Genomic DNA, 68359 nt, shown 5'->3' with positions numbered 1-68359 from the left:
TGAGGAATGTGTCCCGTCATTATCATTATGAAGTCTATGGTACAGTGTACCCTTTTAAACATGAAACTTCTTTTAAATGCCGATAAAACCAACTCGTGACATTTAGAAATGTGAAATATCAGGGTACTGAACTGTCACAATTTACAGTAGGTATTTTGGATTCATAACTGATGATCCACTATATTTTAACCCTCGTATTCAGCATTCAGCATGGATTTTTATTTCAGAAACAATAGCTCTTTTTCCTTCGATTCTGAAAAAAAGCTTGTTGAATCAACTTTTATGTCTGTACTTGACTATGGCGTTGTCCTTTATTTACCGTAATTTTCGGACGAAAGGGCGCACCTGATTATAAGCTGGCACCCACCAAATTTGATGCGAAAATGGCATTTGTTAAAAGATAAGCCGCACTGGACTATAAGCCGCAGCTGTCCTCACTGTATTATGGGGTACTTACATCAAAAGATATTAACCGATTACACTTTATTTGAATGCAGCGTCATAAGACAGTCATAAGACCAAATGAACCACCATGAAGCCTTGAGCCAATTGGCTGCAAAGCTTCATTGCTTCAAGAAGCTTCATTTGGCCATCAGTGCTCCTTTGGGGGAGACACTCAACCTCTGCTGTCAACACTGTTGTCGTCCTACATACCTCCTAGCATGCATTGCAGTGCTACAGATGTAAATAACAATCAAAATTCATATTCCGCGCTAATTATATCTTCACTTACTGTTCCAGTTATTTCATTAATTGCTAGTAATGGTGTTTATTAACACTTTATTTACCAATGACGCCATAAGACTGTCATAAGACCATCCATAGACTTCATAATGATATTGACGGGTCAGATTCAAACTTCACTGCGCCACGCCTTCAGGTAGGGGGCCATTCCACAATCCGCTTCAGTTATTTGCAGTCAGTCGCAGCGACACATGCAGCGATTCAACGCCGGATTTATGTTGAAAAAGTACGAAAGCTGTACCGCATACAAAAAGTAAGGATTGTCTCAAGAGTGATTTGTTCGAGGATTCAGGTAAATTATTATATTATACTTTTTCACAAGAATTTTCAACGTAAAAAGTTCTTTGTTGTAACGCTGCCGCCACATTGTCTAAGAGACAATCATTCGTTGACATATTTACGTAAGATAAATGCTAACTGCACGTTTTTGTTTTTTTTTTTGCTTTGAACCAAGAATCAAGACTGTTTTACGTCCATATCTATAAAGAATTCAGGGATTCAAGCATTTATTCACAAGAATTTTCACTGGAAAAGCTCTGTTCACATATGGCGGCCGCCACATTGACTGACAGACTAGCATCTTACTTTGACATATTTACATAAAATAAATACTAACTGCACGTTTATTTTTAATTTTTTTGCTTTTAACCAAGAATCGAGACAGTTTTACATCCATATCTATAAAGAATTCAGGAATTTAAGCATTTATTAACAAGAATTTTCACCGGAAAAGCTCTGTTTACATATGGCGGCCGCCACATTGACTGACAGACTACCATCGTACTTCGACATATTTACGTAAAATAAATGCTAACTGCACGTTTTTTTGTTGTTGTTGCTTTTAACCAAGAATCGAGACTGTTTTATATCCATATGTATAAAGAATTCAGGGATTTAAGCATTTATCCACAAGAATTTTCACCGGAAAAGCTCTGTTTACATATGGCGCCCGCCACATTGACTGACAGACTAGCATCTTACTTCGACATATTTACGTAAAATAAATGCTAACTGCACTTCTTTTTTTTTTTGCTTTTAACCAAGAATCGAGATTGTTTTACATCCATATCTATAAAGAATTCGGGGATTTAAGCATTTATCCACAAGAATTTTCACCGGAAAAGCTCTGTGTACATATGGCGGCCGCCACATTAACTAACAGACGAGCATCATACTTTGACATATGTACATAAAATAAATGCTAACTTTATGATTTTTTTTTTTTTTTGGGGGTGTTTTTAACCAAGAATCGAGACTGTTTTGTGTCCATATCTATAAAGAATTTAGGGATTTAGGCATTTATTCACAAGAATTTTCAATTAAAAAAGCTCTTTGTCTGTGATTCCACTCGGTCAGCTTCGACAGCCACGCCAACAATGCAGGCCCCCTATCAACCTGCCCCGTGTCCTGTCAATGTCCCGTCAATACAATTATGAAGTCTATGGACCATCATAGTTAAGACATGGCATTGCCAAAAGCATTAACGAACGCTTATACCAGATGTCATTTTATGTCATCCGGCCAAGTATCTCACTTTTGACTAGATGTAAAAGATCAGAGCTGGACTTAAATTGAGTTAGTGACATAATTTGCCAGATGACACTTAATGACATCTGTCATAAGCATTAATTAATGCCCATTATAGTGTCATGCCATAATTAGGACTGTCTTATGGCAGTGTTATGATGCCACTGTCAAATAAATTGTAGCCTATTAACCAAAATAAATCAACAAATAAGTCGCACTGGATTATAAACCACAGGATTCAAAATGATGGAAAAAAGTAGCGTTCTATAATCTGGAAATTATGTTACAATCATCTGTTCATTGAATACTGTCTCTCATGGAGCACTGAGATTTATTATATGCTTGGGTTGGATGGTCTGCTCTGTCCACCCGTAGACTTTTTCATGACATGTCTTTGTTTATAAAGTCGTTATTCGCCTTCTTCCATTTTACCTGGGGAATTGTCTCACTCAAAAAAGGACCGGGAGTCAGAACCTTCAGTATCAGGACTTTTTATTGACTGTACTAAGGGTCCGCACTGCACAAGGTAGCAGGGCTTTCAGCTATGCTACCCCTTCTGCATGGCATGAGCTGCAAAAAAACCCCTAAAATTACAGGATCTGATGTCACTTGATGCTTTTGAGGCTCTTCTGAAAGACTTGGAAGCATAAGCGGATTTTCGGGGGGGGCCAGGGGCCCAGTACACCCCCCCCCCCCCGTAGCCAAAAAGTGTCATTGCATGAAATTGACTTTCCAATATATATATATAAAAATTGTAAAGCAATAAAACTGCAACAAAAATGAATTAAATGAACAAAAAAATATATTTTTTATATCAAATTTTTTTCCCGAACAGATCATGTGACTAGCCCCTTTGACGGTCATTTGCTTTGCATATAATTTTCAACAAAAAAGTTAATAAAAAATTAGGGGACGGCAATAATATATTAACAATCGATTTTTTTTTCTCTGATTGAAAATATTTTTTTTGATTGAAGCAACTTTTTTTTGGGATTGAATGATTTGGACACAAATGCCCTACCCATAAAATGGCCCAAACACACACACACACACACACACACACACACACACACACACACACCTATACGGGTTTATATGTTTTCTGGGGACCAAAAATCTAAAATTATGAAAGCATCATTTGTGGGGACCACCCTTTCTAAATGGTTTACAGAGCTGAAAAAAATCAGGTATAACCAGTTTGGCCATGTGAACTTATACACGCCTTCAAATATCAGAAATGATGAAGTGATGATTTTCACCATGCATTCTGGGGACCTAGGAAAAAACGATTATACATTCTTTTTGGGGACCTCATTTAAATAATATGCAAAATAATTTACATATTTCACACTAGGTCCCCACAAATTGAATTTGATTAATGGGGACATTTTACCAGTTGTATTGACACACAGTAGTAAGCATCTGTATTAAACCATAACCTGAGAGTCAGTGACTGAATATTGAAATAGAGGCCATTTAATATTAGTTTCATCTGCCAACACGAAGATATTTCACACTGAAATAAATTTTATGAACACATGTTACATTTAGTGGAACTACAACAACAAACAACAACAAATTGCCTTTGGTGAGGTCAAATGGCACACAAACATAACACTGTCTTTAGAATAACAGAAAAAAAAAAAATAATAAAAATATCAAACCAGTGTTGTGTGTGAAAAACTTACCTTAAGTGTTGATAACAAAAAATCTATTTACATTACAATTTCCTTTTAGATGCTGAAATGCGGTTGTAAATGTAAAATTTGAGGTTCCGCCAGTCCCGGTTCTTCAGTGCTTCTGGTTCAGCCCTTAAACACTTTTCACAGTCCAGTTTACCTGGCACAATGAAAGATGTTATGAACTTTGTCATGTGCCTTTCCACCGCCTGCACCTCCTTCTTCTGCCAGGGACATTTCTTCTTCTGCGTGGTTTTGCCTTGAAGTTTGGGGGGTGATTGGAACAATAAAGAAGTTTGTGATTGAAATCATGTCTAATGCCCCCTATAAAGACACACATTATTGTAATGCTGTGCAGTTACAGTGTATAGACCCCAATCACATGACGTCACAACTCCGCCGCCCTGACTTGATCCGCCATATTGTCCCTCAGCTCGTCGTGTTTACACATTACCGCTACGTACATTCCTCTTATTACGCCGTGTTTTTCTGCTCGTTAACATTAATAATCAAAATGGTGAAGGCGTGTGTGGCGGTTGGTTACAGTAACAGGGAAGATAGACAGAGAGACTTGAAGTTCTACCGTATGCAGAGAGACCCAAAGAGGAGAGCGAGATGGACTGCTGCAATTCGACGAGAATACTGGGCACCAAACGATCACCACAGACTATGTAGTAGTCATTTTATATCTGGTAAAATGCATTTAATATATATTTAGAAGGTTTTGGGGTCATTGCGAGGCTAATCGCCGAAAACATACAGTTTCAAATTCAAGATGTTTATTTCTTCCACCATCATTATTGTTTGAATAAGATTTAGCATGTACCAAGTGAAAGAAGCTGGCCTCGTCTACAGATCATCAGTTAAACAGGGGTGTCCAAACTTTTTGCAAAGGGGGCCAGATTTGCTGTGGTAAAAATGCGGGGGGCTACCTTGGTTAATTTACGTAGAACAATATATCTAAACAAATTTTAGCAAGCCCTTCTGTGTGTCACATTTGCTTTATTATTATTATTATCTTTTAATTCATAATTTCAACAATCTCGCCTTTGTGGCGTTCTCTTTTGACCCTCGGGCTCTTGCGAGATACTGCTGCTGTGAAATTATGCTAGCTTCAAGTTGCTTTAATTTCTCGCTGCGTATTTTCTGTGTAATCTTGTCGTAAATGTCCGCGTGTCTTGTTTGGTAATATCGCCTCACATCGAACTCTTTGAAAACAGCGACTGTCTCTTTGCAAATGAGGCAGACACAGTTGTTGTGTATTTTATTGAAGAAATAGTCCAATATCCACCTATCCTTGAAGCGTCAGCCATCGCAGTCAACTTTTTAATTTTTTTATTGATTGTCGCCATTTAAGAAAATTGGAAGTAAAGGGTCACACGGGGTAATGTTGCTTAGAGTGCTGCTCTTAAATTTTTTCAAACTTTCGTGAGAATAGGCTGAGTTTCTGTGGACAAGATAGTTGTAGATATCAGGGTAGCAGATGTCAGGCAGAGACGGCGAAGACAGCGGGTCGAAAAATATCGATTTAGGCATCAAATATGGATCTAGCGAATGGATCGACCGAAGCTTTTCCACATAACGCCTTTTATGCAACACATCCAATGAGTTTACAGCGTCTGAAGGCACCGGGACTTCCATGAATTGCACTATAAATTGCACGATAAATTGAGACCATTGAGAATACGGACACACAATGAAGGACAATATGGCGGCACAATACAGCGACACGTCATTGTGTGACGTTGGTGATTGGGGTCTATACTGTTGCTTACTCCATGGGACACCACCCATTATGCCAATAGGTAAAACTGCCACCAGACTAGGTTATTTGAAAGACTAAATAGTCTTGTGTACCATTAAGTGTAAAAGTATCATGCATTCATAGAATGAACAACAGAGCCAAAAATGTGCCAGATCTCCCAGGAAATTTCCCTTTTTGTATCAACTCAACCAGGTCTTCGCTGCTGCAGTATCACAGGTCCCTGCAATTTCTGAGTTTTCTATAAAAATGATGACCCTGCAGGCAGTTCTACTGTTCAGAGAGCAAAGCCTCTGTTGTTACATCCTACTATGACATATTCAGAAGAAATTACTTCAAAATGTGAACATTTCATTTTTTGACATTTATGAATTAATTACAAATATTCAACAACACATAGCCACTTAAAGCCACTTGAAATTCAAGGGTCAATAAATGATTAAAAAATATATTTAAGCAATTGAGTGTCTATTAACCCTGACAGCCATCGATAATTTACAGTGACAGTCAGTAAAATATGTCTCTGTTTTCTGCTGTACAATAAATGGATGAGAGTCATCTTCCCTGATGACTTTAGAGGAAGTACAATGCGGGATAAGTCTATCCTGCTCACGGCACACATATTTTTGAGATTCATGTGAACAGAAAAAAAGATTTATGGACAGCTTAGCCAGCAACGGTTGCATCTCAAAAGAGTAGTAATTAATTTTCAATGCAAAATTTTATATCGGTGTTCCCACTATTACAATACTTTGATTACAAAACAATGAATATATTTGATTAAAAACAGCTTGATTTCCAAGTGTTTACCTTCAGTGGAGGACGTCTTAGCACTGGCCCTTGCACGGACCCCATCTGATGATGGGGGTTTGTGCCTCCTATGTGTTTTGGGTCTCTTGTGTGGTATGTCATCACTCATAGTTTCATCTTGGTCTGCTCCTATGGAAAATAGAATATATTGCACATATAGTACAAATAATTATGTACATTTCCTCATGCATTGATGTGTTCCAGTCAAATACATTTTTACATTCATACATTTCATGACTATATTTAGTTTTATTAAAAGTTGAGTTTGTCTTCTCTCATTAGAAATATTTGAAATGTTCATATTTTTAGAATAGTTGCTGAATTTATTTCTAACTTCAACACAAAATGTGTATTAAAATCAACTTTTAGAAGGTTTCTTAATAATGACACCTGATGGCATCCTCAGTTGAGCAACTCTTATTTTTTTTAAAATCTCTTCTTTGGTGTGTCCTCTATTTCTTCTAAATGTTCTCCAAAAGAATTTTTTTTTAACAGAAAAATTGTGTTTACACTCAAAGCCGTTACACTCAAAGATAGCTAAAGCCGAATTATTATTTCTATTTATCTTACGATTTAGAAAGTGTTAAAAACTTTTGCAGCTACAAAAAGTTTCTGAATGTATGTCTGCGTTTGTCATAAATAAATTATTGGTCTTACATTTTAATTTTAATATTAAATATACCGTAGTTGGTTATTGGTTGCTTATTAAAAGTACTGTAAAGATGTTCTTTCCTGTCGTAATTACTCGTACTAGTAATATTTATATATTCAAAGAGTTATTGATTTTAGTTCAAATTACAAAAAAATAAAACCTTTTGAGAAAGTTTTCTCAGCACCGACTGCTGATGACATCTCATCACCCGATGAAGAAGATGAGTGCCCCTCTCGTGATAGCAATGGTGTTTCAATCCTCTCAGGAGGGGGATGTGTCTCCTCTGTTAGTAGTCCTATGGAAAGTAACCTTTTTCAGAGTTTTATAGCATTTTGACAATAAATTAGGGTAAATGTGTACTTCACCACCTACACAGATATAATAGAATAAGATAAACATGTCCACAAGCCACTTCAAGAGTAAAAATGTGATAAATAACCAAAATTTTATTCACTATGATCAATTAAAATCAGCCTAAAATATTCATGTAACATTAACCTTCTGAACGCGATATATTAAATTGGCTGCTTTACACATCCACATGACTATATAAAGGAATTTAGTGCCCAGCCTCACAAATGCTGTGCAGTAGATGGAAAAAATGACCTGAAAAGTGATGGAGATGAAAGTACCTGTTGAGTGTTGTTTGGACAAGTCACAGTCTCCATCTGATTCATACTCATGTAGGGATGAGAGGTCTGTGAATCCAAATCACAGTCCTTGCAGGCGGCAATTTGCAACACATTTAGTAAATCATCATTGTAGAATACTATATGAAAAAACAAAAGTCAATATGAAGTCAAATTAAGCAAAAACATCCGTTTCTAATGGCCAACCCACGTCCTCACACATTTCAGTAAAAATAATCGGGCTTTGTGGGGACATTTATTCACACAAACTTTAATTTTTTCATGGGGACCAGACTAGCAGCAATATAATTTTCATAGATATCACCCAAACATTTTTACACCCATTCAGATTATGGTGTGAACGTGTAATGTGGGGACATCGTAAATGTCTACAACAAAGTGATAAACAACCAAAATTATATTCACTATGATCAGTTAAATCAGTCTAAAATATTCTCGTAACATTAATCTACTGAATACAATTAATGAAGCGTGCTCCTTTACCTATCCACATGATTCTATCATGGAATTTAGTGCCCATCATCACAAAGGAAGTTATTAAGATGGAAAAAAATAACCGCAAATGTGATGGAGGTGAGAGTACCTGTTGAGTGTTGTTTGGACAAGTAGAGATCTCCGTCTGATCCATATCCATGGAAGGAGTAGAGGTCTCTGAAGCCAAGGCACTGTCATTAATGGTGGTCATCTGCAACACATTTAGTAAATCATCATTGTAGAATATGATATGACAAAACAAAAGTCAATATGAAGTCAAATTAAGCATAAACATCCGTTTCCATGGCCAACCCACGTCCTCACACATTTCAGTAAAAATAATCGGGCTTTGTGGGGACATTTATTCACACAAACTTTAATTTTTTCATGGGGACCAGACCAGCAGCAATCTAATTTTCCAAGATATCACCCAAACATTTTTACACCCATTCTAATTATGGTGTGAACGTGTAATGTGGGGACATCGTAAATGTCTACAACAAAGTGATAAATAACCAAAATTATATTCACTATGACCAATTAAATGAGTCTAAAATATTCTTGTAACATTAATCTACTGAATGCAATTAATGAAGTGTGCTCCTTTACCTATCCACATGATTCTATCATGGAATTTAGTGCCCATCATCACAAAGGAATGATTTAGAGGGAAAAAAATAACCGCAAATGTGATGGAGGTGAGAGTACCTGTTCAGTGTTGTTTGGACAAGTAGAGATCTCAGTCTGATCCATACTCATGGAAGGATGAGACATCTCTGAAGCCGACGCACTGTCATTAATGGTGGTCATCTGCAACACATTTAGTTAATCATCATTGTAGAATCTGATATGACAAAACAAAAGTCAATATGAAGTCAAATCAAGCATAAACATCCGTTTCCATGGCCAACCCACGTCCTCACACATTTCATTAAAAATAATCAGGCTTTGTGGGGACATTTATTCACACAAACAAATTTTTTCATGGGGACCAGACTAGCAGCAATCTAATTTTCCAAGATATCACCCAAACATTTTTACACCCATTCAGATTATGGAGTGAACGTGTAATGTGGGGACATCGTAAATGTCTACAACAAAGTGATAAATAACCAAAATTATATTCACTATGATCAATTAAATGAGTCTAAAATATTCTCGTAACATTAATCTACTGAATGCAATTAATGAAGTGTGCTCCTTTACCTATCCACATGATTCTATCATGGAATTTAGTGCCCATCACAAAGGAAGTGATTTAGAGGGAAAAAAATAACCGCAAATGTGATGGAGGTGAGAGTACCTGTTCAGTGTTGTTTGGACAAGTAGAGATCTCAGTCTGATCCATACTCATGGAAGGATGAGACGTCTCTGAAGCCGACGCACTGTCATTAATGGTGGTCATCTGCAACACATTTAGTAAATCATCATTGTAGAATCTGATATGACAAAACAAAAGTCAATATGAAGTCAAATCAAGCATAAACATCCGTTTCCATGGCCAACCCACGTCCTCACACATTTCAGTAAAAATAATCGGGCTTTGTGGGGACATTTATTCACACAAACTTTAATTTTTTCATGGGGACCAGACCAGCAGCAATCTAATTTTCCAAGATATCACCCAAACATTTTTACACCCATTCAGATTATGGTGTGAACGTGTAATGTGGGGACATCGTAAATGTCTACAACAAAGTGATAAATAACCAAAATTATATTCACTATGCTCAATTAAATGAGTCTAAAATATTCCCGTAACATTAATCTACTGAATGCAATTAATGAAGTGTGCTCCTTTACCTATCCAAATGATTCTATCATGGAATTTAGTGCCCATCATCACAAAGGAAGTGATTTAGAGGGAAAAAAATAACCGCAAATGTGATGGAGGTGAGAGTACCTGTTCAGTGTAGTTTGGACAAGTAGAGATCTCAGTCTGATCCATACTCATGGAAGGATGAGACGTCTCTGAAGCCGACGCACTGTCATTAATGGTGGTCATCTGCAACACATTTAGTAAATCATCATTGTAGAATCTGATATGACAAAACAAAAGTCAATATGAAGTCAAATCAAGCATAAACATCCATTTCCATGGCCAACCCACGTCCTCACACATTTCAGTAAAAATAATCGGGCTTTGTGGGGACATTTATTCACACAAACTTAAATTTTTTCATGGGGACCAGACCAGCAGCAATCTAATTTTCCAAGATATCACCCAAACATTTTTACACCCATTCAGATTATGGTGTGCACGTGTAATGTGGGGACATCGTAAATGTCTACAACAAAGTGATAAATAACCAAAATTATAGTCACTATGATCAATTAAATGAGTCTAAAATATTCTCGTAACATTAATCTACTGAATACAATTAATGAAGTGTGCTCCTTTACCTATCCACATGATTCTATCATGGAATTTAGTGCCCATCATCACAAAGTAAGTGATTTAGAGGGAAAAAAATAACCGCAAATGTGATGGAGGTGAGAGTACCTGTTGAGTGTTGTTTGGACAAGTAGAGATCTCCATCTGATCCATATCCATGGAAGGAGTAGAGGTCTCTGAAGCCAAGGCACTGTCATTAATGGTGGTCATCTGCAACACATTTAGTAAATTGTCATTGTAGAATATGATATGACAAAACAAAAGTCAATATGAAGTCAAATTAAGCATAAACATCCATTTCTAATGGCCAACCCACGTCCTCACACATTTCAGTAAAAATAATCGGGCTTTGTGGGGACATTTATTCACACAAACTTCAATTTTTTAATGGGGACCAGACCAGCAGCAATCTAAATTTCCTAGATATCACCCAAGCATTTTTACACCCATTCAGATTATGGTGTGAACATGTAATGTGGGGACATCGTAAATGTCTACAACAAAGTGATAAATAACCAAAATTATATTCACTATGATCAATTAAATCAGTCCAAAAGATTCTCGTAACATTAATCTACTGAATACAATTAATGAAGTGTGCTCCTTTACCTATCCACATGATTCTATCATGAAATTTAGTGCCCATTATCACAAAGGAAGTGATTTAGAGGGAAAAAAATAACCGCAAATGTGATGTAGGTGAGAGTACCTGTTAAGTGTTGTTTGGACAAGTAGAGATCTCAGTCTGATCCATACTCATGGAAGGATGAGAGGTCTCTGAAGCCGAGGCACTGTCATTAATGGTGGTCATCTGCAACACATTTAGTAAATCATCATTGTAGAATCTGATATGACAAAACAGAAGTCAATATGAAGTCAAATTAAGCATAAACATCCGTTTCTAATGGCCAACCCACGTCCTCACACATTTCAGTAAAAATAATCGGGCTTTGTGGGGACATTTATTCACACAAACTTTAATTTTTTCATGGGGACCAGACCATCAGCAATCTAATTTTCCAAGATATCACCCAAACATTTTTACACCCTTTCAAATTATGGTGTGAACGTGTAATGTGGGGACATCGTAAATGTCTAGAACAAAGTGATAGGTAACCAAAATAATATTCACAAGGGTCAATAAAAATTAGCTTAAAATATTTTTTTTATATTAACTGAATGCAATCCATGAAATATGCTCTTTCAGTCTTACTTTGTAATGGAATTTAGTTCCCAGCATCACATGGGCTGTGCTGTAGATGGAAAACATGACCTGAAAAGTGATGGAGATGAAAGTACCTGTTGTGTATTGTTTGGAACAGCAGCAATCTCTAACTGATCAACGGTCATGGAGGGATGAGAGGTCTCTAAAGCCAAATCACAGTCCTCAAAGGCGGCCATCTGCAACACATTTAGACAATCATAACTGTAGAATATGATAAAAGAAACCAAATGTCATTCCCAAGCAAACATCATTGTAAACAACCCTTTCTACCTGCCAACCACCGTCCTCTTACATCTTTCGTAAACCAAACGGAACTTTGTGTGGATATTTATTTACACAAACTTTCATTTCTCATGGAGACGGGACCAGTAGCGGTATGATTTCCGAAGATATCACACAAACATTTTTACTCCCTTTCACATTATGGCGTGATTGTGTAATGTGGGGCACCGTCAGCGTCCACAATACATTGAAAAATAAAATAATAATCACTATGTGATATTAAATTAGTTTAAAATATTCTCATAACATTAACCTTCCAAACGCATTACATAAATTTGGCTGCTGTACGTATCCTCAGGACTGAATCACGAGATAGACAAATAACTCAAAAAGTGATTGATATAAAAGTACCTGTTGAGAGTTGTTTTGACATGCAACATTCTCCATCTGATCCATAATCATGGAGGAATAAGAGGTCTCTATTCCCAAATCACTCTCCTTAATGCCGTTCATCTGCAACACATTTAGTAAATCATCATTGTATAATATGATTTTACAAACCAATCTTAGTTGAATTTTTCTTTTATCCCAGACAATTGATTTAGGTTGTTTTATTTGCCTGACATGTTTTGACTTTTGTCAACAACAACAATTGTCTGGGATAAAAGAAAAGTGTAGGAAAAAAATGAACTTAATACAACAAATGTCAATCTATAGTCCAATTCAGAGTCAAGATTCTTTTCTACATGCCAATCTCCTTCCTTACACATATTTCAGTCAAAACAGATGGCACGGGTATGTAGGTAGGTAGGTAAAAATTACTTTAGTTTTGTATTACAGAGCAATTCTGTGTTCCATCTCACATACTTGTGTTCTCCATGGACAGTCATCAACTCCATAATCATAATTTATTTCTTCTCCTTCTTGAATGTCTTCCACAGCAAACAAACAGAGGTGTGGCTTTCCTTCCACATCAATCCTTTTAATTTTACAGTTTGGCCGTCTGTGTTCATCATTTACCAACCTCCCAAATGATTCATCATCTCTTGAAGCATCAATGCTTGAAAAAAGATGAGGAAAAGAAAATAATCAGATGATAATACCTTTCAGGGTATTCTAATTTGTGTAATTCTGTTCAGAATATAATTTAAGCCTTACCACCATGTTTTTCCTCTCCACTTAAATGCAAACATAAATGCAGCACATGATGGGTGGTAAACTCTTCTTCTGCACTGATATTCTGAATCATTTATCAGATCACCCCTATATTCTGCAACAAATTGACCTCTGCTGATTGCAGCTTTTGCAAAAACACCACGTCCTGCAGACAGAGGGAACACTTTTTTTTTTTTTTTAACAACACATTTACAAAAAACAAAACAGACTCATCATTAATTTCCAAATGGTATCAAATCAGCAAACTCTCTCAGATATCAATAAATAAAAATAAAATTTCATATATTCCGTAACGAAAAAAGAACCCATATTATTTCTAGACATTATTTGAATTACTCAGGTTCCAATTGTTTAATTCTTCAGAGTCAGAGTAGTTTTGTTTGTCAAAGGATTATTAAGTTAATTTAAAACTAAGTTTTTGCTTTGATTTCTGAACACTGTATCCCTTAACTCCCTTCATGTAGCGGTACAACAAATGGTCGCCTACAGTTAGAATTGCTTTGCTGGTGCTTTAAGTTTTTATCTTTACAAAAAGTGCCACACATATTCCTGCCATTTTTTTTTTTTTTTTAATTATCAATGATGGTTAATATTTATTGCAGCTCTACTAGTGTCTAATGTCACCTCAGATTTTGGTTGGTTTTTGATGCCCATGTGGTAATAATTGTACGTTTTGTGTATCATGTAGTTTTTGTAATCACAACAAATCACACAGACCACATCTTACCTTTAACTGCATCAATGTACTTGATGCACAATTTGTCTGTCTTGTCAGTCTTTGAGGTAACATGACAAATGGCATCCTGAAGGGGGCTGACCCTTTTTGGCATTTCAAACTGAACACATAAAAAAGTATTTTCATTACATTCAGTAAGATTTTTCTATAATATGACATCAAACATAATAATAATATATATATATATATATATATATATATATATGTATATATATATATATATATATATATATATATATATATATATATACAAATGCAGTTAGCTATACAGCATATGTATTAGAATATCTCTGTTCCATCACACCTCATTCCAATGTTTATTCTGGCTTACTTGATTGATTTGAGGGGAAAAAACCCAAATGCAGCAACATAGAAATAAATGTAACATCTGATGGGTATTTGTGTAAAAGTACATGACTAATCTGTGAACCAAAGCAAAAATGGGAAATCTGGAAAGATTTTCTATGGGCAGAAACATATGCCTTTTTTAATTATTTTTTTTTAAATCATTGCCTTTCTCAGAACCAAAGTGGAATACAAACTTTTTTCACTTAAATATAACACTCTGGTTATGCATTCCACAAAAATAAATTCCATGTTTGACTCATTTCTAAAGTTAATCCATACTTCTACACATTTTTCACCCAATAAATTGCTAACATACTGTTACAAATATTTATGCTTAAGATTTAGCCCTATAATTTAAATAAAACTCTTCATCCGGAGCAAAAATATTCTTAAATCCCATTATGATACAAAGTAGTACTAAGCTTAAAACATTACTCAGTTAGAGCTACAGTGTGATTAACTAAAAAGAGCAAACTTAAGGAAATTTGCGCAATTGGAGCTATAATTAGCTAGCAACAGCAAACTTAATTGTTCAAGCATACAAAACAGCTTACCTTAGGTTTTATTTTTGCTTCTTTGGCTGGCATGCTTACTAGCTCTTGCTAGCGTCTTCTGATGAGTCTAATTGAAGATTGCTTTCTACCTGTTTGACTCCATCGTTGTAAAAATCACCACATATTGGGGACAAGGGAGTGGGCGGGATTATGCAAATATGTGTGTGAAACAGTGAATGCAATGAAATATATAACTAGATAATACATAATAGAAAACTTATTTGTTCATGCAAACAAATTAGCATTTTTTGTGTTACATTTACTTCATCTTCTTCTGCTGGCATGTTGACTAGCTCTTTCTAGTGTCTTCTGATGATTCTAATTAAAGATGACTTTCTGCCTGTTCTGATCCATTGATGTAAAAATCCTTACATGTGGGGACCAGGAAGTGGGTGGGATTATGTAAATGTGTGTGTAGAGCAGTGCAGTCGCAGTGAGTGCCATAGCAGTGAAAACTATGTAGGGGGGGCTACTGAGCATTGTCTACACACATACGTTGATCAAAAATCATGCTTTTTGGGCCAAGGCTAAAAATTTCACAGGCACATATAGACCACCTGCTTTATCGAATTTTACAGTTTGACTCATGGGGACCAGCTTTTTGGTCCCCATACCGCAACTGGTCCCCATGACGTGACTGTGTATACAGATTTTTGTCCCCATAAAACATGGAAACCAGTGCACCTACACACACACACACACACACACACACACACACACACACACACACACACACACACACACACACACACACACACACACACACACACACACACACACACACACAAAAACGATTGTGTCAATCAAAGAAAACTTTTTCAATGAAAAATTAAGTGTTAATGTTTCAATCACAAATATTTTTTTGCATTCAAAAAAAGTTTTTTGAAAATTTTCTTTATTTGATTGAAGTGATTTTTCTTTTTGAAATTATACATTTTTTGAATCAACTTATTTTTTCTTTGAATAATAAAGACAAAAACTTCCCAGCCAAAATGTGGCCCAAACACAAATCAACATTACTTCAATCAAAAAAGTTGCTTAAAAAAAAAAAAAAAAAAAAAAAAAAATATATATATATATATATATGTGTGTGTGTGTGTGTGTGTATATATATGTATGTATGTATGTATGTATATATATATATTTATGTATGTATATATATGTATATATATGTATGTATATTAGGGCTGTCAAACGATTAAAATTTTTAATCGAGTTAATTACAGCTTAAAAATTAATTAATCGTAATTAATCGCAATTAATCGCAATTCAAACTATCTATAAAATATGCCATATTTTTCCGTAAATTATATATATATTCTGTAAAATAAATTGTTGGAATGGAAAGATAAGACACAAGATGGATATATATATTCAACATACAGTACATAAGGACTGTAGTGGGCATTTCACTCTACTGTCATTTAAATCTGTCTATGCTGTCGTCACGCCGAAGCGTCTACTTTTTCCAAAGCTAGTGAACGACGCCTTAATAATCAGACTTCTTCCTTTTTCATCTGATTTATTAATAAAATGGCCTCAAACCATTGTCCTCTTTAGACCGTAGTAAAACTCCCAAAAAAAGTACACAAGCATTGCATTAGCAACAACGTTAGCTTAGCACGCTATACAGGTTCACTAAACATAAACAAAAAGCGTCTCATACAAAAAATATAACATTTCGCTTACTAACATAATATGTACATTCTTTACAACAACTATACTTACGGACAAATCTTGTCCAAGGATCATATAAGCACAACATTACCATGTAGGCGTCAGCCCGAGATGTTGTGCAGCCATATTGAACTGGCAAGAAAGCAATAAACCATGTCGCAAAGCGACCACAAGAGTTCGCTGTTAGACAGCACAAAAAACCTTGCTTTAAAACTTACCAAAAGGCAGAATACTGTCTGAGTTGGACATGTGCGTTAATTGCGTCAAATATTTTAACGTGATTAATTTAAAAAATTAATTACCGCGCGTTAACGCGATAATTTTGACCCGCCCTAATGTATGTATATATATATATATATATATATATATATATATATATATATATATATATTTATATTTATAAAATAGCTTTCACATGCATTATTTTTGAGTTTCAAATTTCTTTTTGCATTCAAACACTTTTTTTTTTATTGAAGCGACTTTTTGTTATTGAAAATATTTATTTTGATTGAAGCTTTTTTTTTGGATTGAATAATAAAGACACAAATCTACCTCCATATGGCTCCGCCCAGGGGATACAATTTTTGACTGGGTTAACTACATTGGCACGACACCGGCGGGCCTCCCATATTTAATTGATGATGATCTTGGTGAAAAGTATAGCTGTCCTGCCAGCAGCCTGATTTAGAATTCCCCTCAAGAATGAGGGGGAAACAAAAAAAACGCTCATTGTTAACTTATATTATAAATATTCTTGTGAATTAACTTTATTGCTGACACTGCGTTCCGGGGTCATCAACATGTTGAGCCCCCCCTGCCCCAAAATTCAAACTCCGCCTATGCTTGGAAGCAAGTGCATTTGGCTGTAAATGCTATGACTGCAAAAAAAAAAAATATATATATATATTATTTTGTGAACTGTTTTTTATGCTTTCTTTTTTTATCCAACGAGAGTTTTTCCTGGTTAAACAAAAGTTAAATTAAGAAGAAGAAAAAAAAACTAATTTGAGAAATACACTCCCTCGTTGACCACAAGGTGGTGCTATTTGCCAATACTTTATGTGATTGAATTTGCAAGGTGGATTGAAATGTGAATATAGACAGTATTTGATATCAACCTAAATGTTGCAATTTATAATTTCCATTCACTTCACAGTGTGCATAGACACAGTAGGCTAAATTAGGTGATGATTTAAAGAAATGATAAAATTTGTACCTTATACTTATTGAGCTTTTCCCCTTTAGAAGAGGGAGCAACAATAAGCACACTGCCACTAACAAATGAAATTCATTTCTGAACTATGTTACAGTATAACGTCTTATAAGAGCGCAAAGGCTTAATTAAGACCAAACAAGATACATTTGTTGCAAAAAAAAAAAAGACCTCAATTAGACCCTCCTAAGATGTGAGATCATGTGAACAGACCACCTGTGGTTCTTTCTTTGCAATTTCAGAATCATTCATGTCAAGGCCCCTGCACTCGCTGACACAGCTTGAGCCCGATGGAGAGATGTTTCAATTCAGGCCCACAGAAGAAGAGGAGTTTAAAAAAACCTCACTCAAGATCCAAGGCCACTGGCAGGTTTCAGTCCTGACGATCGCCCAAGAAGCAAGGGTTCCAAAATGTTCTTTCAATTGTAGAATGCCCATCAAAGCCTCCAAATGGGGACGTTTAGGGGAACCTTGGCACATCAGATGGACACTCCTAACACTCAGCACCTTTATTCGGCGCGGTTAGAAAAGAAAGATCAAAGTTTGTGCAGATGAAAAGGGTCTGTTCCCTGCATTTATACTGCATTCACTCGGCCCCCCTTTTACTAAATTAAGAAAGCAGGCTTCTGCAGGCATGTGAAGAGGACTTTAACAATTATGGAGATGCTCCAACTCAACCCCTGCCTCTAATTACCACTTTCAGATGGTTAAAAGGGCTTCCTTTTTAGCTGGGCACCTTGAAAAAAGCTGTTCTTAAAATGATGACCACAAAGCGTACGGCTCAACAAGACACAGAAAGCGTTTTTTTTTTCTTTTCCTTTTTTAAAATTTATCAAATGTTTTATTGTCAAAATAGAAGTCATATTTTTGCTCTCCCACAAAAAGACATCTACAATTTGTACAAATATACAATAGTTATAAAATTTTCTTTTATACACAAATTTACATAAGCTTTATATAAATACATTTTTGAAATTACAAAATGAATGACCCGTAAAAAAAAAAAAAAAAAAAAAAAACATACACTGGGCACTATTAAGGCTTAATTTAAACCATCTTTGATGTGATTGACATTTTAACATCTGGCACAAGATAGGTACAAAAAAGGTTATTTAAAAACAAAAAATGCTCTTTGTATGAAGTTTGTTAAGAACTGGCAAAAAGAAGTAATGCCCCCAAAATTGGAGATGAGCCTAATTCATATAAACAAGGGGGAATTAAACTTTTTTTGTTTCAGTCTTCTCACTACAGTTTGGGGAGAGCAGCACCTCAGCAGCAGTTCATTACAATGCAAATTGCTTAAGACAGGGTGTGATGGGTTATCTCCCAGACAATTAGCAGTCCCGTAAGCTGCTTTACTTTTTGTTTTCTTCAAACCTGTGACAATGGCATCTGCTTGGGGCAAGACACAGAGCTGGCCGTGCCGGACCTCCACGTTAGTCCCGTGCTGACGTCGCTATACATGGAGCCGCTCGTGGCCTTGCTCCCCCAACAGCACCTGGTACAAAAAGTCCTCCAAGAGTCCAAAGTCTTCCCGGACCAGATCCAAACCCCGGATGTGATGCCCACCAGAAGGCACATGAAGTACTTTAACATAAAGACGGCATAGTCCGGCCTACTGCGGTCCCTCTCGTGTAAACAGTTGGAGCAGTTATGGGTTATTTCCCAGTTCTGCCTATTGTGCTGCTCATAGAAATAACACGCCACAATGATGGTGGCTGGAACCGTGTAGAGCACTGTGAAGACTCCGATTCTAATCATGAGTCTTTCCAGTTTGTCAGTTTTGGTGCCACCTTGCTTGATGACATTACGGATCCTGAATAGAGAGACAAATCCAGCCAAGAGAAACATGGTGCCTATGAATAAATAAATCACCAGAGGGGCTAAGACAAAACCACGCAAATTGTCAAGGTTCTGGTTGCCAACATAGCAGATCCCGGCTACGGAGTCTCCATCCACGGAACTCAGAGCCAGTACCGCTATGGATTTCATGCTGGGGATGAGCCACGCTGCTAAATGGAAGTACTGTGAATAACTGGCGATGGCTTCGTTGCCCCACTTCATCCCAGCTGCGAGGAACCAAGTCAAAGACAAGATGACCCACCATATGGAACTCGCCATGCCGAAGAAGTAAATCAAGAGAAAGACCACCGTGCAAAGCGCCGGTCCCGTGGTTTCGTAGTGAATGTGCTCCACATCCAAGTCCCTGCTGCAGGCCACCTTCTCGTGCCCGGCGATGAGCCTGACGATGTAGCCCACCGACACGAACATGTAGCAGGCGGAGAGGAAGATGATGGGTCTCTCGGGATACTTGAAGCGCTCCATGTCAATGAGGAAGGTTGCAACTGTGGCAAAAGTTGACACAAAGCACAGTACGGACCAGAGGCCAATCCAGAAAGCGGTGAAAGCCCTCTCGTCGTGGGTGAAATAGGGACTGTGGCAAGGCATGGCACAGTTGGTAATCTGGCCTGTTTTCACGCGGTTGTACAGCGGGTGGCGCTCCGTGTTGACCGGCACCATGGGTTCCAAGCATTTACATCCCGACTCACAGGGGGACGCTGCCGGCTTGTACTTCCTAGGCGGACTGGGTCTACCTGGCTTAATTTTAGGTGGGTTGAAGCCCTTCGCTGGTTGGTTGGTGGGCTTGGGCAGAACGGGCGACACGGTGGTCGAGTCTGTTCTGTTATAGTCCATGCAAAGCGTGTCGGAGTTGCCTTGCACCGGGAGTAGATCACATTTCATGCGGTCCGGCCAAGGGAAGCCATACTGCCTCATGAGGGGCGCGCAGCCGGCCCGGGCTCTCTCGCACACGCTCCTGCATGGCGGGAGCGGCTTTTTGTAGTCCTCCAGACAGATCGGCGTGTACATACTGCACAGGAAGAACTTAAGATCGGGTGAGCATTGAATCTCTACTAAAGGCCAAAACTGATGGACCTCCAATCCCGCCTCGTCCTGCGTGTCGTGGTTGAATTGGTTGGGCATGTAGGTGTAATTATAGCCGATGCCTTTACACAGAGGCACGGCTATTTCCTGGCAGGTGATCTCCTTAGCGGTGGTGCAGCTGGATCTGGGCAGGAGCGCGAGAGACAGGAGCAGGTAAATCCCAAACAGGTCGGGCTCCATCTCTCCAAGCAGTGGCGCGTCTGGACTCCTTTCCCTTTTTCTGCTCGTCAATCCTCCACCCCCCGCCTTTAGTCCGGTCAGATTTCACGCAGCGAGCCCATCTCGCGTCTCCGTGGAGCTTGCATGGAGTTGCGAGCGGCGGCCACGGTTGTGTTTACTTTGAATGAAGCAGGGGGAGACAGCATTCAGTGCGGCGAGCAGCAGTCAAGATGGCTGAGAGGAAAATCCACCGTCTTCTGCTTACACACTCCTTTTGACAGTTCGTTTAAAAAAGAACACGTAGAAATCCTCCGCAATCACAAAAACGCGCGTCTTCGCCTTGTCTTGCGTTAACAGGAACACATTCAGCGTGTTTGTGGCTCCTTTATTATTGGTTCTCATGTAAATCAGCGTCAAGCCGACCAAGTGGAGGATATATACACAAGAGGCTGGCGGGTCACGCCCCCAAACGAGCTCCTCCAATCAGAACGTTGGGAAGGCGGGACCGAGGTGAAGTCATTCAACGGTGGACAGGCTGAGATTACTTTGTTTGCAGCACTGACCACCAAGAACATGATGTCTAAAATTTTAAGGGACATTTTGCTTTACAAAGATACAATGCACAGTTATTAACTGACAGCGGTGGAGAAGTAAAAAGTGTATTACTACTATGGTAGAGGAACATCTAATTTTTGGACTATTTGGACCCCAAATATGAATCTTAAAATTGCCCAACAGCTTTTCAATCACGAAAAAATTCATTCAAAAGTTATTGTGGATTAATACACAGTGATCCCTCGCTACTTCGCGCTTCAAACGTCACTTTTTTCAATTAAAAAAACAAACAAACAAAAAAAAACAGTATTTTATTTAAAAACATTAGATAAATGCTTGTATACATGTAAAAATCATTGTTTTCTCTTACATATATTTCTCATTTATATCATAATTATTACATTTTCAGTGCTTAAAAACCGTTAACTAAAATACTGTATGCATGTTTTTTTAAATTATACTTTAGGGAAAAAGGGGAAAAATCATCAGTCATCAGTCAGTCTTTTATTTATAGCTTACCTCTTTCAAATGTTGTTAAATCTGAATAAATACATTGAACACACAAACAAAAAAATAACACACAGTCAGTACCTCAAGTAAAACTACATGATTACTCACAGATGAACCATTTATCAAGTATAATCTGAAGAGTTGTCGCCGAGAGATTATGCACTGATTTTCACAGGCCAAGTCATTATTCATGAGACTACTTAAAGAAAAGGTGATTTTTCTAAAAAAGTCTATTAATGGGTCTATTGTATTCCTCGTCGAATACTCGATAAGAAAAATACAACATATATGCATCTAAAACAATCCTAAACGATTTTATTAGCAATTTTAATACTCCTGTTAGAAATGCTCCTTTGGTATGTGTTCGTTCCCATAGCAACCAGTCAGTTACTTCCTGTTATTGTCCTACGTCACACGTGCCGCGTATTCTGGGACCGAGTATAGGCGTAAAGTGTGCATTTCGAGCAGACTGCGGCGACCTGTTAATCTGTGTGCATCCATGAACGAATGTAAGTATTTCCTCTTCATGTCATAAAGTTATAATGATAAATTAGAGCCGTGATCAGCCTGACCGTTTCATGTTTTTACTGTTACGTCGGCTGGTTGCTCCCGCTCATTCTCGCTGCGTCGAGGAGAGCGTTGTTTACATTATATTCGCATTGTACATTTGTGTTAAGAGGGAATGTGTTAGTTTAGCATCTTAAGATGATGTTGTACATCCATATGAGTGTAAAGTGCTTAGTTTTCGTCACTTCTATGGCCAAGATGACCGCACTTGCACGCAGCGTGCTTCCGGGTTGTGCGCGCGCACTCGCGCCCCCCCCCCCCACCTTTGTGCTCATTACACTGTGCGAGTCATGTATGTGTGCCATTGATTGCTTTACAGTCAATTTGCATTGTTTATTGCATCAGCACTAATATGATGTAATTTTCTTTCCTTTCAGAACCACACATATACCCACACATTTCATTCTTCTTCCACACACATACAAATACATCAACATCATTTCCATGCATGCTCTCATCTGCTCATTGAGTGATTCTCATATCAAGTGCCATTGCCTGTATATAGTTGTGCCTGTTGCCAAGTTGGATTAAAAGTGCCAAAGACCAACTCCACTCTCCGCTCCTTGTGTTCTAACCGACACCCCGAAGCGAATGAACCATCAAACACATTGAACCCATACAGTCCATTAGTCCAAATTAGAATCGATAAAGAATCGAATCACTTTAGCTTAGAATCATTAATTGATGTTTAATTTTGTATTTATAAAAAAAAAAAAAAAAAAAAACTTAAAAAAAATTATTCACTCACATATTTTAAACTTTTAAACAAATTACTTCACAATGAAAAAAATGGCTTCTGTAAAAAAGTCACGGATATCTACCTTATAACTATCGCTAAATTGTATTTATTTATTTATTTTTGTTACTGTCGCATTTTCCCCGATATGTTAGATGATAAATAATCGATCCAGACAAAGAAAAATTGGGGAAAAAAACATTTAAAAGGGTAAATATATGAAAAATAAAATCTCGACCACTCCTTGATGTCTGCGATTTCTGCATCGCTACCCTTGTTATATTACCATGTTTCACCCATAAAATCCCCCAAAAATCCATTCACAGCTGTGTCTTGACACTCAGTGATACATGCGACATGGAGTTTTTGGATCGAAACGAGGTAAGTATACGATAATATCTCGTTAAAGTCATGGCGTCTGTAATTCTGCTCTCGCGTGCTCTCGCCTCCAGATAGTGTTTTGCTGTTTAAAAAAACTTTAAATTTTTTTTTAAAATATTATTTTTTTTTAAATGCCCTCCTGTCCAAAATATTTCTTCCCCCAGAAAGTTGAGATTTTAAGCTTTCCAGTGGTGTATCACACATGTATAACAGACAATTTTGAGATTTGGCCAAATTGGGTGTCTCAGAGTGGAACTTCAAGTCACCTGAGTGTTTTCCGCCATATATATATATATATATATATATATATATATATTAGGGCTGTCAAATTATCGCGTTAATGGGCGGTAATTAATTTTTTAAATTAATCACGTTAAAATGTTTGACACATTTAACGCACATGCCCCGCTCAAACAGAATAAAATGACAGCACAGTGTAATGTCCACTTGTTACTTGTGTGTTTCGGTGTTTTGTCGCCCTCTGCTGGCGCTTGGGTGCGACTGATTTTATGGGTTTCAGCACCACATGAGCATTGTGTAATTATTGACATTAACAATGGCGAGCTACTAGTTTATTTTTTGATTGAAAATTTTACAAATTTTATTAAAACAAAAACATTAAGAGGGGTTTTAATATAAAATTTCTATAACTTGTACTAACATTTATCTTTTAAGAACTACAAGTTTTTTCTAGCCATGGATCGCTTTAACAGAATGTTAATAATGTTAATGTCATCTTGTGGATTTGTAGTTATAATAAACAAATACAGTACTTATGTACCGTATGTTGAATGTATATATCCGTCTTGTGTCTTATCTTTCCATTCCAACAATAATTTACAGAAAAATATGGCATATTTTATAGATGGTTTGAATTGCGATTAATTCATCTTTAAGCTGTAATTAACTCGATTAATAATTTTAATCGTTTGACAGCGCTAATATATATATATATATATATATATTTTTTAATGTATATTTATATAAATAATCCCCCCCATCTAAATAAGGTCCGCCTCTACTTCGCGGATTTTCGATTTTCGCTGGGATCCCCATTAACCGTGACAAACGACGGATCACTGTAAATCATTTTGCATTTTCAATGTGTAAGTTACCTTTGCGTGAAATGTGTGAAAAGCAACAGATGTAATGTTTAACAACTGATACTCCTACCCCACCTTTTTCTTTTTTAATTTAGTCCCTCTAATTTCAATAAAAATATAGCCTACAATGAGGCAAATATGATTTGTTTCTCTTTCGTATGAAAGCGAGGCCAGTCTGCTAAATTGGTTAATTTGCGCATGGTAAGACTACCCAGGGAGCTGTCTGTCCTTGTGAAAAGCTGTTTTATTTTTCAAATGAGGTGCTAATGTTTCGTTTAACGCTTGCATAGAGCTCCACAGGAGGCGTAATTGCGCACGGCAGAGAGCACAGAGCAGAGCAAACTGACAGACAGACAGACAGACAGACAGACAGAGGAACTCATATGTGTTAACATGCTGAGTGCGTGACTGATGATCTCTCTCTTGTACTATTTATTTGGTGATATTTCTGTCACTCAATAATCTGGTTTCATTATCTACTGTTAACAAGTTATATCAGCTCTGCGAGAGTTGAGTCATAGATGAAACGCAAAAAATGAGAAGGTTGAGTCGATGTATCAGGTAAATCTGTAATGTGGAATAGTTATATTATAACGCATGAGACCAAATCATATTACCATAATAGTTTATGCCTGCTGAAACTTTATTTTAAGAAACGATAAACTGCATATGGAAACCAACTCAGCATAATATCTGGCGATATATTGTTAGAAAGGCATTATTCCTCTAAATTAAAATATCTTGAATTACATCAAATTTGATAGACTAATATCTTAAAGGGTTGTTTTGTACATTTGCACAATTTGTGTTATGAGAGCATTCACAATCTTTGGTTACATAACTACAGTAATAAGTGATGTCATGTGCGTCGCCAGACATATTTCACTTGGGCACGTGCCCCAGTATAAATGTATAGTATAAACTTTGGATTTTCAAGCCTACATAGCATAATTTACAGAATGCGCCAATTTAATATGGTCATATTCCTCTATTCACTCCATGGGACATATGCTGCGTCCAAATGTTTCGGGAGATCTGACTACCCAAGTTCGAAAATCGTTTTAATGTGTTGTCAGTTACTAATGTGGCATTAAAATATGTTTGCTTCAAAGAATAGTAGCCTGTTTTAATGATCCAACGATACATCACAGGTTGAAGCGACTGTTTGTCACTTTTTATCGACACCATGTAATAAACTAGGGTGACCAAACGTCCTCTTTTGCCCGGACATGTCCACCTTTAACGTCGTGTCCTCGTCATCCGGCCGGGTTTCATAAATTCATGAAAATGTCCGGTTTTTATGATTTTTCACAGGACCAATTTGAGGAGAATATCTCCGGCCGCTGGGGGGCAGCGCTTGCCTGTGTTGTCGTGGCTCCTACTAGTAGGGGCGGGAGAAGGAGTACAGTTTACCCCATGTATTATGGGGCATTACCGCCATCTACTGGGTTCACGGTTTGGCAAGAGAAGAGGCAGTTACAGACTACAATAAGGAGTAATTTTAAGAGACGCTTATAGTGCTCCGTACACCTTTCTGTAAGTTTATCTTCTGTTAATGTCGCTCATGTTTCTTCTGTTATATATTATACAATATATGGGTACAAAGAGATGCAGTATGTTGTATTAGTCTTGTATTAATTGTTCTGCATTTGTGTATTTGGTTTAATGTTGGTATTATATTTTAAGTAGGAGCGCCTGCCCAGTTGTTAAGAGTTTATTTACGATAAATTCTTATATAATGGCAACTGTTGACTTCTGTCGGAGTTTGTACTGGCGTGATCTGTAAAATCCCGTTTGATGTCAAATTGTTGCGCTACCGATGATTGTAAACACAGATAGCAAAGTTTGATTTTGCCTTGTCTCCCAGTACTCGCTAATAGGGTAGCTATCAGTGAGCTAAGCCGCGCTAGGCATTATGGGAAATGTAGTTTTGAACTGCTGTGTTTGGAAACATGCTGGTTGAATAGTTTGTCGGTTTATTTTGGTTATTTTTTGCGTGTAATCACAACAACAATTGTCGTGATAGTAATTTATAAAAAAAATTGATGTGGCACAAGCCTACTGTGTGTCTGTATTGACTGTACTGTATTTCCACGGGTCTGCATGATTTTTTTTTTTTGTCATTAATTTTTTTTTTTTAATTTCCATATAGTATATAATATATACTATATGGCTTTGTTTTCTTTTTTTTTCTTTTTTTTTTCTATCTAGACTGAGGAGGCACACTTTAAATATATTAAAGTGATATAGGCATCTTTGAGTGAACTTTGAGTAAAATTGAAGTATCTCGAGGCCAGGCCGAGTGTCCTCTTTTTTGGAACTCAAAATATGGTCACCCTAAATAAACGATCATTTTTTCGATTACTCCAACAACACGTGAATGCAGCATCAATATTACGGTGCGTGCCAAACTGCCAATCATACAGTTGACGGTGCAAATTACTTCTTCCCGCTTGCTTTACAGCACAGGTCTCAAACCGGTCCTCAAAGGGCCGCAGGGGGTACTGGATTTCATTCCAACCAAACGAGACAAATACCTTTTCACCAATCTGGTTTCTTACAAGTGTAATCAGTTGATTGCAATCAGGTGCTGCTTATGTTAGTAGAAACCTCATTGGTTGAACTGTTTGTGCTGGATCTGTTGGAACAAAAACCAGGACCCACTGCAGCCCTTTGTGGAGTCGGTTTGAGACCGCTGCTTTACAGGTTAGTGCCAGATAAACTACCCATCCTTGTTGTTCATTTTTCCTTACCTCTGTGTTGATGTTTGTTTGGTCGCCTATTCCCACGAATTGTGAATTTAAATGGTTCAACTTTACTCTTTACGTAACAGACCGTTAACTGCAGTGAACTATTCTGGTCGCAAATTTAAGTAGCCGATTAGCTGCCGCTTTTGAGCTAAATGGCTATGAATACATTGACAGTTAAATGTGATTTGAGTGAGCTCTCACTCAAGAGCTTTACCTAATAGAGGTGGGAATCTTGGGGCACCTAACAATTCGAGTACGATTCAGAGGCCACGATTCGATTATAAATCGATTATTGATGCAGCCCCAGCTGTCAGCTGCTTTTAATGTTTTTTACATTAGTTCCAAAATTGTACTAAAATCCTTTCAGGCTTAAACAAACTACGATTTTAGTATCAAGTTACCGGTTAAAAACAGTAAATAAAATACTCAAGTCCCCATTCTGCATCAGCAGCTTTAAACTACATTCAATTAATTTAATGTTGTGAATTAACCGTTAAAGTTGTTAAAATTGCTCCAGTTATTCCATAATTTTCCTTTTGTCTACTTTCAACATGTGAAAGTTTTAAACATTTTTCCTCATTTAAAGATAGATTCAAGTTAAGATTTTGTCGATTTAGGAGTATTTTAAATAAAAAAGTTAATTAGGTTCGCTACAACATAGCCTTCCAGTGAAGTCTACTTCTTTAAGATGGTGGCTGTTCAAAATGCCAGCAAGTTTGTCATTTCGCATCTAGTTCTGTATACATATGCTAACGCTGCCGATTCTGTCATTTTGCATCTAGTTCTATATACAGTACATGTGATGTTTATCGTAGCATTATGTGGCCGTAGTTTGTAGCAATTGGGCGTTGTATGCAGCGGTTGTCGGCCGCAATCAGGTATTATTGTTTTTTTATCTAGCCTCATGAGTTTAACGTGATATTCACTCTCGGTCCTTTCCTCATTGCGTCCCAAAGACCGCGCTGACTGTATTTTAGTTCAGCTTTACCTGGCATAAATAAATAATCGGAATTTGGATGTTTTTGAATCGTTCTCGAATCTTCCATGGCCAAATTGCGAATAATCCAAGAATCGGAAATTTCGTACGTCTTTATGACCTAATATTGCATTGATATGATATGTGGTATTTGAACTGTATCAATACAAATGTGATTTATTGCTGTTTGTTTATATGACCAAAATGAATCAATCTGTTTTGCAATTGCCTAAATTCGGGATATAACAGCTAACAATTTCGTATTTGTGCTCATGATAATTTCCAATTATCATAGAAGCATTTTATTTTTTACTGTAGTGCCTGTAGTCTGTAACAAGATGTCCTATTTATTTATTTTTATTTATATTTGACAGTAACAGCAGGACACTTGCAAATGGATTTTACAAGGTAATTTGCTCGCAGCAAGGATAAATCAGCAAGGAGGAATGAGAGAGGTAAGCGAGGTAACCCACCTCGGCATCATCAACCACTTTTAGGTCACAACCTACCAGTTGAGATACACTGATTAATTGCATTACAGTTACAGTGATATAGCCCCGTTTCTGCCCAGACAAAGTTTAGGAAGAGGCAAAGGAGAGATGGAAGCTGATGAGCATGCGCAGAGGTGAATTGATTATCAACAAGGGATGTCCCAATTTTGATTTTGAATATTCATGGCTGAAAAACAATCACTTTTGATTTGATTATATATAGTTTAAAGCACTATTCCTGACTTTTTATGAAAAGAAGTGCTTGAAAAAAATGTGCTCGCTCAACCAGCTGTGCCCCAGTATTGTATTAGGTCTAGTGACGGCCCTGCTGAAATATGGAAAGGTTATACGTATTATAATGCATTAGACCAAATCATATTACCATAATAGTTTATGTCTGCTGAACCTTTATTTAAAGAAACACTTAGCCGCATATAGAAAACCATAATGTATGGCGATATATTGTTAGAGTACCATTATATTTCTAAATCCCCTTAAAATAGCTTGAATTCCATCTAAGTTAATAGACTAATAGGGTCTTAAATGGTTGTTTTGTTCATTTACACAATTAGTGTTGTGAGGGCATTCACAATATTATGTGATATGACATAAGTAGAAGTAATGTCACGTGATTATTTTATAATATCTAAAGTGTGACCTTTATTAACTCAACACCGAGTTTAAAGGAGCATCTTTACACTCAGTCTAATGTAAATTATGTTTGCCTGGCACAGCCAGGCTATTCTCCCTGTATTTTTCAAACACTGTGAGATATAGTCTGGGACCCAGCCCATTAACGGCCTCTCGAGCAAGATACAAAATCAACCGTCCAATCAGATTCGTTTATTTGCGTGACATGTTCTTAACGAGTAACGTCACTCTTAGCGCCGAAAGTCGTTTTTCTGCTGTCTAACAGCGAACTCTTGTGGTCGCTTTGCAACATGGTTTATTCTTTTCTTGCCTGTTCAATATGGCTGCACAACGTCTCAGTTGTGCTTATATGATCCTTGGACAAGATTTGTCCGTAAGTATGGTTGTTGTAAAAAATGTACATATTATGTTAATTAGCGAAATGTTATATTTTTTGTATGAGACGCTTTTTGTTTATGTTTACCTGTATAGCGTGCTAAGCTAACGTTGTTGCTAATGCAATGCTTGTGTACTTTTTTTTTTTTGTAGTTTTAGGACGGTCTAAAGAGGACAATGGTTTGAGGCCATTTTATTAATAAATCAGATAAAAAAGGAAGAAGTCTGATTATTAAGACGTCGTTCACTAGCTGTCTAGCTTTGGAAAAAGTAGACGCTTCGGAGTGAGGACACCATAGACGGATTTAAATGACAGTAGAGTGAAATGCCCACTACAGTCCTTATGTACCGTATGGTGAATGTATATATCCATCTTGTGTCTTATCTTTCCATTCTAACAATTTATTTTACAGAATATATATATAATTCACAGAAAAATATGGCATATTTTATAGATGGTTTGAATTGAGATTAATTGCGATTAATTACGATTAAATAATTTTTAAGCTGTAATTAACTCGATTAAAAATTTTAATCGTTTGACAGCCCTAAAAAAACATGTTATTTTGCAGACGTAGGAACAAAACATCATCGTAAACTGAGCGCCCCTATAATTGCGTTTCCTTGAGGCCAAGTTACAGTCAAGCACAACAGGCAACAGGCTCTATTGCCACACGGGCATAATACAACATTGTCTGGTGAGGAGAGTTCAAATTGCTGATATTGTGTTTGGTGTGCAGCCCACTTTTTATAATATGAGGTAGCTATTTTTACAGCCCTGACCCACTGAATGAAAGCAATAGTGCGGAGTTGAGCTTGCTTGGACAGCACAGCTTGATTCAAATGAGCCAGGAGACGAGACTTCAGCCAGCTGTATGGAGGTTTACCCACGTCTGGATAAGTGCTTGTTTGTGCTCACAATGAATGGTGTGAAATCTCATATTACGTGTAAAAATAGAATAAAGTGAGAGCGGGGTAGCGCAATGAACGATATGATATCTGCTCATCTTGCGCTGGTCTCATGCTGTGAGAGAATATGAGCCCACACCAAAGCTTTGAGAACGATGTGTGACCAATGAATAAAATCCTCAATGAACATCAGGACCTAAGTTAATGCGTTCCATTTAAACGCCAATTCTGCTCGACATAATCAAGTGCTCGGAGAGGAAGCCCATCAAGTGTGACCGCTTCCAAGATTCGAGACTATACGAGATGGCGAGACGGAGATATGCAAATGCAACTTTATCTTGTAAAGGGAAAAGCTTGGAGGAGATTTAGCCAATCTGCCGGACACAATTCCAAGAGCCTCGGTGGCATTTAGCGGGCTCACACTAACCCTGGGCTGCTTGTTAAGACTTCATTAGCCGTGTTTGCTCAGGCCTCTTTTCTGCAAAGAGGTGGAGGAAGGCTCCCCAGGCTCCAGCCTATAGACACTCCATATGGGGCTTGTTTGCTCATGGCTGGCCCCGGTTAATCACTTTCAGGTGGAGCTGAAGTAGATGGAGCAAGGCTGAGGGGATTTGGGGGACTGCTTGGTTGGACCACCAATCCCCCACCCAGAACCCCCACCCCCCTAATCGAAGTTCTCCTGAGGTGACAGAGCATGGAGCGTGTACCCTGTGAATTAGCTCACCTAGGGCCCATTACCTTAACAAACACAGCCAGCCCCTCCAATCAGCCTACTGCTGGGAGGACAGGCGGCCCCTGTAAATCCTTCTTTACAGCTGTGGTTCCTCTGTGTGACCACTGTGTGTGTTTTCAGGAGGAAATCTATTGAGTGAGAGGATCAAGAAGTTAAAGCTTTTAAAACTGAACACTACCTCCACCAACTCATGCAGTGGAAAGTAAATCATTTCAATGGAGTTTTGCAGGCTTAAAATACCAATTTAAAAGCTGATAACAACTTGGTGATTGTGAAAATTTAAATCCCCATTAGTGTTGTCACTTGGTGTTTACAATCAAAGGTCAGTTTATTGGTTCGTCTAATGCAGGGGTGTCAACAGAGGTGGGTAGAGTAGCCAAAATTTTACTCAAGTAAGAATAACATACTTCAAAATAATATTACTCAAGTTAAAGTAAAAGTAGTCATCTAAAAATGTACTCAAGTACAAGTAAAAAATTATTTGGTGAAAAGAATACTCAACTAATGAGTAACATTGTTAGTAACTGCTTACGATATTTGATTTTCTTTCTTTTAAACAATGGTATTTTTTTTCCCACAGCACAAAGTTATCTAGATGAACTTATTATGCTGTGCTATAATCTTTTACATAACCCCATTAAGCCAAAGAAATGCAAAAAAATAAATAAATAAATAAATTAAAAAAATATTGAATTCTGGAAAGAGAAAAAAAAATCTACAGAATTGAAGCATTATTCGTTCAAAGAGCCTGAGTGCCCTTTAGTAGAGAAAACATATTTCCTATTATGAAACTAAAAGGATCATTAATTTTCGTTTTAGTCTTTTGGACGAAAACACTTATTAGTCTTAGTCATATTTGAGTCACTTCAAAATGTGTTCGTCTTCGTCTAGTTTTAGTCGACGAAAACTCAGACAAATTCTCAAAATATTTTCGTCCATAAACTTCAAAAGTTTTAGTCCATGAATGAATCAATAAATCAATAAATGGTATGACATTGTCAGATGAGCACATACAGTAATTGGAATTCACCATCTTCATGATGATATGATACACTTAACAGGAAAACACCACATTATTTGCAATTAATTCGACTCACCTGGAAGCTACAAACTGTATTTAAAGCGTTTTCCAGGAGTTTAAGAAGACACCTTAATAAATGCTAATGCTAATGCAAAAGCTATGCTAATGTAAATGCTATGCTAATGCTACAAGTTAGTTTAATGTGTGATGATCACTCATCACAGACCTTTAAAGGCTAAAGCAACATGGCAGATCTAGCCAGGATAAGAAAGCAAAACTTACCAAGCAGCACCTGACACGTTTCACAAAAAGAGGCTGGATTTAGCACACGCTTACTGGGATGGGGGCGGGGAGGCAGCACGTCACATGAGCGAAATGACCAAACACTGCTAAATTGCGAGCTAACCACACATGGGATAAGAAAATGCCACACATTGTGAACTTGTGACAGAAACTAAGGCACATTTTCATCTCGTTCTTGTCTCGTCAGACGACAACTGGTATTCATCTTGTCATGTTTTAGTCTCCCAAGACACGTTTTAGCACGTCATTGTGACATCATCGTAATGAAAAAAATGTTTGTTGACGAAATATTTCCGTTATTGTCATCGTTGGCGAAAACAACACTGTGATCATATTTCAGGTTTTCCGTGGTCAATCGGTGCCAAATAAAAACTGGTAGAGAGATTAAAATCCGTGCTTTCGAGTCATGTTTACGGCGGCGCTCTATGTCAAATACTGTACTTAAATGTTTTTACGGTACTTTAAAGACACCACGTAATCGAACAGGCTTGCATGATCATAGAACGGCAAGCTTGAGTCTGATTGATATCATGGAGTCATGTGATTAATGTTGGGACGTCTCATTGGTGAAACTGATAGAGACACTGTTGATGTCTCTGGCAAAAAAAAGAAGAAAAATCTAATATGTAGAATAAAGAGTAAAAATGTCAAAACTAGTGTAGCCCACGGTAGCTCAGCAAGAGTAGCGTTTCTGCAAAAATCTACTCAAGTAAAAGTAAAAATTATTGCTTGGTAAAACTACTCTAAGAAGTACATTTTTCACATAAAGTGACTTAAATAAATGTAATGGAGTAAATGTGACGCGTTACTAACCACCTCTGGGTGTCAAATATGCGGTCCGCGGGGGTTGTTCTGCCTGACAGGCATGTTGTAGCTCATTCATACTGTATGTACTAAAAAAATGCTTTTATTTTGACATTGGCGTCGTAAAAGCAGTTATTTTTTATTTGTGTCATTGAGTGAGTGCACTACTGAACTTGGCTCAGTCACATTTTTTTCACTTGACCCCACCCAGTTAAAATAGATTGGATGTCTAGCGCTGTCAATGGCAGCCAATGAGCTAACAAGGAAGTAGGGCTGCAGCTATCGAATATTTTAGTAATCGATTAATCGACTGAAAATCCTATCGATTAATCGAGTAATTGGATAAAACATATTTTTTAGGTAAAGAGGAATTATAAATATACATGAGAAAAAAAGACATTTCATTTAATATTGAGCCATTTTCAGTCAATCAGTGTCTTTATTTTCGATGTAAATTCTTGAAAACAGCCAACAATTGCCTCTCAGATGTGACTACAATAAAAAAAAGACCAATTCACTGCTTTCACTCCAAAACCTTTTAGATCGTATTAAAAAAAAAAAAAAATCTTACCTAAAAATGCCATTACGCTTGATAACACACATCACTTAAAAGCTAGGTGTTTTCCACACGTGTTTCAATTGAATTTCCATTTTAGTCAAGCCATTTTTAAGTTCTAGTTAAGTTTTAAGTTAGTCTAAACTGTAAGTCCTGATAGGATTTTGAGGTTTTACATTGTTCAAAATAAATGTATTGTAACATAACAGGTTATAATATGGCGGGGATATTTGCATGCATTGCTGAATGCACCGCGTGACGTGTGGGGGTGAGGGAGGTGCGGGAGAACGAGAGACGTGCCTTCCTGTTGTTGTTGTCGTTCCACAAGTTCCCAAAAAAGAAATAATTGCAACCTAAAGAAGTGGGTGACTCTTTGTCAACGTTACAGTATGATACCTGCTGTATTGGAGCACATTAGGGGCCAATGCTACTTGGTGTTTTATCCAGCAATGACTACAGAGCTAAAATTGACAGTTAGCTTTATCATATTTTCATTTTACACTCTCATCACTCTACAGCGCTATGTTTCACAGATGAAATAAAGCCTGTATGTAAGACATGTTAGCCACGCATCGACAGTGGTCTTAATAGAAACCTAGCCCTCCGCAGGGCTAACGTTACGTACATGAGCGAGTGACAGTAACGTTAATCTCATTTATTAGCGCTGAGAAGTGTACTGCTTTAAGATGGCGGCTGTTTACTAACACCGCTGACTCTGTCATTTCGCATCTAGTTCAACATACATGTGATTTCTATGACACGCATCAGATGCTACCTGCTACCACTGCATCATGCGGGCTAGTTTTTAGCAACGACGGCGTAGTTTGTAGCGGCTAGGGTTGCCACTTGTCCCTTAAAATAAGGGACAATCAGAAATTGGGAATTAAATGTTTCGTTCCGTATTGAACTAATATGGAATATAAATGAATAGATACATTTCTATGCATTTTAGGAGTTTTGGGAATGTCCCTTTTTTTCTCTGCCTGTACAGCTTTGGGCGCGAGGGGGGCGTCCTGTATTTCTTATTTCTGAAAGGTGGCAACCCTGGTAGCGGCTGTAGGCTGCAGAAAGGTTTTTTATATATTTTTTAATTGCTTCTTCCTCTACGCATGTGACATCAGCGCGTTGTCCCGCGTTAAAAGTAGTCCAGGCAAAACGTGATGCTTAGAGCTGGCAAAATTAAACGATTCCTCGAGGTGAATAAAATTACTCGGATTAGTTTTTAAACTCAAGTTACTCGAGTTGCTCGAGTATTCGTTTCAGCTCTACAAGGAAGTGATCCAAAAATGCCTCACAGTCAACAGGAAGTAATCTGGAAATACCACAAAATCAACACGAAGTGATTCAAAATGTACAGTACAGGAAGCGACTCCGGAATATCCCAAAATGTACGGGAAATGACCCGCAAGTAACCTAAAATTACAATGAAGTGACCCAAAATTAACACTTTGACTTCAATTGGCAATCATAGGCGTCAAGACTAACTGTGAATGCTCATATTTCAGTGCCATTGACAGTGCTAGACGTCCAGTCTATTTTGACAGGGGATGGGGCGAATGGTATTTGGCCAAAAATAAACTGGTCCGGCTCACATGGGATCTAATTGTTTAGAATGTGGCCCGCGGACCAAAATGAGTTTGGCATCCTTGGTCTAATGAGAGCATATAAGAGAACTATGAATCAATGATGCAACAGAGTCCAAACCCCACAGTTATTTATTCATTTATTTTAGCTACGTTATACTCACCCCTCATACATACATTAAGAAACCATCAGTTCAATTGAAGAACACTTGATGTTGTCCATTGGTGTGAATCTGACGAGAAGGAAGTCACACAATTTCACAACTGATGAAAAATGTAATATAGAAAAAATCCCAACTATGAGCTCAGTTTTTGCTGAAATCTTGTCAAGCGATTTACTTTTCACTCACTTGAAAATTAATTGAAACACAACATGGTCTGTATGGGGGGGAGTCTGGCAGCTCTGCATCAGCCAAAGAACTGACTGGTTTTGGCCGCCGTCCCTGAGCCAAGCAAGTGTATGTGTTTGTGTGTGTCTGTTTGTGTGTGTTATTGTGTGATTGTTTGGAGTTTTCAGCCATCTGATGCCACAAGAATCTGGCCAGCTAGCAGGAGTCTGCTTTTGGCTGCCTTGACGCCTGCTACTTGACACTCCTGACAGATTTATCTCCCTCTTGTAAAACAGCATGCAACTTGTTCTCTCCACTCAGGAAGATTTAGAGAGATTCCGTTTGCTTAGAAAACACATGCAGACACGCATCAATTTGGAATTACATTGTTGAAATACTGACAAGCATGACATGAAATGCTGGAACAACTAATCGATTAAATCGATTAATAAATTAATTGCCAACAAACTTTATAGTCGATTTTTGCCGGCAGATATGAACAGTCCCGTTTGGGTCCTTGTTTGTGTGTGATGTGAGACTGCACGTGCCACCAGTGATTAGAGCAAGAGAGAGAGAGAGAGTTCACTGCTACCCTTATGTTGGGCTGCTGAATCAATAATATTACGAAGTATCGAAAATTATATTTTCTTTTGTGTTGTTTGATCCAGTGTGCCTCCGTCAGAGGTCAGTAAATGCTGCCAGTTGTATTGTTTGCATTCTTTGTTGATGAGATGTTTCTACTTAGCACGAAGCACGGATAGCATGCAAACAATGACAGAAGTGGGAAAAATAAGTAACTGAACCCTCTGCCAAAGGAGACTTATAGAGCAAATGAAACCAATTTTTACCGAACATTTTAAGTCAGGTGTGTGCCCAGTCACTGATGGGTGGTTTAAAGCTGCCCTGTTCGCTATAAAACACACACCTGGTAAGAATTGTCTTGATGAGAAGCATTGTCTGATGTGCATCATGGCTCGGTCAAAAGAGCTGTCTGAAGACCTGCGATAAAGGATTGTTGTATACTTATTATTTGTATACTGTAAAGCTGGGAAAAGATACAAAACCATCTCTAAAAGTCTGAATGTTCGTCAATCGAGAGTTGTGTACAAATGGAGAGAGTTTGGCACTGCTGCTTCTCCCCCAAGGAGTGGCCGTCCACCAAAGATGACGCCAAGAGTTCAGCGCAGAATACTCAGAGAGGTAAAAAAGAATCCTAGAGTGTCACTGGCACAGTCGAATATCTCTGTGCACACATCAAATGCATGTAGAACTATGGCCAAGAATGGTGTTCATGGGAGGACTCCACGGAGGAAGCCACTGTCTAAAAAACATTGTTGCTTGTTTAATGTTCGCAAAAAGGCACTTGGACACTCCACAGCAGTTTTGGCAAAATATTTTGTGGACTAATGAAAACAAAGTTGAATTGTTTGGGAGTAACACACAACGTCATGTGTGGAGGAAAAATGGAACAGCTCACCAACATCAACACCTCATTCCCACCGTGAAGCATGGTGGAGGGAGCATCATGATTTGGGACTGTTTTGCTACCTCTGGGCCTGGACAACTTGCAATCATGAATGGAAGAATGAATTCAAACGTTTATCGAGATGTTTTGCCAGAAAACTTGAGGCCGTCTGTTAGACATTTGAAGCTAAAAAGAGGATGGATGCTGCAACACGACAATAATCCAAAAGACAGAAGTAAGTCAACTTCTGAATGCTTTCAGAAGAACAAAATACACGTTTTGGAGTGGCCAAGTCAAAATCCAGACTTCATTCCCATTGAGATGCTGTGGCATGACCTAAAGACAGCGATTCATGCCAGCCGTCCAAGGAATCTGACTGAACTACAGCAGTTTTGTACAGAAGAATGGGCCAAGATTAGTCCTGATCGATGCGCCAGACTGATCTGCAGCTACAGGAAGCTTCTGGTTGAAGCTATTGCTGCCAAAGGGGGATTGGGGCACAAAATCTTAAATGTGATGGTTCACTTTCTTATTTTTCCCTTCTGTCATTGTTTGCATACGATCCTCCTCAAAATATGAAAACCTGTATTTGTTTGGGTGGTTTTAGTTAAAGCAGACACTGTTTTTTCATCTGTGTGATTTTGACATTGATCAGATCACATTTGATGGTGATTTTATGCAAAAATGTGACAAATTCCAAAAGGTTCAGATACTTTTTCATACCACTGTATTCTTTGTTATTGAGACATTACTACTTAGCACGAAGCGCAAAGGTCGTTTGCAATTATGCTAATCAGTGTCTTAACTGTCGGTTTGTATTGTGTTTTAGGGAAGCATATTAGCACTTGAGTTATTGTTAGATTTATATAAAGCCATTCATATAACAGCTTCGAGTGTCCTTTCAACACAAACTCCCATTCAAACTGTAAGTTGTCATACAAGAGAGTGTACTTTGAAAGTTGATTTGGATTGCATTTATTAATAACTGTATAGAGTCTGCCTCCTCCTTATTCAATTTGGTTGATTAGTTTTTTTGTTTTTTTTTAATGAACAGGACTTTTGTCTGATTTGTGTACTGAGAAATTATTTTTATGTTTTATACTCAGAATCTTTGTTCTGGTTGTAGACTACAGTTAAGCCAGGAAGCTGAAATAAAATATTATTTTTGAAGGATCTAGTCATCCATTTTGTCTTCATTGTGACTTAGAACATGCCTAAAACGTCAAGTTAAATAATAAAGGTAATTAAAAACCAAAAGTCACATTTATCCGATTAATTGATTAATCGTTTAATTAATCATTCGATTAATCGATTATAAAAACAATCGTTAGTTGCAGCCCTAATTACATGCATAGATATGTAGATCCTACTGATGAGTCTATTGGATACAATCAAATCGTCCCTCAGTTTTTGTATAGTCGTACAATAGGTTTTAAATTGCATTATGTTTTGTATGCACATTTGCTTAGATTATATTTGGTTGTTGACCCCGCCCCCTCCCACCACACCGTTTCATTAGCCACTTGTTCTGTCTTAACTGCCACAAAGCAAGTGAAAGAAAATATGAACAATCTGGTGCTTTTTATTTTTTGAGGCTCAATCATAGCTTTTCAGGTGTGGAAGAGAATTTGAAATGTAGAGAAGCAAGTCTTAAAAAAATCTGATCTCACTTCCTAATACCTGTTACAACATGTGCAGCAACATTCTTGACCAGCTGAGAGACTTTCGAGACTTTTTAATGTGTTTTTAAAGTGGCGTGGCAAAGGAGAGCGACAATAATCTATCATATAAATCCCCCAAATCATGGAATAACTCTAACCTGAGTCCCTTCAGCAGTTTTCCAGCCTTGATTGTGAAACAAACTGTATATACCAGTAGTCGATTTCCCTTGAGTGAAATATCAAAACTCTCCGAAGAGCGGGAATGAAATCTTGGCAATTTGACGTTTTCTTTCTGCTCAAAAGCTTAATTTGTCCAGAATTTATCAGAAATTAACAGGCGATAGTTTCAAATTAGCCAACTTTTGAATGAATTAAAAGTCTTATTTTGGTTGTATCTCCTTGCCAGCACCCAGTAAAATGACTCCAGTGTCTCCAAGCATGCATACTCTTCATTTTTGTCTCCCTCCATCATCCTCTGTTTCGTTCTCTCTCTTAGACCTCCTGTCTCGTCTGCGTGTGGCGCAAGGAGAAACAGATGGCACAGGCGAGGATGGCTGCCAGACGGAAGGAGGGAAAGTGAGAGAGGCAGAAAATGGCAAGGTAGGGAAATGGGTAACCACAAGCAGGAGGGTGGGATGAACAGAGCAGATGTGTAACACAAATGGCCTTGTGGAGTTTGCAACTTGTTCTTGGCGTGTCTCGATTATACTCCAGAATTGTTCTTTGTTATGCACATCAGAGGCTAAGCAATGCTGCTGATGAGCTACCCTGGGCATCCTATTGTCCTCATTAGCAGTCTGATTAAAACATAATTATGTATGTAAAGTTCCCGCTTCGCTGCAACCTTCGCCACCAAGTACACATATTGGGATCTCTCCGCTGGTATACAAGCAAGCGATAACTCCCCAAGGCGAAACAGTGGGACATGGATGACCTTATCTGGTGCACAGTTTCAGCCTACAACCACACCCCCAATTTCTCAACAAACAGAAAGGCCTCAGAATCTCAACAAGCTTTATCCGCCCCCTTTCAAATAAACACTGACAGCCATGTCATTTCTATATGAATAATTAATTCGAATTCATAATGATTTTAGCAGTAGCCCACAAACAGTAGGAGTCCTTTTAGAGTCCATTATGAACAGTAGGGCAACAATGTCATCATTTTTAGTAGTATTAGTGTATTAAATTTAATAGTGGATTATGTCTCAACTGCCAGACTGCCTGTCATTTATTTGTAAATACTTATGGATGCATGGAACTGGACTAGCTCCTGTCGGTTGATGGGAGTTTTTGCCCATGGATTGGTCTATGGAGATTAGGATTTAGTGTCATAATAGAATAAGAAACAAGTAGAAATATAATGACTGAAAGTTTCCAAGAGTTAATAATCGTCCTGTTTAAAATGAGAAATTCTGATACAATTCATCTGATAAGTGTTTCAGTGAGTGTCATCAGAAATCTTGTCTACGGTAGTTGTCTTCACAGTATCTTGTATATTACACACAACCTGTCAGTTAAAGTATCTATGACAGCAAAAGGCATGTTTATTTCAAATTTCACGCAGTATTTTATGCTCCTAATTGAAATGGACCGCTTGGATGTGTGCGGAAGCGATCGATATATTTATTCAGTTTTTTGGATCCCGCGCCATGAAAATGACTCCCTGGATTGACGAAGATTGCGAATGTGACGTCAGTAGGCTAATATTCTTCAGTACAAAGCCAATACTGCAGTATGCAGAACGACTCATCTGATTTTGCAGATTATTTCGTTTATGTTTCGCATCATGCCAGCCCAATGTGCTGGAGGCTTTTGTTGCTGCACCAGGGAGAGGCGTGTGAGACTTTCTGGGTTTCAAAAAGTTCCTGTTCACCGCGGATAATGGACAAAACAAGTCCGACAACTGTGGGACCATTGGATCGACAAGGAAGTGAGTACCGTAATTTCCCGAATATAACACACACTTTTTTCCCCCCAAAATCAACTTGTAAAGTCATGGTGCTGATTATAAAAGGGTACATGGATGGAGACAGAAATATATATATATATATTTAAACCGATTTTTTTTTTCTATTGACATGGCCACGTTGTGTTGAAGAAACGTATGCGGCAATCCGTTGCTGACCATTACGGTACGTGACGTCACCATTTTGTTTCGGTAATACTTCACTCTGATCGACGGAATGATTTTGTCTGTGTTAAATTCTGCTTTTTTCACGCTTCATAAAGCACAGAATTTAGTTTCTTGAACTCATTTGAGTCAACGTTTATTGCAGCTCCGCAACTCGGACCATAACAAACGTAACAACACAGACTTCCTGTGTGTGTCCGTCAACTATATCTGTCCCTCGGGAAACTCAAACCGAAATAACAATAGTTCCTATTGTTACTGTCGTGTCGACAGCGATAAGTGCTCTCGGTTTTCCGACTTACGTTCTCACTTTCATTTTACCTTATCAATCCATGGAAGAAACATTTATTCACACCAGTCAGTAAAATGACATTTCTGTATCTGTACACGAGCTCTGTTTTCTTGTATTCTTCTATTTATTGGTGCTAAAATTAGGATGCGCATTATAAACGGGTACAATAATTTTCCCTAGATTTTACAAGTAAATTTGGGATGCGCATTATACACGGGTGCGCCTTATATTCGGGAAATTACGGTAAGCTACGTGTTTTATATTATGTCAAATACTGGGATCATGGCACACATTTTAATAAGGAGGTGGCATGCATTTTGTGGGTGATAGTGCTCCCTGTCCCCTGAGAAGGCCACTCGGCCGACGACCGGCGGCTTTTCACACACCATGGTCACTTCCACCCCCTAGGTCCTCTTCATGTGGCCGCCAATAGACCACTATCCTCGGCTTGGGCTCGGGCGGCCCTCCGCTCCGACGTCGGCCGCTTTGTCCACCAAGAAATCACTATTTTTGGCGTCCATTCCCCTCTCTCCCCTCTCTGCCTGCCCGCCAGAGCTGCAGCAGAGCGAAGAGCTGTAACTTGCTCGCTGCCGGGGGCTGGCCGATTGGTGACATTTTGCTGCTCTCTATGGCATTTTGGGCTGAAATCTAAATCAGATGAAATCGTTAACCTGCGGACGTCATCATCCAGCTGGGAACGCTAGAGCATTATAATGACAAGCGGGGATAAATGGCAGATTAAAAGACTAATTTCACATGATCTGCGCTTTGCCATAAACACCTCACATATTAATGTACTGCAATGATGATCAAAATGATGGGGCACTGCAATGTGCTCCATCTCAGAGATGAAGGCGCGATCCGGACACTATCCCTAACCTCGAAACAGGACGGGTTTTCTAGTCCAGCGAAAACAATAACTGTATCGATCAAGGACATAATCTTCCTCAAATGAGGTAAGCAAGGCTTGACATGGCTGCACGAAGGGTACTCATTTGTATTTTCATTGATTCTATCAAGCAAGCAAAGCTCAGCGTTTATAATGTCTGGCTCTCTGGTGTTATCTTGACTCCTATCCTGTAGGCGAAAGACGTCTTTATCAGCCATGGACACCATTTAGATTGGCATCAGTAGACCATGCATAAGTGGATGGAACTGCTAAGGTAATTGTGCAATCAGGGAAAACAATTTTATCAAGTACACTTGCTCAAATAGATAAATACTCTGTTTGATTTATAAGATTTTGATTGTATTGCACAGTTTTGATTGACACATCACAGGTTTTTATTCAATACTATTGTGTGGGCAGTACTGGACTGTCTCAGAAAATTAGAATACACAATATTCTAATTTCCTGACTGTCTCAGGAAATTAGAATATTGTGTATTCTAATTTCCTGAGACAGTCCTGTATATATACACAGGACTGTCTCAAAAAATTAGAATATTGTGTATTCTAATTTTCTGAGACAGTCCAGTATACTGTAGTGGAGATATTTACTACTGTAGGACATGGGGGTCGCCAGACATATTTCACTGGGGCATGTGTCCCACTATTGACCTGCAGTGCCCCAGTATACATTTCACTGGTACAAAAAAAAAACAAAAACGTTTTAAGTCTACATTGCATAATCTGAATAATCTAAACAGAATGTGCCTATATGGTCATATTACTCTATTCACTCCATATACAGAATCTGCACATGGCTCCTTAATATGGTAATTTATGCATGTAACTTTGGCTGTGACAGGCATATGAGTTGACACTTCCATGAAGCACCGTCGGGATATATGCTGTGTTCATGTGTGTCGGGAGATCTGAGTTCCCAAGTTGGAAAATCATTCTGATGTGTTGTCAAGTAGTAATGTCGGATGAAAACATGTTTGCTTCAAAGAAGAGTAGCCTATTTTAATGCTCTAACGATGCATCACAAGTTCAGTAATTGTTTGGCACTTTTTATACACACCATGTAATACAGAATCATTTTTTGATTACACCAACACGTGAATGCAGCTTCAATATTACGGTGCGTGTGCCAAACTGCCAATCATACAGTAGACGGTGCAAATGACACCTTCCCACCTGCTTTACAGGTAGGTGCCAGATTAACTGCCAATCCTTGTTCGTTTTTACCTCTGCGTTGATGTTTGTATGGTCGCCTATTCCCTTGAATTGTGAATTTAAATGGTTCAACTTTACTCTTTACGTAATAGGCAGTAAACTGCGGTAAACTATTCTGGTCGCAAATTGAAGTAGCAGATTAGCTGCTGTCTTTTAGCTAACTGGCTTTGAATACAATGACAATTAAATGCGACTTGAGTGAGAGGTGCTCACTCAAGAGCTTTGTCTAATATTGCGTTGATATGATATGTGGTATTTGAACTGTATCAATACCAATGGTATTTATTGCTATTTATTGTATTTATTTGTTTATATGACCAAAATGAATAAAATCTTTGGGATATAACCGCTAACAATACTTATGTGTGCTCATCATAATTTTTCAACTGTTTTACAAGCATTTTATTTGTTACCGCAGTCCCCGTATTGTAATCTGTAACAAGACGTATTTTATTTATTTTTTTTTTTACTTCAATTTGACTCAAATGGCATTAGAAAGTTATTTGCTCGCAGCAAGGATAAATCAGCCAGGAGGAATGAGAAAGGTAACCTAGGTAACTCACCTAGACAAGTCACAACCTACCCGTTGAGAAACACTGATTAATTGCATAACAGTTACAGTGATATATACCCATATATGTTTAGGCAAAGTAGAGCAGCAGAGTGCAGGAAGAGGTGAAGGAGAGATGGAAGTTGATGAGCATGAGTGAATTGACTATCAACAGGGGATGTCCCAATTTTTGATTTTGAATACTCGTGACTGAAAAACAAGAAAACATCACTTTTTTTTCTACAGAAACATGTATTTTGGTATGATTATGTATAGTTTAAAGTGTTATTTCTGACATTTTATAATAGATAAAGGGTCATTTTTTTTTTCTCGCCAGCCCCGCTGTGCCCCATTATTGTATTAGGTATAGTGACGCCCCTGCTGTAGGAGTACAGTGATCCCTCATTGTTCGCGGTTAATGGGGACTATTTTGTCTTTTTTTGTTTTTATTTGTTTAATGTATTTATTCACATTTAGCATTGGAAAAAGAGAGAGAGATACATATACTGTAAGACATATTTTTTTTCTTTAATTTTTTTCCCGCTACGTATAATTTAAATAACACTTTTATGTACAGTGGTACCGCTACATATGAAGTTAATTCATCCCAAGACCTTGTTTGTAAGTTGAAATGGTCGTATATCGAGCAGGATTTCCCCATAAGGATACTACATTATAATTCCATTAATTTGTTCCCCAACCCAAAAACTTAGACTAAATCCTCAATAAATACTGCTGGTACTATAACAAATGGAAATTATACATAGAAAAACAAATAAACTATAAATATAAATCGAAATAATATAATAATAATAATAATAATAATAATAATAATTCCTGTAAAAATGTAACAAATCAGGTTTTAATGTGGCGGACGTTTTTTGCTGTACCTGAACGCACCGCGCGGCTGATGTGACAGAGAGATCGAGTGGTGAGGTTGAGAGTTTACTTTCACTTTTAATGTTTTCTTGAGAACACCGTCAACTGCGGCGGACAGTAGGCGTTTCGTGTTGGATTAGTTCTGCAATAAATGATATAAACCTGACAAAGCTGGCGAGACCCCACGCTCATATTTTTCTATAATTTGCATAATTGCTTCAATGGTAGGCGTCACCTTTTTCCTTGTTTCACCACCTGTACCAACCTTTTTGCAACCTGTGTTGATTTCTCCCACAAGAAAATCCGCCATGCGTTCGTCTGCGGTGCTGTCATGTCGTCGTATTTCGAGCATGTCATCGGATGTAGAAACAAATGGCGAGTCAAATTTTACGTCGGATGTCGAAAAGATCGTGTGTCGAAGCGATTGTACTGTATGACGAGGTACCACTGTATAATCTTTTAATAAATGGTTTTAAGCTCTTCAAATGTAATAATTATCATAAGTTTTAAACGTGTTACTGTCCCACCGAATTATTTTTAAACAAGAATAAAGTAGAAAAATACTTGTCTTTATTAAATGCTTCATTGAGTGAGTCCACTCAAATCCGCTCAAGCTGCTTACTTACACACAATGAGTTGCCACAGCAACTGTTTAACAAGGTAAATGATGTTTGACGCATGCGGTGCTTTAAAGTCATCATCGTTAACTTTAATAAACAACTCCAGTGCACTGCCAGACCAAGAAAAGCAGCAGGAGGTAGAGGGAGAATACGTGATCGGATCGGGACAGCTTATCTGTTTTTTATTTATTTATTTTTATTGAAAAAAAAAATCCGCAATGGACTGAGGGCGCGAAGTTTGAAGCGCGAAGTAGCGAGGGTTAGGATCACTGCACATATAGAATGTAAAATGAATAGCAATTCATATACAGAGGGTTGTTTAGACTACAAATGGTCATGATGTAATTTGTAATTACAGTAATGATATTAAGGTATATTGCCTATCCTAGTGAAGTGTGTCATAGAAAATAAATACACGACATTGGGTAGTGAGGTCAGACCACATAATGCTAGCTAATGTAGTTCCCTAGTTTGGCTGAATCTGTGTGTGCTGACTTGAATGACATTCAAAGTTGAGTGAATCATCAGAGGTTCAGAAAAGGGGCCACTGGAGTAGAAGGAAAGAACCTCCCCTGAGCTACGTTGTATGATGTGTGATTGACAAGCTACACGCTAAGCTCACCTGAGCCCCTAACCTCTCTTTTTACATCTCCCTGTCGTGATCCTCTTCTTTTTCCTCTTCTTCCCCCGGATATCTCTGGGAGAAGGAAACCTGAGGAGGTCCACAGTGGGGTGGAATGGCTTCAGGCTTCGACCTGCTCTAAGGGGGGTCACGGGGAAACAAAGGCTATTCAGGTGAAGTGCTCTGAGCTGAGCTGAGACAGACAGGCTCCCAGCGCAGATAGCAGGAGACTAATGTACTCACGTTTGCACTGTCAACGCCATCAGACTTGGCGCACATGGTGGGTGAGATGTGCGGGGGGCATTTCAGTGAAAGAGAAGGCGAAACAGACTGACAGGTGTGTAAACACAATGCTATGAAAAACCCCTCTGAGCATTCCAGAAATGTCTCGGCCATGGTTGCAAATATTCCACACAAAAGTTGCAAATCCTCTTTATGGAGGCTAATCTTAGTCGAATTTAAGACGTTACAAACTGAGCACAAGTACTTGAGGAGTTCTTACCTCACTTGCTCTTTGCAAAATGCATTTACAATCTGCCGAGGCGGCAGAGGAATCAATACGTGTGTTTGGTGCGCGTCTCTTCACCAAAGTGGTGCAGACGGAATGCTGATGAGTGACTGAGACGTCCACGTTAATTACAGGAGGAGGAGGAACATTTTCACCTCTCTGTCTTATCTCATCAACAGAACTGGTCCATTCTTGTTCAGGAAGTAGACAGAATTTACATCTTAAGCGTGGGAGGATTGACTTTGCAATGCAAGTCTAATTCTAATTGAATGCCCATATTTGATTGTGTAAATTTCTTGGTCAAATCTGTCTGTTTTAAGTGACTAATAATCACTTTGTTTAGTCACTGAACACATGTAACGGCCCACATGCAATTTCACCCAGTTGTGTTCCATGTTAATAATTATATAACAACTGAATATGACAGGTTACAGAATAAAAAAGACATTTGCAGATATACTTGTGGATTTGAAAAGCATCTAAAAATTACGGATATATTTGTGCATCTCAAAACATGTTAAAATGGAGACAAATCTCCATAACTATTGTACTGTACTGTATTTTGATGGTGGCCATGAGAGTATTATTTAGAGCAGGGGTTGGCAAACCGGTCCTCAAGGGCCGTATTGGGAACTGGTCTTTGTTCCAACTAATCAAGTTACAGACAGTTTAACCAATGAGGTTTCTGCTGAAACAAGAAGTAACTGACTGCGATCAACTGATTGCGCTTGCAAGACACCAGATTGGTGAAAAGGTTTCTTCTTGATGGGTTGGAACAGAAACCCGCACCTAACCCTTTGTGGAATAGTTTGCCCACCCCTGATTTAGAGATACAAGTAGTCCCCGGGTTACGACTTACCCTGACTTAGGTGATTTCGACTTTACGATGGAGATCTGTCCGCCATTTTGTCTTCAGTCATTTTTTTTGTTTTTTAGTTGCATAAACAGTACCTAGTTCCCGTTGGCATTCTTTATGTCAGGATCCCCCTCCTCACCCAGCAGCATCACCGCTGTCCTGCAGTTCTTTTCAGCCGTGAGATCTGCCTCTTCCTTGTTCTCATGCTGCTGCTGCTGCTGCTGTTTCTCCCCCGGCGTCGACTCCTCTTATGAGTCCAGATCCATTTTTCTGAGTTCGCACGGTGGGCTCACGTTGACGCTGGTGACCTGAGCGGCCAAGAAACCCCCCGTCTCTCATCTCCCCTCTCTTTCTACGGGGTCCTTTTCTCTCAGCAAGGAGACTCACTTGCGAGTAAAGCCGAATAGTCAGTGAATATAGACAACTTTCCGATCTCTGCATTTTCATGTGTCCGGTGCTCCAAAAATACTAAAGCTAAAATCTTGTTTATTAAATGACTTGTTGTCTTTGATATAGTTAATAGGATGATGATTGTAATTATAATAATGTTTAATATCATTTACTACAACTACTGTACTGCTGTGGCGAGGGATGGGAATTGATAGGATTTTTCCGATTCCGATTCCATTATCGATATTGCTTAATGATTCGATTCTTTATCGATTCTCTTATCGATTCTAATTTGGGGAAAAAGAAGAACAAACGTTTTGATTGGCATCGAGTTTGTTTAATCAGAAGTCACAACGTTACAAACTCACAACGAGATCAAAAGAGGCCCAAAGCCTCAATGTTAACTGTGGCAATACGTGGCAAATACACAAGAATGTGTAACATTTTACTGAAACATTTATCTAATAGAAATAAAAAATATTGCTATATATTGGCAGATAGGTTGTTGTTCTGCTTTTGGCAATATGTGTTAAAGCAGGGGTCCCCAAACTTTTTCCTGTGAGGGCCACATAACTTTTCCCTTCTCTGATGAGGGGCCGGGGTCAGTTTGTAACAGAAAAAGTGTGACAATTGCAGAAGTGCATAAATGTAAAAAATTATTGTTTTTCAGAAAGCCACACTCAAATAACCCTTTCTGGATTCTTCACGGAATGAAAGTAAATGAAATAAAAATAATAATATAATATAATAATAATAATAATAATAAAAACACTACTAATTAAATAGATAATAACCAAATTACCCTGTCTGAATTCTTCAAGGAAAAGGCCAGGAAATAAATAAAATGATTGAGAATAAAAAAAAAATTCAAAATGGCCGGACCAAATGTGTAGGCGGGCCGTATTTGGGCCGCGGGCCGCAGTTTGGGGACTGCTGGGTTAACGTGTATTATTTACCATTATTACATTGAAATGCATGCCTTTTAGTTTTTGTGGCGCTTACACGCTCAAGTGGGGGCGCCCTTGCGCTTCCTCACGCGAAGAAGAACGCGCTCACGTGAAGAAGAGCGCGCTTACACCTGAAGAAGAAATGCTGCATCCAAGCGAGTGAGCGAGTTAGTGAGAGAGGGAAACACTTCTACGAGCCTACGTTCTTTGTTAATGTTAATATCTACAGAGGCAATGCCTGTATGTATCATCTTTTATGTTGTTGTTGTTGTGTTTCCACTCGCGATCGGACACTTAAATCCAGTTGTGTCGTGGTATGAACGATGTGATTATGCTAGCGAACGAATGCTAACCATTTGTTATTACTGTTATTAGCAGCTAATCATCGCTGATTTACGTTGATGCAAACCTGTTTGTTATTGGGGATGAAATTGATTTGTTTCATTTCTATTCTTAGTTTCACTCTTCAAGTGATGGTTGAATAAAGTCAGCAAATTATACCAACGTCTTCTGCATCGTAATTTGGGAGTTTAGCTAGCTGTATAGCCAGGACTGAGCCTTAGCCTCTCTGTGAGGACAGCGCAGTCGTATTCCCTCCCGTTGCAGTTATCTCCACCTTGCAATGACTGCAAGTCGCTTTGTTGTAATTTTTCCTCGTAATTTTTCGAGCGTTTGAACCTACGTGCTGTCATTGTTATGTTTATGGCTGCAATGCTCGTGCTTACCCGTCGTAACCTTTCATTTTCACACTCTTTCCTGGTGAAGTGTAGTCAAACTTTGGAGCGAGTGGTTCTTGGCGCCATGCTAGTTTGATGCGTCTGGACAACAAGACACGTCACGATGCAATACGCGTCTTTAGGAATCGTTAAAGGGATTGTTAAGGCTTTTTCATTGTGATGTCGAGGCCTCGAAACACTCGGAACCAGTTCCGAATTGGAATCGGATTTCGATTCCCATCCCTAGCTGTGGCTGCAACATATGCTATCTGCTGCTAGCCTGTTGCACATTATGTACATGCATAAATGCAGGTGCAAGTTTTTTGTCCGTTTGTTTACAGGTGGAAAATGCTTTTAGGCAAGGGAGGACAACTTAATGTGCCTCACAATAACACTTACTGTATGTGATGTACATACAGTATATCGAGACTACGTGTACAACTCATTTTGGTCACTCAAAAGGCCAGCGTATCAATCTGCAGTATACATCATGTTATCACGGGCTGCCCAGATTGTTAGAATTTTGTTCACGAACGATCAATGAAGTGATAAGAATAAACGAGCTGAATCCACTTTTGGAGATTCCGTGGGTTCCCCAATTGTAGTTTCATTTTGCAGTTTTCACTTTGTCTACACACTGCTTACTTCACCCAAACTTCATGTAGTTCTGTCTAAATGTCAAAGATGACGCCGACCATGTTTTGCTCAGGAAACTTGTCTATAACGGAATTTAACACAACATGCCTTATAGTTCCTATATTTTACTTTATTTAATTAATATGACATATAATACATGTTTATGGATAGTTATTTTGAGATTTAGGGGTTATTTAGGGGGTACTTAAAGAGTTAATTCTGATTAACACGGAAATTCGGATTACGACGCTAGCGTAGGAACGGAACTCATTCGTAACCCGGGGACTACCTATGTAACTACAGTATTTTTGAGGTAGTTTTCAGAGCAAAATGCATGAATTAAATGATTAACCAAAGGCACCAAAACTAATATTTTGCAGCAAATTAGAAAATTTGAATCATATTTTTACATTGTTGCTATGTAGATGTGTTGTTTTCGTCAACAATGACGATAACGAAATTATTTTGTGAACAAAGACTTTTTTCCATGACGATGATGAGACGGTAACAATCTCAAAACGAGTTTGGGAGACGAAAACATAACGAGACTAATGCGAGTTTTTGTCTGACAGGACGAAAATGCGCAATAGTTTTCGTCAAATGTTCACAATGTGTGACATTTATGTGTAGTTAGCCTGCATTGCAGCAGTGTCTGATTGTGTCGCGCGTGACGTGCTGCCCCCACCCCCCACCCCCCACCTTTACTGACTCACCAGTGTGGCATCTCCAGTTTCCATGCAAGCTTGCACACACAGTAAGATTTGTTTTCCTGGACAGAGAGAATATGCAATATTGCTCTAGCCTTTAAAGATTTGTGCTGAGTGATCATCACACACTAAATGTAACTCATAGCGTTAGCATAGCATTCGCGTTCGCACTAGGGTTATGGTAATGGCGAGCGTAAAACTCTTGGACAACTTTTTATACTTATAGTTTGTGGCGTCCAGGTGGGTATAATTAATTGAAAACACTGTACTGTTTTCCTGCTGAGTATATTATCACCAGGTTGGCTTTGTCCTTGTAGATAGACACTACAATATGTGCTCGTCTGTTAATGTTTATTCGAAATAGTTGGGAACCTTTATCTATTTATTTACTTATTTATTTATATTTATGGAGTTTTTTAAAAATTTCTTTTACACACAAAAACATTTTTAGTAAACATTAACTAAAACTAAACGTTTAAGTTTTCATCAACAAAAACTAGACAAAGACAAACACATTTTGAGATGACAAAAATATGACTAATACTAATAAGTATTATTGTCCAAAAGACATTAATTAAAAATTCCTGCCAAAAGCAACACTGCTTGGTAGAATTCATGTGTCACAAATGGTGGCACTCCACTGCACAGAACATACGTGTAAAGTTGGCCGGAATTTGCGCAGATGTAATATCCCACTCTCAAAACAGCCTTAGATTGTTGTCAATTATTGTGTATAAAATCTGAGATAAATACGTTACGAAAGGTGTAATGAAATAGAAATATTTTTTTAATCAGTGAAATGATAAAAAAAGAGGCCTTTTTCAACATTTGGTTATCTGGTGGCGCATTGCCCCAGTTATTGCAAACACACATGCTGTGAGGAGATAAGTTTTTCTGGTATGCAAATGTACAGCACATTTAACTGAAGGAATTTAAAAAATGTAACTTCTGGTAGAGAAATAGCAGCTTCCTTGTCTCCAGGTTTTTATTAATGACCACATGGCCTCTGAGGACATTCGAAACGGTGAAAGTTTGGCAATTATTCCGCCTTTAGCCTACTCTGCTGAATTGGAATGGAAAAAAGACAGACGTTTCAAATTTCAGTGCAGTGTGTGTAAGGTGGATGAAATGAATGCGAGCATAAGCAAGCCCTCCCCCAATGGTGGTGGCTCATCTTGAGTTGGCTTCGAGCAGTAACCCTCAGCAGTCACCATTACGTCTACTGTTATCACTTCCATATTGTAGCTTTTTAACGAAATTGCAGGCCAAAAATGTTACATGTGACTAAACTATTGTTTTTCATCTGCCTGACCCCCTCGGTTCACTGGCAACAGCAACCCAACTCCACTTTTCTACCCTCCCCCTCATCTTTCATTTCTCCAAGCAAGGTTCACTCATGTGTCTGTCATTCTTCCGCCTTTTGTATCTGTAGGGTTTTTTGCTATTGAATGCTGCTTTCTCGCCATACCCTCACCTCCCTTCCTCTCTTTCTCCCCTCGCCTTACTCACGCACTCACTCGTCCGTCATTCACTCTAGGGCCTAATTATGAGATGGCTTCGAATAAATACATGTATTTTTCCTTCTGAAAAGAGTGAGCTGCTGTATATTGTGTGTGCGCGCTCTATTTTGTTCTGCACCAGGCTGAATTCTACACTCAAGGAGGTTTTTGGGTACCTCTGGAAAATGGAGTGGTCAGGGACAGGAAATTTCCCGGGCGCAGTAATTGTCCCTATAATACTCACTGTAATGCTGGGTTGCTAAACAGGCTATGCAATTAGGGGTCTGAGCCTTCAATAGGCTGGCTAATCAGGGGACAAAAGATGCAGCTCAGAGGCCATTAGGCCTGGAGGAAGTGCTCTCATTGTAAAGAGCGGCCAATGATGCCTTCATCTACCACCAATCTGGGTGGGGTAGGACGGCAGGAGGTGGGGGTTGGAGCTTAGGGAGGATGGTCCCACTACACCTGAGATCATTCATTAGGAAAAGTCATTAATAGCTCTATGTTTAGACATCTTTGTACTCTGTTTATGAGCTATCAGTAGTTCTTGGTGTTGAAGAACTGTGTGGAAGCCCTGTTTCCATTGTAGAGATATTTATTCCCATATGCTGTATTTGTTCATTTTACTTGATATATTCATTTTTATATTGTCTTCTTTGTGACATTATTTTGATAAGATAATAGTGCAGCTCTCAGTTTCTTCCCCGAAGGGAGGTCAGAAACACATAACATAGCTGCTAGTAAAATTCTTTCTTGTGAGATGGGTTAACTGGGTGGACTGTCTATTCACATTTGGAATAACAAAAAGTGTATGCATTGAAAGGTTGGGGCTGAGTCTTCTGGCCAGCCAGCTTTTGTTCTTTTTTAATACGTGTAGCTTAGGTGATTATTGCGTTCCAGTGGTGCATGTAACGAAGTAAAAGTACTTTGTTACTGTACTTAAGTACATTTTTTGTGTATGTGTACTTTAGTACTGAAGGAATTCGGCCTCCCAGCCAAGCCGCCGGAACAGCGACAGCCGAACCAGAAAGCGTCCCGCTAGCGCAAATCCAGCAAGTCGGCAGGGAAGGCCAAACTCCATGCGTTCACACCAGCATTAACCCTTTGTACTGACTCCATTTTGAACGGTTTAAAGAAAGCTCACCGGGAACAAGTTGACAATTTATTCGTCGACAGTGATCAAAAAGCAAGGCAAAAACAGACAACGACGAGGCAATGCTGGATCCAGGGTCAGTAAAACAATGGATACATCGAAATGTCCCCGAGAAGCGACAGTTGTTATCTAAATGTTCAGTCTTTTGAAAGCTGCGGTTGGAGTGGGCCGGGCGGAAGGCGTGCCAGGGTGTTGTCTTGGGATAATCCTTGTGTGTCAGGGTTGTATGGTCAAGTTTGTGTCATCTTTCGTGGCTGGGTCGTGGTTGCAAAGGCAACTGAGACATGTCTTGACGTCCAAGGCGCCGAGCTATCAACATGTTGCCTCGGTCGGGCGGGGGTGTCCTGACCCCACCGAAGAGCTGATGACGTTTTTTTTTTCGCTTATCAGGCGAGGGCTGATAAGCTGGTCTACTTTACTGTGTTCAATGGCATGGCGCAACGTTCCTCAAACTATGGTTAAATGCATTACTATAATGAATTTGTTAGACTAATGCAAACAGTTATACGGTGTCTGCGAGGAAGGTAACTATCCCCTTCAGTAAAAATATGAAGTGGTACTTTTTACTATTATTTCAATACATTTTACAGCACATTTCTGTACTTATTACTCCACTACTTTTCAAATTGTCGTCTGCGTTACACGTAGACATGTGCCGATTACAGGTTTCAAGGTATACCCAGGGCCTTAGAAAGAGGGTTACGACACTCCCATAGAGATCCATTATACGATTTTACTTCCGGGTACTTCCGGGTTACGGAGCCTCGTGTAGTTCCAAACATGGCTTCGACGAGAGTGGACCGCATTCATACGAATGGCTGGCTGTAAAGTATATTCGGAGGTAAGTTGGTGAAAAAAACGATCCCTTTTGAATTTTCAACAGTCTGTATTCTATCAGAGGCGCTTTATGATGTATATGTTGAGCTTTATTTGTAGATGCGTAGCGTAATTATACGTATATTTTATCTTGGTTGACGAGCGATGTTCTGCTACTTTTTAAGCTGAGTCTGCGTCCTAAGAATGTATCGTCAGGGGTAAATTCATTGTCCCTACCTCTTTTAAGTTGTTAACTCTTTCAGAGGCCCTTTGTGACGTACACACTCATCTGTATTTGTGAGTACTGGTCGACGACCGGCTTATTAGCTCCGTTTTGTAAGCTTTAAATTAGGGTACCCCCTCATGAAAGAGTACCAAGTCAATGCATGACAACCTGTATTCTTTACACCAAAATGTTTGACATTATTATATTTTAGAGATGTGTATAGATTGAAAAGTGATGTCAAAAAATAATACACATTTATAATAAAAAAAAAAAACTAATGTATATTATTATTTTAGGTTACTTTGTCATGATCCACATCATGCTGCTGTCGGTCTACGTTCCTACCCTAACCTATAGTTACGACCCAGGGCACGCTGGAGAGACTGTGTCTCGGCTGGCCTGGGAATGCCTTGGGACCTCGCCGGAGGAGCTGGATGAAGTGGCTGGGGAGAGGGAAGTCTGGGCTTCCCTGTTAAAGCTGCTGCCCCAGTGAACCCCAGAGCAAGTGGAAGATGATGGATGGATGGACATCATGCTGCTGCTGGTGCCTGTTGATGGTGACTGCTGGCTGTGCGCATTAAGCCCATTTTTTAAATGGCAACAAACAAACAAAAAAAAGGCATTTTTTTCATGTTTTGACGACTGACCATTGCCATCCATTTTTTTCTGCTGCTCTTGGTCCTTGGGGAAACCATGCTGCACACAAACCATCACAGGCCACTGATCTATAAAATGTTAGGTGTAAACAATGAACCATGACACCAATTTCACCAATTTTTCAATAAATATTGTGATTTTCTTTATCAAAGGTAATAAGTTGTTATTGTTATACATTACACCATGTTGAGGAAAATCATAAAATGTTTTTCCTGTCTTGTAATCATTTTGTGAAGAGGTACAGGTTTGGTTTTGCTAAAATTAAAAGCTATATTCAAAATTTAGTTGTTTTGCACTGTTAAATGTCATTTGTTTGTGTTTCAGGTCAAACTAAGTCTATAAAATGGAAAATGTACACACACACACATAGATGTAAGCATTAGAAAGTGCAACAGGAAAGAAAAGTGGAAAATAGAATTTAAAAGCCGTGACCACAAACCCAAATTTTTGGGGAAACAAATGTTTTTATATGTCAATACGAGAAAACAAACTTTAAACTACCACTTAGAACTAAGAAACAAAATATGTTATACATGTTGTCATCTTACCACAGGTTACCGCATATTACCACAGGTAGGTGAATCAAGGAAATCTAGACATTTTCTGGAAAAACAGTATTTTAGTTGTGAAAAATGAAAAACCTCAGTCATCTAGTATTTCAATGTAAAACTCGATTTCCCGTGCTCATGCTAACATTAACATGACACGTTCACTCCATAACATGAGAAAGTTCCCTTCTGTGTTAGTTTACATAGTTCTCAATTGTCGCCTGACCACTCCAAATGTAAAACTAGCCCTTAGATATATGTCACAACGCAATGACATAATCAAGTACTTAGATACGTGATTTGATCCATTTTTCCATAAATGTCGCAATTACCGCTGTCAGTTCCATTGCAAACCACGACAGCGCTGCTTGTGTTTGGAACTATTCACGCCCTACATGAACCACGTGACCACCCGCGGCGAGAACAGAGAGTGTCGCGACTCTCTTTATATGGCTCTGGGTATACCGTTGTATGAAAATGTCAACGTTTTAAAACTGCAAAAGTTTTTCGTGATACCGTCCCTAAGGTATTAGCTATTTTTTATGTCCCAAAAATGCATGGAGAAATCCCTCGCTTGCAGCTAGCTGTAAGGCTCAACCCCCCGCCCCACCGTTTGTACCTCAGTGTCAGTGAGTCAGCTGTGCTACACGATGGCTGGAGGAGGTAAAACTGAGCTGTGGGTTTCGGCTCACCTAAAAGACATTTATTTTAATTTTACTTTGAATATGTTTTTAAATATATATTTTTTACTTTTAAGTTATCATTATATCGTACTTATGTTCCAATTTGCTAATATGTTTTGAAAAATAAAAATCTTGTTCAATGGAAATGCCTTTATTTTTATTTTATTTCTTTTTTTTAAAACCAGATATCTCAAAGTGACACATTTTAGAGTTGTAGTGGCAATACCGTGATATTTTGGCTTAAGGTTATCATACCAACAAAATATCATACCGGCACATTCGTAGTTACACGTTACTTTTGTTTGTTCTTTTTCTTTAAGTAATTTTTAGTGCTTCAGCTATCGATTATTTTCATAGTCGATTAATTGATGAACTAGTTAGTTCGAATAATCGAGTAATCGGATAACGAACATAAAAAAATAAATAAAATACACGAGCTTCAAACGGTGTAAAAAACAACAACAAACAAACAAATGGTTCAAACACATATTCCCACAAAAAAAAAAAAAAAAGCGGCTAAATATGCCTGTAAACTAAATTACGAATGCATTGAAAAAACATTAGCTCAAACAAAAACTTATGTTGGTCTTAGCAGGGAGCAGCTGGATTCTGCCATGTGAAATGAGTTATGTCATATTCACTGTTGCCACTAGAGGGCATTGTATCCACCCACATCAATAAAACCAAATGCAAACACTTTCAAAACAAACCATTACAACGCCACTGTAATGAAACGAATACTCCGTGCAGCAAAATTAAATTCAAATCTTTTTTCTAATCAAATTACTCAAGTTAATCGATTATTGTTTCACGCTAGTAACTTTTTTGCCCCTGTATCTACTTTTACTTAAGTAAAAAAAGGAGTACTTAATCCACCACTGTCCGTTTTGTTCTTGAATTGTGTGTCGTCATCTCCTGTTCATTAAGAGAATTAAATAACCTGTGAAAAGAGAAAATTAGCTGTTTTTCTTCATCCTCAAACAATGTTTGTTTCTGTCTTGTACAGCACATGCGTTATAACCAACTTGGACAGGACCACTGCAAGAATGTTAGTTTTAAAGAGTGGAGTACTGAACTCCAATAATGCAATAATGTGAGCACTGCAGACATTTTCTGGAAGACAGTGAATTATGATTTCAATGTGAAAATCGGAATGGAATGCAAAGAAACTACTTATTATATGTTATGATCATTATCCATGTTACTGTACTGTGCCAAACCCAACTATTGGTTAGTGGAAACTTGTCTTTGGAACATCCTGTCTGGTCCTTTAGGTACAGTTAATTGTAATACAAACTACTTCCCCTCTTCTTCCCATACTTCAAATTATCGGCTCAGGAACTGGAAGACTTTTTTTTTTTTAACATCTGGGAAGGTTAAAGGGAGACAAGAGGAGAATATATCAACATTGTACCATATATGCTCTGGACTCCCTTTTTCTCCACTTACAGTATCTCTCTGCAGCCTTATCTCTCATCCTACTTAATCTCATCATCATCATTCAGCCTAGACAGAGTGAATTAATGACCTCTCCTGGCCATTAAAATTAGGCATTGAATCAATGACATGCAATTAGCCTTTTTTTTTTTCTATTTTTTTTTTTTTTTTTTTAATAATGTCGCGGCGACACTGAAATCTCTCCCCCTTGCAGTAAGACGGAGAAATAATATGACTGCTGTAGTCATCAGAACTAGACAAAAAAATGCGAGAGAGTGTATAAATTCCAACTCGGAAAAATCCTATTTATCATAATAATAAGAGTGCTGAGCTTGGTCCCTTCTCATTCGACCAAGCTTTATTCCCACAAGGAGTGGTGCCTTCTACTCATTATCTTCCTCGTTACCACCTCTGGATTATGGTGTGGTTTATGTTAATGTTAAAAAGAAGTGAGGACTAACAAATACTCAGTGTATTTACATGGCACAAACAAACCCAAATTATGGCATTAAAAATTTGAGTCAATGTTTATGTATATGTACCAAAGGTGTGCCACCAGGAAAGCCCAACTTGCATGAGAAGAGTAAACAACAAACAAAAAAATGACACAATTATTAATGTTTTCCACTTTAGTTCTTTAAATACAGTAAGTGCTTTATATTGTGTTGTTTGTATTTTTTAAATCTGCTAGCACAGGGGTGTCCAAACTTTTTGCAGAGAGGGCCAGATTTGGTGTGGTAAAAATGTGTGGGGCCGACCTTGACTGACGTCCTGTACGTAGAACAATATATTTAAGCAAATTTTAGCAAGCGATTCTGTGCGTCACATTTGCTTTATTATTTTTTTTAAATGAATAATTTCAACAATCTCGCAACTAGCCTTTGTGGCGTTCTCTTTCGACTGGCGGGCTCTTGCGAAATCCTACTGTGAAATTAAACTAGCTTCAAGTTGCTTCAATTTCTTGCAACGTATCTTCCCTGTAATCTTGTCGTACATGTCAGCGTGTCTTGTTTGGTAATATCGCCTCACAATGAACTCTTTAAAAACAGTGACTGTCTCTTTGCAAATGAGGCGGACACAGTTGTTGCGTATTGTAGTGAAGAAATAGTCCAATTTTCACCTATCCTTGAAGTGTTGGCCAATGCAGTCAACTTTCTTTTTTTGGTTGATTATCGCCATTTTAGAAAATTGGAAGGGTCACACGGGGTAATATTGCTTAGAGTGCTGCTGCCTTTTAGTGGGTAAATGAGGAGTAGCATTTAGTGTGTAAGCTACTCCATATGCTGGTAGCAGTACTGCTGACCAATTTATTAAGTCTGTGGGCGGGCCAGACGTTATTGATTTTATGACAGAGGCGGGGGGCCGAATGAAATTTGTTTGCGGGCCACATTTGGCCCCCGGGCCGGACTTTGGACATGTCTGTGCTTACATAAACGGTTTAACTAGCATAGCATAAATAAATAAATAAATAAATAAATAAAGCATAACTAGGATGGTCACTCTCAGCGAACTAAACCATTATGCGCCTTCAAGAAAGGGATGCCCAGAATTTCTAAAATGTTAGAAACTTTGTGGACAGTACCCTTCAAGGATGACAACGACTTATTACCACAAATTCCTTGCGTTAAATTTGTCTTTATTTAACTCAGTACTTCTCAAATAGTGGGGAGTGGCGCATGTGACCTCGGGAACATACTTTTTTTTGCTGTAATAGAATAAAGGGTAATTGCACATCCACTCAGTGTGTCATGTGCGAGCATATTGCCTGATATTGCATCAGGCTTCCATCACAAAGACTGTTCTGTTATGTGCCACCATATTGCATCACAATGTTTTCCATCATAAGGACTGTGCGCACCTTAATATGTCACAAAGAACAACTGAGAACAGTACAAACAAATAGCATTGAGTGTCAGGTTGTCAGCGTTCCAGCATACGGCTGCATGTCAACTGTCCATTACCGCTTGACCTGATTGTTTCCTTTTCCTGTCAAGATCAATAAAGTCCTGTGTCTGCGATATGCAACTGGTTCCTCCGTACCCTTCGTGACACAGTGGGTGGCAGTGGTGCTCTGATTTTCAGAATGTGCTCAGTATTTTCGAACCAAAAAAGAGCACACAGCAAAGAGCACTGGAGATATGAAGAGCTAAGACGAGGAAATATGACAAAACGTATGTAGCGTTTGGCTTTGACTTTTAATACAGGGGAGACAAGAAAAGTCCAGTCAGTTTACTGTGTCTAAAAATGTAGATGATATCAGGAAGCCAAATCAATGAAGACGTCACTTAAGCACCTTTCAGGCTTACAGTGCCCTCCATAATTATTGGCACCCCTGAAAAAGATGTGTTTTTTTAGCTTCTAATATATATTTTTTAATTCAAATAATATGGGACCTTAATGGGAAAAAGAGAAAAATCCAACCTTCAATACAAGTACATCATTCAGTGGGGAAAAAATCCCACATAAAGAAAAAATTATTTAACATCAAATAATGTGTGTCACAATTATTAGCACCCCTGGTGTTAATACTTTGTACAACCCCCTTTTGCCAACAAAACAAGGTCTGGGGACTGAGATGGCCATGGGAGGAGCTTGATTTTGTGTCTGGTGAACCATTTCTGTATAGATTTGGCCATATGTTTAGGGTCATTGTCTTGCTGAAAGACCCAGTGACGACCCATCTTCAGCTTTCGGGCAGAGGGCAACAGATTTTGATTTAAAATGTCCTGGTATTTCAAAGCATTCATGATGCAATGCACCCTAATAAGGTTCCCAGGGCCTTTGGAAGCGAAACAGCCCCACAGCATCACTGACCCACCCCCATACTTCACAGTGGGTATGAGGTGCTTTTCAGCATGCGCATCTTTCGTGGCACGCCAGACCCACTTAGAGTGTTTGTTGCCAAAAAGCTCAATCTTGGTCTCACACAAAAATACACACGGTCTCAGGCTTCAGCTGGGACCGTGTGCTTTGGTCAGATGGGGTGCCAATAATTATGGAGGGCACTGTATATTCCGCTAAATTCCCGTGTAAAATGACACAGGATTTACCCGTCTCATGGCATTCAGGCATGGGGAGATGTACCGGGAATCATCCGGGTTGGACACTTTCAGACGTGTCCTGTTTTGGCGACTCAGCGCTCTCTGTTCGGGCGGGATTTTAGAACCCGGACATTACCTAATTTTTGGTCAGCATCGGCAACAAAATAAACCACACATTTCCAAAGATGGACGATGGATCGTCTCTTCCTCGCTAACAATTTAATTTTGTTGTTTCCTGTCTTTCCAGTTTGCCATGTTGATAATTGCTCTGTTTGTTTGCTGCTTTTCGTCTTACTGCGAAGAAAGAGGAAATGACGATCAGCCCGCCATGATATTTATGTCATCAGCCTTTAGGATATGACGTGGAATTAAACGGCTGTTTCACATATGCTGCGGCCCGGGTAAATCCCGGACATTATGCTAGGATGCGACCCGGTTAATGTCCGTGCCATCACCGTGTCAGTCGACCTGGGAAATTGCTTTCAGACAAGGCTACCTGTTTAAATCCCGGGTTTTAACTGGAGTTCAGCGTATGTCTGAAAGGGGCTTTAAAGACATTAGACCCGAATCACAATGATAAGCTGCTGGATTTTTTTCCAGCAAAAATTATGATGAATATTGCCAACAATCGTCTCGCTTTGTCAGTGTTACATCAGTAAACCAGTGAGCAATGTTAGCATCATATAAGGTGGCATACCAAGTTGCTCAGTACAAAATAACCCCACACCATAGCAAATGAGCTAATACTGCATGCAGGAAAAATAAAAGCTGTCCCTTTTTCCAATGACACAATCGTTTTTGTTCTGTTAATTCTTGTTTTTTCGGTCAAATTGTTTTGCATATTGTACTCTTAAGTTAATATTGCAAATCAATTTGAATTTATTGATTTTATTCATTTGTATTTTTCAGTATCAAATGGTCAAAAATTGTACCTTGAGTGTATTTTTACAGTTAGGATGTGACTTTTTTGTTTTTCAATTCAGGCAAATTGATGCGCTTTTCTGTAACAAACAAAACAATGTTAATAAAGTTATACTTTATTGTGAGTTGATCTATATTACTTGTTTTATTATTAAAAAGGACACAATGTTACGCAGAGGCGTACTTATATTTTATAGACAAATGATTGTGAGTGGCGGCAGAGAGTTGGGGGAGGGGGCACAAAACGCTTACGTCTTCCTAGGGGTATGGCAGAATATAATTGAGAGCACTGCTCTAAACTCTCTTGTTTTAATGACGCTTGTAGAGCGCATCCAGTGCACTTCTGCTACATTCTGGCCAGTTTGGAGCATTAAAATTGATCACCACATTAATCATTTGGTAAAGAGTTGTGGCAGACCCTTATCTAGCCAACCCCCTAAAAAAGTTGTATTTACACATCATTGGTAGTGATCGATAAGACCTATACAGTATATGTACATTTTTGGTAGTGAATGAGTTTCAAATTTTCCCAAATAATTTGAAACAAATATGTGACGAAATAAATTAGGATTTAATTTTCAGTTTTCAAAATGGAGTCTGGCAAGGCTGAATATAAAGTACAACAATACTGGATGTTTTAAAACTGTGTCTGAAAATGAGAGCGTATTAGGCTCGCTTTATTTGCCATGGTTCTCTATAGTTTAACACACAGCACAATAAATGTCTAGGGAAGATGGCTACACACTTCCCACATCCAATTTCAGTGGCAATTCCCTCATCCACTTTATGAGTCGCACAAAAACACTTAGACTGCTTGTTAGTCAAATACACATTTCACCGCAGCACAGCAGCAGTTTGACAAGCTGTTTACGCTAAGCCTGAGTAAATCAAATTCTAAGTTTGCCTTCCCTCCCCAGTAATCTCATTTTGTTTACGGCTAACACTAAATACATTAGCAGCTGCAAGGTCTGTCTGTATTTACTCTATTTACTATCACTGAACAGGCTTAAAACCAAACAGGGACCAGTGTTGCGGAATGAGGCTAACCAGCTGTATATTCATGAACAACTCATTTTATAATCTGACATAAAGGCAAGGATCCAGAAGCTGCAAAGCTCTAATCACAATTAGAAAAAAAAAAACTGTCAGAGGATGTAGTTTTTGCTTAACTCAATGAAAATATTAGCTTTATTTTAGCTGTATTTTTTTCTCTTAGGTGTTTATATGGGAAAGATTGATCTGACAAGGGGGAAAATAAGACCCAACCCTTCTTTGGATGCCAAAAAAACACATAACAACAAAGGACTGGGTTAATTCACAGCAGAGCACATATCACAAAGATCTTTTAGGGATGTGACATTGGGGTCACAAATCATCATGTTTCCGTGCATCTGTGCTGTTGCATCTCATGGCCATTTAGAATGAATGGGGTCGGTATCAGATCTCACCTGTTGTAAACATCCTCCTATTTGTTCATGGTTCCAGGCTGTGACCGCGGTGCAGGTTCCCATAACCTACAACCTCCATTAGGCAGCCACAGTATGGATAAATTGCAGTATTACAATTTGCCCTGTTGAACAAACTTGCATTCTGCACCATTTGTTACAAAACACAGTTTAATTGGTCTTATTGATGTATTTGTTTAATCCATGCATTAAAGTATTTTTTATTATGATTTGCAGTCTGTACATTTCTCAAATTATGACATATTAAAGTTAGACAATAAAAAAATGGAAAATTATGAGGAACAAGTCACAAAAAAAATAGTTGCTTGACAAACCACATTTTTAATACGGAAGAATGTTGAGTAAAATAGAGTACAGTGGTACCTCGACATACAGTACGATCGCATCGACAAACGATCCTTTCGATTTCCGATGTAAAATTTCACTCGTCATTTGTCTCGAAATATGATGACAGCACTCTCAAAATATGACAATTTTTTGACAGTGTCGAAATTTCTTTGTTTTCCCAACAGATGCACAGCGGATTTTCTTGTGAGGGAAATCAACATGGGTCCTAAGAATGTTAGTGCAGGTGGTGAAAAAAGGAAAAGGCGCTATCCAATGAAATTAAGATGATGCAAGATGATTAAATGATAGAAAAATATGAGCGTGGTGTGTGCGTCAGTGAACTGGCTCGGAAGATGTCTACGACCTCGATGGTCCTCCTCCGACCTCCGTTCACCAGTCTTTATAAGCTAAAGTGACACTTATTGTAAAATCAGCAAAGAAGTCACCAGCTTTGTCAGGTTTTTAATCATTTATTTCAGAACTGGTGCAACACAATACCGCTACGATCCGCCATAGCCCACACTAACAACATGAAACGAGAAATTAAAAACTCCGCACCTCTCTCGTCTCGTCAGTCACACGGTGCGTTCAGGAACAGCATGCAAAACACAACTGCCACATTAGAACCAAATTCGTTACAGTATTATTATTGTTTCTGTTATTATTATTCCGATTTGTATTTATAATTTGTTCATTTTGCTATGTGTAATTAATTTTTGTAAATGTTCCAGCAGTATTAATTTAGGATTTAGCGTAGGTTTTTATTTAGGCTGTAGAGAAAATTATTGAATTATAATATATTCTTAGCGGAAAATCCCTCTCGACATACGACCATTTCGACTTACAAAACAGGTCCAGGAGCAAATTAAATTTGTATGTAAAGGTACCACTGTATATAATATATACATACATACATACATACATACTAGACATGTGTCGATTAAGTATGTAATGTATGTACCAATTACATACATACATAATAGACATGTGTCGATTACCGAATTTTTGTCATACCGTCCCTAAGGTATTAGCTATTTTTACATGTCCCAAAAATGCATGGAGTAATCCCTCGCTTGCAGCTGTAAGGCTCAACCCTACCCCACCAGTTGTTGCTCAGTGTCAGTGAGTCAGCTGTGCTACACGATGGCTGAACTTTTTCCTCCATCGAAAATGAAATCTCTGGTATGGGAATACTTCAGCTACAGAAAAGCTACAGATAGCCGCGGACTAAAGGAGGAGGGCAAACTGACATTTAAAACACGTTTGCGGAGGGTGGCTGCCAAGGAGGCAATACCTCCAATATGATTTCGCATTTATACAAAATTGAAGGTTAGTAAACACTGTCGTAAAACGTTTCCCACCAGTTACAAGAGTTAACTCTAGCGCTTTTAGTGTGTCTAGCGGTGGTGAAATTTTTTTTTTTTTTCTCTTTGGCAACTCTGTGTTGAGAAAGTGCGTGTGTGTATAATGTGAACATGATACGAGTCATACACACATGCTTTTAATGGAAAATAATCTTTTTTTTTTTTTTTTCTGATGGTAATAATTTTGAGCTGTGGCTTTAGGCTCACCTAAAGGACTGCATTTATTTTAATTTTATCCAGAATATTTTGTTATTAAAAAAAAAAAAAAAAAAAAAAAAAAAGAAAAGAAAATTAACCTAAGATTATACTTATGTTTCAATTTGCGAATAAATTTGAAAAATTTAAATCCTGTTCAATGATTTTTTTTAAAAACTCATATCTCAAAGTAACACATTTTCGAGCTGTAATTGCAATACCGTTAAACTGTGATATTTTGGCGTAAGGTTATCATGCCTATTACATACATACATACATACATACATACATACATACATACATACATACAGATATCTTAGTCAAAATTTAAAGATAGCACCAGGAAATTCATAGACTGCTCAGTTTAATTCATAACTGTGCAGAATGGGAAAAAAACAAGCAATACAATTGACTGTACTGTAAACAGAAGCTTAAGTTAAAAAACTCAAAAATTTAGCTTAATGCCAGATTGCAAGCAACTATCGTCCCGCCACTGGACAAGAGTGTGGTGGTTTTTATTGGTCAATATATTTTTCACCTGCCTAATCTTGCAAGGAACAATCAGGTGCATACTCCCATCTATTTACTTTACAAGAGTGTGCGGCATCCATCTGAAGGCGCGCTGCTCTCACTGTTGATTTTTATTGGTCAATATCTTGTTCACCTGCCTAACCTTGCTTGTACTCGTGTTGCTGCCGCTAGCGCTCAGTTACGATATACAGTGCCTTGCAAAAGTATTCGGCCCCCTTGAATCTTGCAACCTTTTGCCACATTTTAGGCTTCAAACATAAAGATATGAAATTTAATTTTTTTGTCAAGATTCAACAACAAGTGGGACACAATCGTGAAGTGGAACAACATTTATTGGATAATTTAAACTTTTTTAACAAATAAAAAACTGAAAAGTGGGGCGTGCAATATTATTCGGCCCCTTTACTTTCAGTGCAGCAAACTCACTCCAGAAGTTCAGTGAGGATCTCTGAATGATCCAATGTTGTCCTAAATGACCGATGATGATAAATAGAATCCACCTGTGTGTAATCAAGTCTCCGTATAAATGCACCTGCTCTGTGATAGTCTCAGGGTTCTGTTTAAAGTGCAGAGAGCATTATGAAAACCAAGGAACACACCATGCAGGTCCGAGATACTGTTGTGGAGAAGTTTAAAGCCAGATTTGGATACAAAAATATTTCCCAAGCTTTAAACATCTCAAGGAGCACTGTGCAAGCCATCATATTGAAATGGAAGGAGCATCAGACCACTGCAAATCTACCAAGACCCGGCCGTCCTTCCAAACTTTCTTTTCAAACAAGGAGAAAACTGATCAGAGATGCAGCCAAGAGGCCCACGATCACTCTGGATGAACTGCAGAGATCTACAGCTGAGGTGGGAGAGTCTGTCCATAGGACAACAATCAGTCGTACATTGCACAAATCTGGCCTTTATGGAAGAGTGGCAAGAAGAAAGCCATTTCTCAAAGATATCCATAAAAAGTCTCGTTTACAGTTTGCCACAAGCCACCTGGGAGACACACCAAACATGTGGAAGAAGGTGCTCTGGTCAGATGAAACCAAAATTGAACTTTTTGGCCACAATGCAAAACGATGTCTTTGGCGTAAAAGCAACACAGCTCATCACCCTGAACACACCATCCCCACTGTCAAACATGGTGGTGGCAGCATCATGGTTTGGGCCTGCTTTTCTTCAGCAGGGACAGGGAAGATGGTTAAAATTGACGGAAAGATGGATGCAGCCAAATACAGGAACATTCTGGAAGAAAACCTGTTGGTATCTGCACAAGACCTGCGACTGGGACAGAGATTTATCTTCCAACAGGACAATGATCCAAAACACAAAACCAAATCTACAATGGAATGGTTCAAAAATAAACGTATCCAGGTGTTAGAATGGCCTAGTCAAAGTCTAGACCTGAATCCAATCGAGAATCTGTGGAAAGAGCTGAAGACTGCTGTTCACAAACACTCTCCATCCAACCTCACTTAGCTTGAGCTGTTTTGCAAGGAAGAATGGGCAAGAATGTCAGTCTCTCCATGTGCAAAACTGATAGAAACATACCCCAAGCGACTTGCAGCTGTAATTGGAGCAAAAGGTGGCGCTACAAAGTATTAACGCAAGGGGGCCGAATAATATTGCACGCCCCACTTTTCAGTTTTTTATTTGTTAAAAAAGTTTAAATACATTTTGTTCCACTTCATGATTGTGTCCCACTTGTTGTTGATTCTTGACAAAAAATTAAAATTGTATATCTTTATGTTTGAAGCCTGAAATGTGGCGAAAGGTTGCAAGGTTCACGGGGGCCGAATACTTTTGCAAGGCATTGTAGTTACCCGGAGCTTATCAATTGCGTCGGAGGCATGAACATGAAAATATTAATTCACAATGACCGGAAAAAAAAGAAAACAAACAAAAGTAACGTGTAATGCTGGCGACAATTTGAAAAGTAGTGGAGTTAAGAGTTCAGATTCCTGCTGTAAAATGGAGTGAAGTAAAAGTAAAAAGTGCAATTTCATATTTTTTACTCAAATAAAGTACAGATACAGAAAAACATTCTACCTCTGGGCAGCCACAGTATGGATAAGGTGCAGTTTTACAACTTCTCCTTATGAACAAACTTGCATTCTGC

General features: G+C 38.4%; 2 protein-coding genes across 2 annotated transcripts; both read right to left on the bottom strand.

Moving 5' to 3' along the window:
- Positions 1-11383: 11383 nt before the first annotated feature.
- LOC130908390 (N-lysine methyltransferase KMT5A-like) lies at positions 11384-14203 on the bottom strand. The gene is made up of 6 exons (XM_057823776.1): positions 14044-14203; positions 13299-13461; positions 13008-13200; positions 12552-12653; positions 11993-12094; positions 11384-11504 (listed from the first exon to the last, which is right to left on the bottom strand). The coding sequence occupies exons 1-6, from the start codon at positions 14144-14146 to the stop codon at positions 11406-11408; spliced, it is 762 nt and encodes a 253-aa protein (XP_057679759.1). The 5' UTR covers positions 14147-14203; the 3' UTR covers positions 11384-11405.
- A 4572-nt stretch (positions 14204-18775) lies between these two features.
- fzd8a (frizzled class receptor 8a) lies at positions 18776-21396 on the bottom strand. Its single transcript, XM_057824411.1, has one exon. It carries the CDS (start codon positions 20965-20967, stop codon positions 19216-19218), a length of 1752 nt encoding a protein of 583 aa, XP_057680394.1. The 5' UTR covers positions 20968-21396; the 3' UTR covers positions 18776-19215.
- Positions 21397-68359: the final 46963 nt, after the last annotated feature.

Source organism: Corythoichthys intestinalis, chromosome 20 (assembly GCF_030265065.1).
Source record: "Corythoichthys intestinalis isolate RoL2023-P3 chromosome 20, ASM3026506v1, whole genome shotgun sequence".
In the NCBI taxonomy this organism is placed as follows: domain Eukaryota; kingdom Metazoa; phylum Chordata; class Actinopteri; order Syngnathiformes; family Syngnathidae; genus Corythoichthys; species Corythoichthys intestinalis.
This window is presented reverse-complemented; position numbering and strand designations above follow the sequence as displayed.

Bases quoted from the DNA above. Each gene is read 5' to 3' on its own strand.
- LOC130908390 (XM_057823776.1), bottom strand. From the start codon at position 14,146: ATGCCAAAAAGGGTCAGCCCCCTTCAGGATGCCATTTGTCATGTTACC. The intron at 13,462-14,043 runs GTAAGATGTGGT...CTCTGTCTGCAG, and splicing joins GTACATTGATGCAGTTAAAG to GACGTGGTGTTTTTGCAAAA. The intron at 13,201-13,298 runs GTAAGGCTTAAA...TCTTTTTTCAAG, and splicing joins TGGAGAGGAAAAACATGGTG to CATTGATGCTTCAAGAGATG.
- fzd8a (XM_057824411.1), bottom strand. From the start codon at position 20,967: ATGGAGCCCGACCTGTTTGGGATTTACCTGCTCCTGTCTCTCGCGCTC.